This window comes from Carya illinoinensis, chromosome 12, assembly GCF_018687715.1.
Source record: "Carya illinoinensis cultivar Pawnee chromosome 12, C.illinoinensisPawnee_v1, whole genome shotgun sequence".
In the NCBI taxonomy this organism is placed as follows: Eukaryota; Viridiplantae; Streptophyta; class Magnoliopsida; order Fagales; family Juglandaceae; genus Carya; species Carya illinoinensis.
Window position 1 is genome coordinate 19,126,470 of NC_056763.1, and position 70,433 is coordinate 19,196,902.

A 70,433-nucleotide genomic window follows, 5' to 3' on the forward strand; every position below is an offset into this window, starting at 1 on the left:
ACAAGGACCTTGTGGATGTCTTACTGGATATGCAACATAATGGGCCTCAGGAGAGACCACTCACTGTCGATAACACTAGAGCGATCAATAAAATTAATAGTAACAATAAATCAGTAACAATATTGATTGATACTGATTGATTTACACAATAAAAAATAAAAATATAATAAATCAACCATATTAATTGATACTGATTTATTTACACAATGAATTAAGTATGGTAGAAACTAAATCATAGAACCATTCATATGCTAGAATATTATGTATATATTCTATGGTGAATATGGTAATAAATAAAAAGTAATACTGGATACAATCATGGGTTGTATAAGCGGTATGCACTCTTTTTTAAAAAGATTTTACTAGTAATTTCTATATATGAGTTCCATATTTACTCAGTTATTTCAAAAGGAGTGCATGGCACTTGTGCACTCTATGATTACAAATATCATTTCTCATAAACCAACACTGGATACAATCATAAGTTATGCAAACAACGCACACTACTTTAAAAAAAAATAAGATTTACTAGTAAAAAATTACTTTTTTTTATATAAATCTTTACTCATTTTTTTCAAAGCTATATCAAAGCTAATACCCTTTGGTGCTGGAAGGAGAATCTGCCCAGCTATCACATTTGGAACAGCAAATATTGAGAGAATTAGGCAAAGAGCACAAGACAGTGTGAGATAATTTGTTACAGGAAAAGCAAATGCGGAGGAAAGTAACCGTGTTGACTCATGCAACTCATCTACCTAATTAAAGTCGATTGTAAATTAATGAGGGAATTAGACTTCATCTTCCAGCCCCCACTCCCACTCCCACAACAGGGGTTTTCCTTAATGCCAAATCGATAGGATTGGACCCAAAATGCTAGAAGAATCTGAATGAGTTTCGAGCCGAGAGATTGAATTTGAAGGACAACGCACCAGGATCTGTAACCGTTTGGAGTTGGCTGCATGTAGGGGTTATCATAATATGAAATTTGTTGACCAATTGTGAAATTACTATTTATCCCAAAAATCTAAAATGATAAAAGAGAAAAATTTAATTATTTGTTGGAGGGGTATTTTCCATCCGGCCCATCCTAATCGAGTTTTGGGCCCAATTGTCACCAACATTGGGTTCCAAGCCCGTTCGAGTCCCAGTCTTCTAAGGCCTTGGAATCAACCAAAAGGTCTAGCCCCCCAAGATCGCATTAGAGAAAGAGACCAGGTGTCTAGTGCAAGAAACCAAACATAGGGGACTAATGGGACACACTGACTCTTATATCCCTTGTTACGCCTAATATTAAAGAACTTGTGTTAACAGATAAATGAAAGATACAGATGACCCTCCATTCTCTGACATAAGGGAATCAAAAGTAATTATGCCATTTACCTACCATCAGGACTCGTCCAGAAAATCACGTTGCATTAAATGCGTCGTTTATATAGTCACGTTGTGTATAGAGTCACGCCACATTAAATGCCCAGATTAACATAGATGTGGGTGGAAAGGCTTGACCCTAACATGGGGAATTGAATTCCCCCTCTAAACTTTATATAGAAGTTACATTCCAGATATAAAGAACTCTTTATGAATTTTGAATATTAAAGCTATCAATATACTCATAAGGAGACTAACTTAAGCATCAAAAGCTTCCTAGACAACTCTAAGCCAACATTCTTCTTTATGTTTAAAGGTGAAGATCCCAACCTGAGTTGCTAGAACTTTACCCAAACATACGAAACACGATGTTAACAATTTACATTAAATTATTAACACCAATTGTATACGCTTGCACATCTGCTAAATAAAAGAAAGAGCAATTCTAGATATGAAATAGATAAGTTATATTTGCAAATAATCGATACGCCACAATATAATATGCAAGAAAAATTAATTTTAAAATCTTTATTCAAATCAAAATCTGTATTAGTAGCTGTGTCTAAGGTGGGTATATCCTCTACATTGACTTAAAAATTGGATGAGTGAAAAAATAACCCACTTAAGATTCCTTCTTGCTTCAAAGCTAATCCATTGACTTTAATAATAAGGTACTACATAAGCTAAATTTGTGTTTGTGTGTAAGCAAAAGCTAGTACAACAAATAAGGAACGAGCGGTTGAAATTGGGGTTCTACCCATTTAATTTTCTAATATTTCTTTTAGGATAATGCTACTTCCATTTGAAATTTATCGCTAGTGGCTTTCTTACGTGGCATCACCACGAAATGCAATATATAATTTATTAAGATATTAAAATATACAAAAGGAATAGAGAATATCTAAAATTTCAATATTTCCTCCTTTTTTTTATTTTCGGATGTTCTTTTGATTCAAATATATTTTTTTTATATATTTTTTTATTTTTAATAAGTGTCACATAAAAAGAGTCATCTAAGGTAATTTGATCTAGGCCAAATTTAAGTTACATTAGTTAAATCATGACTTTTACTAACATGTAGCTAAATTAATGTCAGTGCTCATTTAACATGCTATAATGGCTCAAATATAAATTTATTTTATGAACTAATTTTTAACAATGGTACTTTTCATTTTATATTTTATTATTATTGATCACATATAATATAATAAAGTGGTTTATTTATTTAAATGATTGTTATATATATATATATATATATGAAAAATTCTACTTATCATCTCGTGCGCCACATACTAACGGGTAATTTATCATTTTTATCCTTTTAATTAAATACACATATTAATATGTATCTAAACGATTGATAAAAATGATAAATTACACATTAATGTGTAGAGTAGAGATAATAAATAGCATTTCTATATATATATATATATGAAAAATGCTAATCCTACTTAGAATATCCATCTAGAGTGAGTACTGATTGTGCTTTATTTCTAACTTATGGTTAAAAAAGTATTTTTTTAATAATTTTATGAATTTTTAAAAATATTTAAAGGATTTAAAAATATATATTTTAAGAAAATTTTACAATCTTTGTGAGAATTCTCGATAGATCGTAACAATCTCATAAATATATAGATATATATATTAATATATATCACATAGAGATGAGGGAATAAGAAAAAATAATTGAAGAAAAGCGACAGCATGAGATATTGCTATTATATAGTCGGCATCACAATCAGTTCCACCAATAATAATAGAGTAGAGAAAAAGACATTCTTTTATAATAATATCTTGTATCTTAGTTTACCCACTTAATCCATCATCTTAAAGCTAACTTTTTCTTCCTTAATTTTCTAAAATTATATGTCACATCCGGGTGTCCGAAAACGACAAGGGAACCCTAGTGGATAAGAACACATGAAAGCGAAGTATTTGACATGTTTTATCTTGTCACTCAAAACCAAGTAAGGATTACTAGCATATGTTAAAATCGAAATACTCTAAGTCAGGAGTTATATTACGTACTGTCTTTGTTTATCATCATTTCATCATTTAATGACGAGATATTTATCCGACACATCCACTGCAAGATCCTTTGTAGCTGTAGTTTTAAGATTAAACGAGTTACTCTGTCAAATAATGATATTATGATGCCTGAGTTTGTTTTTTTAACTTAATCGCTCATATATATATATATATATATTTTTACTTGATAGTTAAAAAAATAACTATTAGTATATTTGTATTTTCTTTATCTTTTAAAATTATTTAAAGTTGTTTAAAAAATATTAAAAAGAAAAAATTAAAAAGTACAATTTGTACTAGAGGCATACCTAATGGTCAAATATGGACGGCATAATAGCACTAATCTATTCTATTTTCAAGCCAATAAATACTTTAGTCATAAAGTGATTATACAAAAATAATCATACAAAGTAATATAGCTTGATGTGATTTGTTATATTATAAAATTATATATGACGAATCACATAAAATCACATTAGTTTGTGTGATTATTTTTATATAATTATTTTGTTGCTGTAACAGTCATCTTTCAAACTAATGTATAAAGCACACAATCTACATAATTTAAATGTAAAACTTAAATTTTAAGATTTCTTTTTTAAATCAAATTAGAGAAATTTTATTTAATCTTAAGTTGGGAATTGTTTGTGCAAACCTATTGATATATGGGAATAAAAGAAAAAAAAAATCATTTTGATAAATATATTATTATAATTTTAAAAAACATTTAAAGATAAATGTATGTATTTGAATGAGCAGTTCTCAAATGATGATTATACCTATATTATTGTAATCAATTATATCATATAAATACTTTACTACATATTTTACATATAAGATTTTTTTTTCTTAGAATAAGGAAGAAAATGGGGATAGGCAACAGTTTTTACTTGCTATCCTAACAAATATAAATTTTTGTCGGAATTCACGAGTGGATTTTGGCTGTCGCTCTCGGCAAAAGCAAGAGCCACTTCAACAGTAAAGGAAATTTCCTGGAACCAGTCCTAACCAATAACTGTTGACTGTTCACGTTACTACATATTTCTCAACAACGTTACCGCTCCACACCCATAGTCTTCTCCGCCCACCGAGACCACCTTCATCTCCTTCTACTTCCTACCCAGAAATAGAATGTCGCTCTAGTTGATTTGGTCTTCTCAAGGTAAACAACTCTCTGATGTTGACATCAATCTGCTTAGATCTTAACGAGACTGTTTGTATTTTGTTCCCTAGATTTGTGTAGTTGTTGTTTACTTCACTTAGTTTTGATGGGGTAATGTCGGATTTTGAGTCTTGACCATTGGGATTTTCTTGGTACCTCTTTGGGTACAAAGGGTTATGGAGCTATACATGATTTTTGAATCAAACGTTTGGGATTTTGAGATTCAGCTTCCGAAAGTCTTGCTTGGTTTTCTCCCTTTGGGAATTTAAATTATGGGTTGGAACTAAGAAGACATATAGAACTCTGTATTATTGGGTTAGCATCTTGGATTTCTAGCTTTGTGGAAGTAAAAGTTGCCTTAGTTTGTCAATTCTTAGAGTAAAACAATTATTGTATCTCATAGTTCCTTTTAATGGTCGTATTTTCATCTTGGCAAAAAATTCATGAAATGGAAATCGAAACATTTTTACGTAGTTTGTTGCGTTCTGGAAACATGAAAACCCTATTCCAAAGTAAAGAAAGGAAAGCTGGTGTCAACTCAATAGCCTGGGATATCTTTAAAGCATCTGTTGCGGATAAATTATTTCTAGACTCTATCGGACTAACTCCTCAGCCCTCATGTTTTGCACGAGAAAACCCACATTTGAAATCACATTGAAGATCAATTGTTTCTGAATGACGGCAGCTTTTCAATTAGTTGTCAGTTATAGGAACAAAAGAAATATGCGTTGAAAAAGTGAATTCCTTGACTGTTAGGGTTCCAGGGTGTTGAATTTACTCAAAGTTGGGCTGAATTTGCTCAAATGCTCGTTAAATGTTGCAGAATTTCTGTAAGGTATAGTGTTGATGGGGGGAGCTTCTTCAAGACGTGCAAGTCCTAGACAGCCTTCATCTGTGGGATCTCAATCATACTCATGGAATCATCAGTATCCGCAGTCATCTTACCAACCACCAAACCAAGATTATGGGCAACAACATAATTTTGCACCTCCAGTTCAAACCTCCAGTGCCAGTCAGGCTCACGAGTCAAGAAGGAGGTTAGAGAGGAAGTATTCAAAGATTGACGATAATTATAATAGCCTGGAGCAGGTATGTCGTATTTTGTATTTCCAGTTGAACTCATAGCTTGCTTTTACTTGGAATATGTTCAAGGATTTGCCACTTCTAAAAAATTGGTGCTTATGTTCTTATTGATTTCTATATCTTGGGGGTTATCTTGATATCTTCAAAGAAACTATAAATTAATTATAGAGAAAAGATGAAGTTCAGATAGTTAAGCCCATGGATGGGCATACATATATTGGTGATTTTAACTACTCACTAGTTTTATGAGATTGTGGAATACTCTACTCACCTTAGGTTACTGAAGCATTGTCACGCGCTGGCCTGGAGTCTTCCAATCTTATTGTTGGTATTGACTTCACAAAGAGCAACGAGTGGACTGGTTAGACCTCATATTGGTGCATTTAAACCTTTCTATCAAGCTTGAGTGAAATATTGCTTAACTTGCTTTCATAATAGGCAAAAGGTCCTTCAACCGGAGAAGTTTGCATCACATTGGGGATGAACAAAATCCCTACGAGCAGGCAATATCTATTATTGGGAAAACATTGTCTACATTTGATGAGGATAACTTAATTCCCTGTTTTGGATTTGGAGATGGTATTTCTTCTATAGAGGTGTTACATTGGTATTTTCTCCTTTTCTGAATTTATACTCTAGAAAACTAAGATTATATGTACTTTTCACATTGGCAGCATCAACGCATGATCAAGAAGTTTTCAGTTTCTATTCCGATGAAAAATTTTGTGATGGGTTTGAAGAAGTATTGAGTCGATATAGGGAATTGGTCCCTCATCTACGGCTTGCTGGTTTGGATCTGAACTATTATTGTTTTTTTTTAAATGGTCTTTGCTTATGGTACTTTTGTGTCCCTTTCACTTTGTCAGGGCCAACATCCTTTGCCCCTGTCATTGAAATGGCCATCACCATTGTCGAGCAAAGTCATGGCCAGTATCATGTGTTATTGATAATTGCTGATGGGCAGGTACTTCTTGTGGATCTGTACCATATAGCCGTTTACAGGACTCCTGATCTAGTTGCACACATTGACAAACTATATATGATTCTGAAATTTCTAGTGCCACTTAATAGATGCAAAAGAAAGATTTCCGCATTGAATTCTAAAAGTGCTAGATTTCAAGAAATTATCTATTTTTCTTTTAATTCCAAGTTGTTTGAGCACTTATTTAAAGTATTCCAGATATAGAAATTAAATAATTATGTATAATTAGTGATCTGATTGCCAAGTAAACATGGAATATACAATTATATGTAAAAAGAGACTGTTATAGTTGCTCACCATTGTTAATAACAAGAACAAGTGCTGACACGCTGCCACTGAAATATATCAAATCGAGACCAAGCATGCTGAAAAGTATGAGTTCCTTGGGTTTCAAGAATATGGAGTTACCTGAGTCACAGGCTAATCAAATAGATTTCCCAGCCCTTCACAAATACTCACTTCTTCTTTTAGCTTTTGAATTTCCTCATTGATGAAAAGACACGATTGAAACAGAATCTTAGATAAATTTCCTCATTGATGAAAGGACACCATTGAAACAGAATCTTAGATCAAAGTAATATCTCATTTGATTGGTAACCGTGCTTTAGAAGAAGCTAGAGAAAAGGCTTACATGTTTGGATTGGAAAGAATTATCAATTTTACTTCGTTGAGATTTTTTTTTTTTTTTTTTTTTTTGTGAAGGTGTTGGACTCTGTAGAAATATGTTTGCCAAGAGAGAGTTTTTTTGGTGTTTGTGAAAGTTGTAAGGCCCTCTGGAAAATATGTTTTGGAAGAAAACTTTTGTGAGTGGTTTTAAGGAAAATGATTAGTTTTATTAAGATTAAAATCTATTTTGATGTTTCAAATACTTTTGGATTGAAAGTGAAAAAAGGAATTCTGAAAAATAGAAAAAAAAATTTGAATCCAAACATTCCCAGAGTTTTTTCTTGTTATAGTCAATGTTTGCTACTACAGGTTGTTTATATTGCATCCTTGAGACTGTGAGTTGTCACAGGTAACAAGAAGTGTTGATACTGAACGTGGTCGGCTAAGCCCACAGGAAAAGAAAACTGTTGATGCAATTGTGAAAGCCAGGTATTGCTTTAGATAGCTGTTTTGGTCATATTCTTTGTGCGGAAAACACTTTTTAATCTGCTTAACAATTTGCAGTGACTATCCCTTGTCAATTGTGTTAGTTGGTGTTGGAGATGGTCCATGGGACATGATGAGAGAATTTGATGATAACATCCCTGCTCGTTCCTTTGACAATTTCCAGGTAAGTATTCCTAGGTAAATGGAAATAATTTTTGCGCCATTTTACTTATTCTTGTTCGATGTTTGATTGAGAAATAGAATATTGTTTTGGCTTTTGTAGTTCGTGAATTTTACAGAAATAATGTCAAAGAACATGGACCGATCGAGAAAAGAAGCCGAGTTTTCTCTTTCAGCCTTGATGGAAATACCATCCCAGTATAAAGCAACACTGGAGCTCCATTTATTGGGGTAAAAAATATATGACTTCTCTATTGTAGGGTCTTGATGGTTCTGCTCTTGCAACCGCTAACAAAATTCATTCGCAATTAATTATTTATTTTTCTGTTGCTAAATTAGTTCTACCAGGGGGAAGGCTATAGACAGGATTCCTCTTCCCCCACCTATGTATGGTGCAGCTTCATTCAGCGGCAGAAAACCTTCATATTCAAGCAGTTTTCGACAAACTGCACCCTCTTCTGTGGGACAAAATACAGTTCGTGGCTCAGCTCCTCCTCCTCCTCCAAGTTATGCTTCTGATAATCATGTAATGCACAGTTTCTACCCCTTGAATTGACAATATGCATCTGATAATTATTTCATGATATGAGCCTCATGATGGCAATCTTAAAATAGTGATGGCAATGTCACACTGAGTAGACTTTTCTAAATTCATGATCTCAAGACAATGTGAGGGTTTTTTGTAACTTTTCATTTTTTGTGATCCTGACAGGTTTGTCCCATTTGCCTTACCAATCCAAAGGACATGGCCTTTGGTTGTGGACATCAGGTAATGCAGTTGGGATTTTTCTCAGTTCTTTCTTGGAGCTTTAGATGAAATAATGCCCATGTGACCTAAATTCTATTAATTAACAGACATGTTGTGAATGCGGAGAGGATCTTGAATTATGCCCCATTTGCCGGAGCACCATCCAAACCAGAATAAAGCTCTATTAACTGGTGCCGCCTTCATTTTCAGCTCCCAGTCTCTGCCAGTCCCTTTCCTGGTTGGGAGTTTGATGCTGGATTTCGCCAGACACGGTATCTGACATCTTAAGAGTCAGAGGCAAGTGATGTACTCATCAGATCTCGTTTCTTGTACATATTTCAAGTCTTTATCGATTCATAAACCATGTTTTCAATACATCTTATGTACACGTGATTATGGGGACTTTGAGTTGGATGAAGTTGGTCAAGATTTTTTTTCTTTTGTTGTATTAAAAAAAGAAACTTTTTCCCACATTCACTTAAAAGTGGTTGGACGTGTCATGTATGCAATAAGTTTATACATGAAGATGCGCCCTGTCATTGGAAGGACGGCTCATGCAGTTTTCCATAGATGAAGTTCATATCATCTTTAGTGCGTGTTAATGTTTCACAATCTGCTGCACTTTTTTCGTGATTGTACGTACAAATACCAGAAGAAATAAATTTTGAAATGTAAGCCTTTTTTCCCAAATGTTCCCCTATAATTTAAAAGAAAATCATGTTGGTTCAACTCAATGATTTAAATTTATCTTCTGGGCTTTTTTAAAATAATAATAATAATAATAATAATAATAATAATAATAAAAGACCATTTGGTTCAGTACAATGTTCTTCTTTGCCCCCTTTTAAAATGGAACTCCTTATCTTCTGGCATTGGTGTCATATTGTAGGGTCTTTATGGCCTAAGCGGAATGGGAATACAATCCTCTCTATTTCATTTGAAATTGATCACACTCGTGTAGTATATGGTATATTTTAGTCATTTCACTTTGTATGTATGAAGATGATCTTCTTCCTTATCTTACCGAGTTGCTTGATCTGTCCAACCCTCGCTCGAGCCGAAGGCAGTAAGTACTTGAGAATCCCATAGTTGGTTCAGAGTTTGTTAAAGCTGTTCCATCAGCCAAAGAAGCACCCCCGAAATTTCAGGGGAAGTGTCCAGATTACCAAATTTAGTTCGAGTATGCATGGTAGCATGACTGTCGAATAAGCTGGGTTGCACCAAGACCCTCCCAATACTAAAATAATCCTCACACTGTGTCACAACAAGATTGATTTACGTAAAAAATGTACGATATTTTTGGACTAAGAGACTGAAATTTAGCAGACTTCTTTCGTTCCAAATGCATGACACTTACCCAAAGTATAGTCCCAATTCTTTAATTATTTTGCCTATTTAAGCTGCTCGAAGAGAATCACACAGCTATGGATATATAGATATATTCATTAATAAACAGCTTTATTACACAACATTGGACAGTCTCTCACTCAAATATGGCTGCCCAAGAACACCATTCTCTTGCTTTCAAATCTTTGATTATTGCAGCGTTTTTTTTATTTCATTGTGTTGGATTTATTAGTGGTATTGTGGCTACGACAGAGCTTCAGATCTCGCAACAAAATCGAGGGCAGTGGCTGCTCCTCCTAAACAACACTGGCGTGGTGGGCATGCACATGGCTTTGACACACCGCAACACTGTCTTGATGTTTGATCAAACAGGATCGGGCCCGTCTGCATATCGGCTTCGGCATCGTTTCAATGGAAGAAGGTGCACTGGATCTAGGGATGATTTGCAAGACCCCTCATGCTATGCTCACTCAGTTGAGTATGATATTTCTAGCAACACAATTAGGCCTCTAAGGCTCTATACTGATCCTTGGTGTTCCTCAGGCTCTTTCTTGAGCAATGGAACACTCCTACAAGTTGGTGGATACGGCAGGGGTTCTCGAAGTATCCGATACTTTAGGCCATGTGGGGATCGTTTATGTGATTGGAGGCAATCGAGGGGATTATTGACACATGATCGCTGGTATGCTTCTAATCAACTACTCCCCGACAATGACCGGGTGATTGTTGTGGGTGGAAGAAGGGCTTTTACCTATGAATTTGTACCTAAAAGGTCCCCTCATGAAGGTGCTTTTGATCTTCCGTTCTTGCACCGAACCTATGATCGGAATGCAGGAGGGAACAACCTCTATCCCTTCCTTCACCTTTCTTCTGATGGCAATTTGTTCATTTTTGCAAATCGGGATTCTATCCTTTTCAATCCTAGACATAATAGGGTGGTCAAGACCTACCCTCGGATTCCCAAGGTTGGGGCAAGGAACTACCCAAGCTCTGGCTCCTCAGTAATTCTTCCGCTAGACTACAAAAACAAGTTCCAAAAGGTGGAAGTCATGGTGTGTGGAGGTTCAACTCTTGGAGCTTTTAGGGCCGCTAATGAAGGGAGATTCTTGAAGGGCCTAAGTTCTTGTGGAAGAATGGTGATCACAGGTAATAAACACAAGTGGAATATGGAAAACATGCCCGGACCTCGTCTCTTAAACAACATGCTAGTCCTCCCAACAGGCCATGTCTTAATCATCAATGGTGCAAAACGTGGTTGTGCTGGATGGAATAATGCAAGGAATGCTTCCCTCCAACCTTACCTATACACACCCCACCAAAAACTTGGGAGAAGATTCTCAGTGCTGAAAGCCACTAGAATACCCAGAATGTATCACTCATCAGCCATTCTTTTACCTGATGGAAGGGTCTTAGTTGCAGGTAGTAACCCTAACAATAGGTACACTTTCAGAAACGTGGCCTACCCAACTGAACTCAGGCTACAAGCATTTGTTCCACACTACATGGACCGGCAATATCACCATTACCGGCCGCAAAATGTAACGATAAACTATGCTCCTGGCAAGAATTACGGGGTCAAACATGGCGAGGAGTTTGGTGTAGGGTTTTGGTTGGATAGGAAGCCAAGCAAGGATTTAGAGTTTAACGTTTATGCACCACCATTCACCACACATTCCATATCTATGAACCAAAGGATGCTAAAGCTGAGGTGCAGAACCATGGTGACGGCTGGTGGTGGAAGGATAAATGCACTGGTGGAGGCCCCTCCATCTCCTGATGTTGCTCCCTCAGGTTATTACATGCTCACAGTTGTGAATAATGGAACTCCAAGCTCTTCTCAATGGGTGAGGTTTATAGATGCTTGAGATCCCTCCCTAATTGGGGGATCCTAAGCTGGGGGAGTGGAGGATAATTTGTGTAGACGATACACTAATTAGTAAGAGAGTAGTGTCACTTTAATATGCATAAATTCCTATGAGTGACTTGTGATGCCACTAGCTTCTGTTCTCATAATTATGATTATGATTTCTAAACAATTGAACTACTAGTCATTTTATTTTGTTTCTTTTTACAAAAATTATTCCCGAGTCAATGTGTAGAGTACATCTAACTTAATACATGTTTAAAATTACGGTGAAAAATATAGTTTATAATTTTAGGGCTCATAGCTATAACTTAAAAAATAAATTTTATACTTCAAAAGTTGTTTACTATTGGATAAACATGTATCTAAAGTACTTTAAAAGTTAGTTACATTAATTTTTTTAAAATGTACAGTTATCTACTAGAGCTTTTCGATAAAAGTTTTAATTTGGTGCTTTTTTAAAAAAGTAGAGTTTTAGCTTTTTTAGGTGATTAAAATATTTTTATAAATTTACCAAACGTATCATTTTTCTTTAAAAGAGCTTTGAAACAGTTAAAAACACTTTTTAAGCTTTCAAACTTAATCCCAAACATGCTCTAAGGTATTTACATGGCATAATTTGATTTAATTTGAATCCTATAAATCAAATCTTAATATTTAAGTAATGCAAATTGTGTACTCTATATACCGGCTTAAGAATAGAATAACTCTATTTTTATAGTCTCATTCTATATTTTTGCCCTTTTTTTAAAAAAAAAAAAAAGACTATTTTTCAATAGTAATGTTACATACAATCGTGAAGTATGCAAACGTCATACAATCATTTTGAAAAACAGTGAAGTTCACAATTTAAAAGTTAATTTTTTTTCATGTGAGTCCCATATTAATTCACTTTTTTTAAACAAACTGCACGGTGCTTGTATAACTATAACTGTAAATATTATTTCTCATTTTTCAATTATAATGAATCTATTTTACTTTATTGGCCAGTTTGCTTCCCTCCAGCACCGAATGAATGGTCGTTAATATGATATACTTTATATTAAATAGATTCAAAATAAAATAAATCTATGAGAAATACTACTTTGCAGCCCGAAGTGTATTGTTAAAGTGTACCACTCGTTATTTATTTATTTATTTTCACTTAATGAGTAAAGAAATGATTTAAAGTATTAGTCTTTTAAAAAAAACATATTTAAATATATTAAAAAATATGAAAAAAATTTAAAATATACTAATGGTAACAATCGCGGGAGAATAGCACCGCTCTAAATCTATTTCCTTTATTTGAAATAGAGAGAATCCTATGCTACTGTCGTTACGGCACAGTGAAAATCGGCATTCCGCCAAAGTGACCGGCCGCTGTTGGCTTATCCAATATCTGCTTCAATGTGAAAACGACAAACCAAATGCAGGCCTGATGTGAGAATGAAAAGCAAAGGCCTTGATGGGGCCCATAGATGGTCCGGACCATCCATGGACATGGGCTTGCCCTTCGAAGGGCTTTCTTATAGTTAAGAACTGAATTAAGTGGACCAGCTCTCAATCGTACTTTATGGGAGAGTCTGCACTGCGCAATAATCAGGACAATGACTCAGTCAAAAAATAAATAAATAAATAATCAGGACAATGACCTTTCAAAACTGGCAAGTTTATTCTTATCTTAAAAAAAAACTTATCTGAAAAAAAAAACTGGCAAGTTTATTTCAGTTTAATCATAATGATACAGGAATTTTATGATAAAATAAGATAAATTATAATTATAATCGTCGTGAGTATATATATAATATTATAATTTTAAATAGATTCTAATTTTTTTAAAATAATTATATAATATTTATGAAATATATAATTTTATGTAATATGTCTCAAATTAATTTGTATGAAGAAAACCCATGGTGGCTTTCCCTTGTAGGAGTAGTTTATTAGTACATGTTGATTTAGGACTGTTTTATATTTAGAGATGAGATGATTTTAGATTAAAGATGAAAATTAAATAAAATATTATTTTATAATATTATTTATATTTTAAAATTTAAAAAAGTTTAATTAAGATTCGAAAAAATTAAATTCTTTCTTATATTTTATGTGATAATTTTAAAAAATTATAATGATGAGATGAGATATTTTCTGAATCGAAACGGTCATATAGGTCCAAAACTTTATAATCAAATTGATTGATCCGATTAAAACAGAAATACAGATGTAATCAAATTGATTGATCCGATTAAAAGAGAAATACAGATGTAAAGTGATTCAAATAAGAATCGAGCTCCAAACACGCCCTTAAATTCCTAAAATTGAAGGGAAGCCGGGGAAAGACGACAGTGGGACCAACTAACCGTCAAAATCCCAAGCCTTGCAAAAATGCAACGAACGATAGCTCTCAAAAATCACCCAAACAACAAAGCCGACATTGCTGCTTCTCTGCTAAAAACATGTCCATCCCTCTTTCAGCTCAAGCAAATCCACGCCCACATCTTCCGCTTTGATCTCCACAGAAACGCTTCCTTAGCTTCCACTCTCGTTTCTCTCTATGCCTCTCTCTACTCCCCTCTATACTCCCGTCTCGTCTTCTCTTCTTTCTCTCACCCAAATCTCTCTCTCTTCAACCACGCCATTAGAGCTTTCTCCAAGATTCCGTCGCTTTGTTCTGAATCGCTGAATTTGTATGCCCAAATGATTCGTTTTGGGATTAGACCAGACAATTTTACATACCCATTTTTGCTTAACTCTTGTGCCGCTCTTAATGATCTTTGTCGTGGAACTGAAATCCATGGACACGTTGTGAAAACGGGTTTTGGTGTGTGTGTTCCTGTCTCGAATGCTTTGATTGATATGTATGGTAAATGTGGTGCGTTGGAGAAGGCACGTCGGCTGTTTGATGAATTGGGTGCAAAAGGAGATGTTGTGTCCTATAATGCTCTTCTAGGGGCTCATGCCAGAGTTGGGGAGGATATGGTAAATGCCCAAGAATTGTTTGATGGGATGCCGGTAAGAAATGTGATATCCTGGAATGCAATGATTTTGGGTTATGTAAATAGTGGAGATCTAGGTTCGGCCCGTGCTATTTTTGATAGGATGCCTCAGAGAAATTCCGTTTCTTGGGCTGCGATGTTGGTGGGTTATACTAAAAATGGGCTCATTGATGCGGCTAAATCTCTCTTTGATGAAATGCCGGAAAAGAGTTTGGTTTGTTGGACAGCAATGATTTCTGGGTGTGCACAAAATGGGAGACCAAGTGAAGCACTGGAACTTTTCCTGAGGATGGAGAAAGCACATGTAAGACCAGATGCTTATACTATAACTGCAGTAATATCTGCATCGGCACAATTAGGCCGAGCAGATATTGCAAATTGGATTGCATCTTATGTGGAACAAGAAGGCATTGAGCAGAATGATCTGGTATTAACTGCCCTAGTAGATATGCATGCAAAGTGCGGTAGCATGGAAGAGGCATGCAGCGTGTTTGACCGGATCCACCAGCAGGATGTCTTCTCGTATAGTGCGCTAATCACAGGTCTAGCTTCACATGGTCATGGGGTTAAAGCTCTGGAAATATTTCACAGAATGCTAGCAGAAAATGTAGAACCCGATCAAATCACATTTGTTGGAGTACTGACTGCCTGTAGCCATACAGGGCTCTTCGAAGATGGAATGAGATATTGGGAAAGCATACTAAAAGATCACAAGATTGTGCCTGATGCTAATCTCTTCTCTTGCATGGTTGATATGCTGGGACGTGCCGGGAAACTTAATGAGGCTTACAAGTTAGTGGAAAGCATGCCCATGGGGCCACAACCTGGAGCGTTGGGTGCTTTGCTTGCAGCATGCAGAACCTATGGCAATGTCGAGATTGCGGAAATTGTTGCTAAGCAACTCTTCAAATTAGAACCTGAAAATGCTGGGAATTACATGCTTCTTTCCAGTATTTATGCCTCAATGGAAAGGTGGGACGAGGCCAAAAGGATTCGGGAAGCAATGAAGGATAGAATTAAAATTAAGCTTCCTGGATGCAGTTGGGTTGAGATCAATTGCTGTGATCATGGAAATCAAGTGAGGAACTGAACATTTATGTATTTAAAGCAAAACCCTGGTGAGCTATCATCATTGGACTGAAATATAAGAAATGCACACTTTCTGCTCTGAATGACAAGTTTAACCCTCAGCTTTGACAATTTATGTAAAGACTGGATTCAAGTCCTGAAACAACATGGTTGATCTCCTATGAAATTCCTTCAAAAAACTTCGTCTGCTAACATGCTGAACAATCAGCAAGTAGCTTCTCAAGATAATCACAGATTCCATGCCCCTGTTGACCCGCATGACTTGAAGGCAGTCAACCGATACATTTGGCACTACATGCTACAAGTTACCGATAATGTGTGGCAATAAAACCTTTATGTTTAAAAACTCTTGGTGGGTTAAGTTCTCTCCAATTGTCCTTAAACTTCCATTAAGAGATGCATTGGGTTCTGTTCTCGCTTATACTAATCTTTCTTTCACTGGTCCCTAGAAGGTATGTTAACCCAGGAAGCAGGAAAGATGGCAAGGAAAACTATTTCCATTGTTTCTGTGAGCTGACGACTTACATGTTGTTAGGTCCATCTGAGCTAGATAAAAGCAAACGCATCTGATTTGTGGCTAGTTTGCTTGGAGTATCAAGAAAACGTGGGTGACGCATCCCAAGTAGTGACATGCTCTCTTTTCTGATGTTTACAGGCCTGTATAAGGTCTAAGTTAATACTTTTAAGCAATATTATTATAGGCATATTGAGGTCCTTAACTGAAAATTTCATGCCCTTAACTGCTGGGATATTTGAAAGCGGTTGTTCTGGAAAAGATAATGATGGCTGCCTCGATGTTCAACAGATCAACATAACTGCACTCTGCAATAATGATGAATGAGAGAAAGCTGTGATAGTTTGTAACAGCCCGCTAGAAATTCAATTGTGAAATTTCTATTAACTTTAAGAACCTCGTGAAAACCCCATAAGTTTTCACGAATCCATTAATCATATAGGTTTTTGTCTAATTACATAGTTAGTGTTATTATTTACTATGGTATCAGAAGTGTGTTTTTGATTATTGGAGATAGTTAGAAGTGTCAAAATGTATTATGGTTTGTGCCATTAGACTCGGAGGGTTATTTAAAGTCTTATGGCGCAATAACATTTTTTCATATTTTCGGTCAAAACGTCTGTTTAAAACTGTAGATATTATTGGATAAAAAGAAATATCTTGAGGTAATTTTCATGAATATTATTGGGTAAAAATATTTTGAGTTGATTTTTATAGATATTATTAGATAAAATATTATGAGATAATCTTTTATAGATATTTTGGGTAGGAGAAAACTACACTCAACTCTCAACTCCAGCCTCATCTCTTCCATATCTCATCCATAATTATCTCCAGCCACCTCTCCCCACGAAATTATCTAATTACACCTTCCAATAAAAGATTATCAAACACTCTCTCTCGGACAGCTTTTAGGAGGTCTTTTGCACGCCCATTTCGAAGCTGTTGTAAGTGTTTTATCATAAAGTCTCCTTCATATAAGTTGTTCCTTTTTTAGTCTAGTTTACATGGATATCTTATTTGCCCCATTTGAAGATCATTTGGTCAGTCAAATATTGTATAAACTATAGAAAGGTCATTCTGGGAGATAAACTGGAGAATATGTTATAATTTGGAGTTTTTGACCAAGCTAATGGATAGATATTGGTCCGAAATTTTTATGGAGTATTGTTAACATGTATATGTGACTATTGGTTGAGGATTTTTGCATGATTAAAGGTTTTGATGAAAGATTTACTTAGATTTAGAAACTTAGAAACTGGAAGAAGAAAAACAGTTTCTGTTTTGAGAAAGTTTAACTCTTTGGTGGTCTAAACCTATTCTAATGACTTTAATAATTTTATTGGAGGATCCTAAGTATCTTATATACATGTTATATTATTATTTTGAAGATATTTGATGTTAGTTTCAAAGATATGAAATTTTATGCAAAGAGATATTCAAACAAGCCAAAGTGTGGATATTCTTGGCTAAATTTATGTTTTGGTTAATTTCTAACAATGTGATCTTGAATTAGAAGCTTATATATGTTTTAGGACATCTTTTTAAACCATGTGATGGTTTGGTTTGAAGATCATATATTTATAAGTCATAGATCAAGATATTTATTAAAACTAGTTGAGGAAAAAGTTTCTGTTTTTGGATTAAGTGTAAAACCAAAAACTCCAAATGTTATTTTGTGATTTTGGTGACTTTGGTTTGATGATTTAAAGCATGGTTGATGTTAGGATGATATTATGAATATGTTAGAAGTAAGATTTGATTTTTTGAAACTCTTGGAGATGTTTTGATTTAATGTCAAAACTTGTGATTCAAGTGTTTGGATCTTTTTACAAAAAAGTTTGGTGTTGATTATTAGCTTTTTCTAAATGGATGTTTTAAGTATGGTTTTGAACTTAGAATTGGAATATGTTTGTTACAAAATTTTGGTTTAAGCATGAGTTTTGAAGTTGGAAGGAATTGCAACAAAAATAAAGGGAAATGGCCTATGGATGTTTCGATCATAGTGTGTTCTTCATAGTTGTGTTTTGTTTTAAATTTTTCTGAGTTGATATTTAAATTTAGGACAAAATTTACATGAGAAATGTAAATTTTGGAAACTTTTGGAGTTAGTATGAAAAATCCTTAAGTTATGGGTAAAACGGTCATTTTTCCACATGTAGAGAGTAAAATGAAAATTTTACTCTTTAAGTTAGTATTTTTCATATTTCAAATTTTTAGTGATTTAGTTCTAACTTTTAGAATCACTAATTACAGTTCCTCGTGATCGCACTTGAAGTTTTATAAGAAACGCAGAGATCGAGATAAGTTAGCTTTTAACTTACTAGCAGTCTACTGTGTATGTGTGCTAAGTAAAAGAACTACAGTGTATGTCTGTATGTTATCATATATGTCATGCCATGCCAAGTTATCATGTAATTGTCTATTATACAGAATTTATTCTGTTATCAATTTTTATCTGTTACACAATATATTCTGTCATGTATTACTATACATTACAAATATGTCATGCTAAATATGTTGTCTATTATATGTTATGCCATGTTACGAAATATTTCTATCTCAAGTTGGTCATGTATTCTAAGTTATGTTCAAGTCACGTTATGTTACGTCAGGACTTCAGTCCTTTCGTATTCCAATCACATTTCATCTTGAGTACATTATGATGTGTAGAATACATGGGGCCACAACAACTGTGGAGTATGTATTTACACGTAGAATACATGGGACCACAACAACTGTAGAGTATGTATTTTTAATGTTAAGTCAAGTTTGTGTAGAATACATGGGGCCACAACAACTGTGGAGTATGTATTTACACGTAGAATACATGGGGCCACAACAACTGTGGAGTATGTATTTTTCATGTTAATTCAAGTTTCAGAGCAAGTTCATGCTAAGTCAAGTTTCAGATCAAATTCATGTCAAGTCAAGTTTAGTTCATGATTCAATTTAAGCTATGTCAATTATGCTATGTTGTACGCTAAGTTATACTTTAATTACTTATGAATTTAATTATGCATTTATGCTTTTACTGTCATACATACATCATTAGTCTGTATGGAAGTTTTTTGTTAACTTGCTGAGATTTGTAATCAAATCTCACTGTGGTAGTCCCAACTACCATTCCCCCCGAATGGTAGATCTTGTTACAGGACCTGAAGGAAGATCAGGAGCTGACCAACTAGATACAGTCGACTGAACGACGGTGCGTCGTTAAGGTTAATATAGTAGTTAAATTACTACTTGTACGATGGAGTTGCATCTCCAGTACTTTTAGATCATAACTATTTTGGAATAGTTCTGTGATCTTAGTTATTCAATGTATCTTTATATATGAAGTATGTTTTAAGTATTTGGGATATTTTAATTTGGTGCATAGTATTGCTAAAGAAAAAAATTATCCACTGCGAATATTGCATAATGTTAGATGCATGTTAGGATTATTGCATCTTATATGTCATGAACGGGGGCAGGTAACCTTGTGTTGCATGTCTCGACGCTTCAAATATCCGTCCAATCCCAAACGGAATTTGGAGGCGTCACATAGTTCTTCAAAAGAAAAGTATTGCAGCGATCAGTTCTGTATATGATAACTACAAAGGGACATTACCCACTGTTTCTCTGGCAAAACAGCGTCCATTTGGCTGGGGCCTGGGGGAAAGATTTCAATATGGGCAAAACTTTAAGAATTTTCCATTTCTGTGATTGTCATTTGTGGCTCTAGTGACTAAAACCACTCGATGCTTCTGACCCTAGTACTTGAAACTTTTTGTGGTGTGATGCTTGTTTTAGCTATCAACCTGTGGAAAGCTTCTAATATTACATTCCTTTAATTGAGCGGGTTTTAGATTTGGAAATGACCTTAACATTATCAGTTTAGCAAATTATTTGATGTTCTTATTCTCTATTGTTTCTAGCATGATGAAGTCTTGCCAAGTGATTTGTCCTCTCCAGAACAAACCCACTACCAAGTCCTATACTGTTGTAGTTTAGTGGGAAATGTGAAGTCATCAACATCCTTTTGGTTTTAACATTATATGCATATAGCTTATAACATTTCCACTATACATTTAACATTTCCTGCACATTTTTTCTTCATATAAGCTATCTTGCTGCAGTGAATTCTGATATGTAGTATACTGTAACGATCAACGCATTTATGTATTTGCAAAGAAATTATATTCCTGAATTTTGATAATAATGAGTCGAACTGCAGAAATCATGGTTGCTACCGCAAGGAGAGAAGAGAACAATGTTCAACAAGTGCCACACCTTTTCTAGTCTGGCTGTCTTTCCCTTCACCTGCCAAAATGATCAAGCAAGTCTAATTTACTTCCTCAGCTTGTCATGTGAAGCAGCGCAGGACAGATAAGTTACCTTCATGAAAATCATGCTTAGGAACACAAAGGTTAGAGGCATGAGTGTAAATGGTCCAAACAAGTTAACAAAATATTTACATGAACAATTAGCATGTGCAATGAATTCTATTATTAGCAAAATAAATTTATTTCTTTTAAAACAATTTTTGTTTTTTGAAATCTTTTTTAAAACAATTGAAGAATGGACTCTTTATCATTTGAAAATTTCTTAGAAATTTAACTATGAGGGTGCGATCATACCAGCACTAATGCACCGGATCCTATCAAAACTCTGCAGTTAAGCGTGCTTGGGCGAGAGTCATACTAGGATAGGTGACCTCCTGGAAGTCCTCGTGTTGCACCCCCCCATTTTTACTTATCAAAAAAAAGAAATAGGTTTGTTTCAACAACGTATCTCTAAACTCCAAAATTTTCTCATTTGAACTATCACTCACCTTTATTATTATTTATTAGAAATTTAGAACCCACTATGAAATTGAATGAGCATTCTGCACAACAAATCAACTATATAATACAAAAATACACTATTTTCTCCCTTATGCCCACTTCATCGAAATCAATTTATTTTGGTGACCGTCTTCTTGTTCTTGCAGGGGCTACTCTACAACTATTCTCTGCTTGATGACTTCAGTTATCTTTCGCCATCATCAATCATCATCCATGTAAATCGTTATTGGAATATCCAATATTACCCTAAAAATAGTTGTTGACACTTGATGTAGCTTTGGTATCGCTACTATTATATCGTGTAGGATGAAACTCTTACAGCTCCGTCGTTTTTGGATTTTATCTGTATCCATATAGGAGTTGTTGGTATGTAACCACGATATTTCTGTCTTTTAAGTAATGAAACTTCTTTTAATATTTAGCTATACGGTCCTTTTATATATATATATATATATATATTATGTATTTTATCCAATCGAGTGAATAAAAAATATGTAAAAACGATTAGTTTTATTTTTAAAAAAATAAATAAAAAGTTAAAACTTGGGGATGGGCCATTAATCCTAGTCACATCCACGTCGATTAAGCCCAAGTCTTATCTCTTCCGAACTCTCCAGAATCCGAGATTAGTGCCTCTATCGTGCTTTGAAAAGCCGACATTATGGTTTGAAAATTGAAATATTTAGGTTCCTTGCAATAATTTGACGTATATGTACTCCATATTCAGCTCGTACAGGTCCCTATAATTCTTATTTGATTATTTTCAATAAATATAAGATAATTATTATTACATTTTTATGTGATTCCTATAATATATATATATATATATATATTTATGAGTATTGTTATTGGGCCATTTAAAAGTTATCACTGATATGATCTTCTAGACGTGTTTTCTGATCCTCAGCGATCAAAGTATTTTGGTGACGAGCTGAAACTGCATGGGGATGGACAAGACCCCCGGAAGTCCAAAGTCTTGAGATATAGAGGAAAAATGCTAGTATCCCTCTGAATTTCTCTCTTATTTTAATCGTTTATGTAATTTTTTTTCTTTATTTAATAATTAAAAAATGATTTTTAATATATTAATATATTTTTTAAAAATATTTAAATATGTTAAAAGGTTATTTAAAAAAAAAGAAAAAGAAAAATTTGTCTAATGAGCATGCTCAGCGGTCAAAGTTGAGGTTCGGCACACCAGCACCACCCAAGATATAAAATGCCACCTCTCTCAATCCATTTGCATCATCCTTTCCCGATAACCAAACAGATCACTCACACGTGCGCAGCCGCATCTTTCTTGCTTTAAGTTGTCGTGCACGTAATCTTTAGTCAAACCAACGTGTTAATTTCTTCTTCTCTGACTTTGATTCAAATCTCAATCTCTTTCCCAAGTTTTAACTTGTAATAATTCACACCGTTACTATTTAAGCAAGTTGTGAGTGGTGGTGTTGTTTGGAGCTAAAAATGACGATCACAGCCACGCCGAGCGTCGAGGATGGATGTCTCATGGTCGGGGAAAAGGTGGTGTTGACCGGGGTGCCGGGAAATGTTGTCGTTTCTCCGGTTAGCTCCGGGCGCGCGGCTTTCATGGGTGCAACTTCATCTACTCAAAGTTCGCGTCACGTTTTCAGTCTTGGTGTTCTTGAGTGAGTTTCTTGAATCTTAACTCTCTGCCTCCACATTTCCTTTATTTATTCAATGCATTTCTCTGTTTTCAGCTCTCTGAGCTGGTTGCACCAAATACTACATCTACCTTTGTCCCATAAAAGAAAAAACCTATGTTGTCGAGAAATGTAGACCTGATTACTGCATTCTGTTTCGTATAATTCAATGTGAAGAATGTATGTACCAATGGCACTGGTCTTCTTTTTCTTTCCCCTTAAAGTTTAACTTGAAAATTGTGTGGTCCTTACAGGCGTGGATTTAAGTTCTTGTCTCTCTTTAGAGAAAAAATCTGGTGGATGATACCACGAGTTGGAAAATCTGGTTGTGAAATTCCCATGGAAACGCAAATGCTTCTCTTGGAAGCAAGACAAGTATCTGTTCTGAACAATGAGACTTCTTCTGATCTAACTACCGAAAACACCTACATTCTCTTCTTGCCTGTTTTGGATGGTCAATTTAGGACAAGTTTGCAAGGAACTCCCGAAAATGAGCTCCAGTTCTGCATTGAAAGTGGTCAGTTGGCTCTTCTATTAACCACCTTTAGTTTCATGTGCTGAACTAGATCTCATTTTGATCTGGTTTGTTATTTTTCTTTTCTTCAAAATCAGGAGATGATAATGTTCTAACCTCCCAATCACTGGAAGCAGTATTCATAAATTCTGGGAATAACCCATTTGAGCTTATTACAAACTCTGTCAAGTAGGTTTACCACTTACATTGCCTCTTCATATTGATTTCAACATCGTAGCCATTTTCGCATATTGTTACGCTTACGCATGTATACTGATGTAGGACACTAGAGAAGCACAAATGTACTTTTAGCCACATCGAAAACAAAAAGGTAACCAAGATCTGAATAGTTAACCAGTTTGACAGTGTGGGTTCATTTCAATGCAATTGATATACTTCTTGTGTTTGGATTCATAGATACCAGCGTATCTGGACTGGTTTGGATGGTGCACTTGGGATGCTTTCTACACTGAAGTCAGTCCTCAGGGGATCAAAGAGGGTCTCCAAAAGTACAAATAACAAACTCACAAGTTCTTCTGTCAATTACTTGAATAATAGTTGTACCCAATCTGAAACTTATTTATTAACTGAATGACTGTTCTCTTGTGTTCTGTTGTCCTGAAGTTTCTCAGAAGGAGGCCGTTCACCTAAATTCCTGATCATTGATGATGGATGGCAAGAGACTGTAAATGAATTCCAAAAAGAAGGTGAACCACCTATTGAAGGGACAGAGTAAGACTTCCATTCTTTTTATGAGAATAGATCCCTTCTATGAACTAGGAGTAATCTGTATCAGTCAGCTAATTATCCTTTTTTCCCTTTGGTTATCAATAGGTTTGCCACCAGATTGGTAGATATCAAAGAAAACAGTAAGTTCAAGAGTTTGGGTTCAGATGATTCATGCATTGATCTACATGATTTTATTGATGACATCAAAGGCAAATTTGGGTTAAAGTCAGTTTCCAAATCTGGATATGGGAATTCTTTTCTGTTTAACTTGTTGAAAACCTCATTAATTCTGACCATGGGACTTAAATATCCATACAGATTTGTTTACGTGTGGCACGCTTTAGCTGGTTATTGGGGAGGTGTGCTTCCATCGTCAGAAACATTGAAAAAGTACAACCCAAAGATTGCCTATCCAATTCAATCACCTGGTAACACAGGGAACCTCAGAGACATTGTCATGGACTGCTTGGAAAAGTATGGAGTTGGGTTTATAGATCCCCAAAACATCTTTGAGTTTTATAATGATCTCCATGGCTATCTTGCAAGCAGTGGTGTGGATGGAGTCAAAGTTGATGTTCAGAATTTGATAGAAACATTAGGTTCTGGGTATGGCGGACGGGTGTCATTGATGAAGCACTATCAAGAGGCACTTGAGCAATCTGTTGCAAAGAACTTTGAAGCCAACAACCTAATTTGCAGCATGAGTCACAACTCAGATGCAATCTACAGGTGTGCCCACTTTTTTAGTTTCAGAAACATATGTCTAAATTATGTTGAAAAGTTAGAATGTAGTTTCTGATGAGTTTGTGTGCTTTCAGCTCAAAGAAGAGTGCGGTTGCAAGAGCATCAGAGGATTTCATGCCAAGAGAACCAACATTACAGACATTGCATATTGCATCTGTGGCTTTTAATAGTCTTCTTCTAGGGGAGATTGTGGTGCCAGACTGGGACATGTTTCAAGTAAGACATCCCTGATATTTTATTCCCTTTTCACATGGAACTACCAGAACTAGTTTGCTTAAACTTTTCTAAATTATTTGATCTCTAGTGACTCATAACATAATATTTATAACGGGATAATTACTACTTGATAACCAGCACACAGAGAATTAGAACCCATACAATCATTCAATTCTAGTCTCTTGCACTATGTAGTGGAAGCTTAAAACCATTTAGATTACATAATCTAAGAGTTTGTCCATATTTGTTCAGAGCAAACATGATACGGCTGAATTTCATGCTGCAGCAAGAGCCATTGGTGGGTGTGCGGTATATGTAAGGTGAGACACAAAAGTCAAAGACTGTTGATTAGTTTTTCACCTCTTTCGAAGAGGATATAACATTTTATGTTAAACTTTTATCTTCCAATGTAAAGAAGAAAAAACTTATGTGGTATTAAATTTCATTGTAGTGATAAGCCTGGCAATCATGATTTCAAAATCCTCAGAAAGCTAGTATTGCCTGATGGTTCAGTCTTAAGAGCTAGATATGCAGGCCGGCCTACTCGAGATTGTTTATTTGAAGATCCAGTTAAGGATAGAAAAAGGTAAATTAATTTCTTACATTCATCTTCTCTTGGTTTGCAGACTGAATAATTGTTTCTATTCAATTGCCAAAATCCCAAAAGAAAATTACCACTTGTCTCAAAACTTCAAACTTATAACAAAATGTGAATTATAATCACTTAGTTATTGTTCTAATAGTTTCAATTTAAAATTACTGTGTTCTAATCACTAGTTGCATCAACTCTTTGCAGTTTGTTGAAAATATGGAACTTGAATAAGTTATCAGGGATCATAGGTGTTTTCAATTGCCAAGGAGCGGGGAATTGGCTGCTGAAAGAAGCAGCTCAAGAGACATCTAGTGCAGTATCTACTTCCTCATCCACCTCATGTCATGTGAGTCCCCATGATGTTGAATTTCTTGAGGAGATAGCAGGTGAAAGGTGGAATGGAGATTACGCTATATATGCCTTTAATTCAGGTTAACTCTCTACTGTGTCTTTGATTTGACCACAAACTTTGCCTAATATCAACTTGACTAGAATATCATTATGCTCTTTATATTTCAGGATCCCTTTCTACTATGCCAAAGAAAGGAACATTTGAGGTGTCCTTGAGAACTCTTAAATGTGAAATATATACCATCTCTCCGATCAGAGTAAGTAGTCTGAGAAACATTTATTTGCAATGAAGCATCTTTCTACTTCTGACACAAATCATGTCACTTTGGTGTGAACAGGATTTTGGAAATGGTCTTCTTTTCACTCCACTAGGATTACTTGACATGTACAACTCAGGAGGGGCAATAGAAGCTCTGAACTGCACCATGGATCTTTTGGGATGCACAATTAAAGTCAAAGGGCGAGGTTGTGGCCGGTTTGGAGCCTATTCGAGCACCAAACCGAGGTGTTGTGTGGTGGACATGAAAGAAGAGCAATTCACATACAACGCTGATGATGGATTATTGACAGTAAAACTTCAAGGTGAATGCAAATTAAGAGAGATTGAGTTTGACTATAGAGGCATCTGTGTCTGAGAAATTATGCAATGGATGTGGAACTTTGGAGTGCTGGATGGAATCAACATCTTCCGGTTCAAGTGAATCATACAAATAGTCTTGGTAGGAAGTATAATGCAAACTTGTTTGCTTGAAAATTCTACTGTGTATCACAAATATTATCCCATTTTTTCCCAAAAACAAAAATTGATCTGGGTATGTTCAAATGGGTAGCAGTGTGAGTTGCTTCTACAGTCTTTTACATGAAAGCATCATAGAAAAGCATTCTTTTTCATTTCTGGGTAAATTATAAGTATTGTAAGTACATTAAACTAAGCAAAATGAAAAATATGCTTTTTTTCTTCTTCGTCTGGTATTGACTGTCAAGGTATTAGGTCCCAAGATAGGATTATCTGGTTGACTCCCATGTATATTGCAAATTGGGCAAGTATTAGGCTTGCCAGATGACCAAAAGGACTTGTTTCTGTGAAGGCTACCCCTCCGACACCAATAATCCAATTTCACTTTATACACATCTAATGTGGAACTTACTAAGCGAATCTATTATATTTTAGGTTATTTTTTCTTGTAAGAGTTAAGGAAGCTAAAATCTAAATAAGATGAATAACTTTTTCTTTATCGGAAAATTATAAAAAAAATAATGTAAGAATTAAATGTAGGAAAGGCAAAGAGACAAATAATCATTATAAGATGGAGAGGAAAATATTGAATTCGTAATCATAAATGGTAGAAAACATCTTGTCTTCAATCCTTTTAGTCAAAAAATGAAGTAAGTTTGTTGTGGTAATAAAGACAATAAGATGAAAGGTCTTTTTAAATGTGAAGAATTGCAATAAGTCAGATGAAGTAAAATAAGAAATAAAATAAAATAATGGGGTAGTTGTATCTATTAATAATCGATTACCCTAACTTTTTTAGTTAGGTGTGTGATAATGGTAGTTGGGTCTTATATTGTAATTTATTATATTTTTTATAAAAAAAAATTATATGCAGTTATTGTTACGTATTTCTTGCGCGTTCAACTAATGTGATTGACCGTGTCACTTTTTTTTAATATAAAATAATTATTTTAATTAATCATATTAATGAAGTATATAACGAATACGTAAAAGTAACTATACGTAACATAATTCTTTTTTAAAAATCCTAATTGGTTCAAGACGTAATGGGACGAAAATATCTTGATTCTATTTACCATTTGGTTTTTTATTTGAATAATGATTGATGTAACTTTCAAATATACAAGTTCTACATTTTTTTTGGGTATGAGGCCTACTTTTTTAAAGGGCCTGCCGAGCCTTGCACATCTAAACTTTGAACATGGCATTACTTTTCTTTTCTTTTTGAATAAGAACATAGCATTACTTGTTTTTTATTATAATTGTTATGATATTTTATTTAAAGAAACTCTTGTAATATATTTATTGGAATTACATTTTTTTATTTGAATAATATTAGATATAATCTTAGAATATAAAACAATGGCAAACTTTGCACACTCCTTTAAAATTAATAAATAAATAAATAAAGGTCCACAATTTAAAAAAAAAAAACAAAAAACTTTTTCATATAGGTCTCAGATTTAATCACTTTTTTGAAGTGAGTCGCAGACCCTAGAACTACAAATATCATTCTTCCTTTTTTATTTTTGGCTTATTAAAAAGTTTTAAAAATGAATATTCAAAACAAAATGACTCTTCAAAACATAAAAAGATGATAAAAATCCTAGATTCCCTCTACCTATTTATGTTTATGTTTTTAATTTTTTTTAATAAGCCACGTGACAAGTGTTGCCATATTAAGAGATAAATTAAGTAGTATAAATTAGAGAGCATAGTAGCGATAGTATCTTATCATCTATGTTGTGGCCTTCATCTTATTGTCTAATTACTTGTAAGTTGAAAGGTAAACAATTCATAAAAAATTAAAATACAAATATCTTTTATACTAATAAGAAATGATATTTATAATCGTAAAGTATGCAAACATTGTATAATCTTTTTAAAAAAGAGTGAGTAAATACATATCTACATAAAAAAATTAATTTTTTAATAATAAATCTCACATTTTTTTTCAAAATTATTATGTGAAACTTACGCACTTCACAATTATCTTTAACATTATTCTATATTAATTGATAATTGATTTGCAGAATTTTTTATTAATAATATTTTTAATTTATCAATAAATAAATTTGTAAATATATATAAACCTATATATTTACATCTTTTTCATTCGAACAATGTCCACTCAACGAGATCTGTTCCTAAGATATTTTTCGGTGTCCTTTTGTCTCGCTGAACGACATACATCAACTTGTAAACGATATCCTCTTTGAACGACATATCTTATGATGTCGTATTAACCAGAATACCAGTGAGTAACCTACTAACCAGACGGCCTTCGAGTTTCGACTGGTCCTCTGTAACCCCTTATCCAGATCCTCACCCCTCCTCTAAACCCTCCCTCCCCCCTTCTCTCTCTCTCTCTCTCTCTCTCTCTCTCTCTCTCTGTGTGAGTGTGTAGAAATGGCTTCTGCAGCTACAAAGGCATTTTCAGTGGCCGACTCATCATCCGTATTCACTTTGTCCTCACTCTTTAGCACCACCACAAAAAACCCATATCGAATTATCCCTGTCCCAGTCAAACCCACCAACCTCCACCTCTCTTGCTCTCGCTCTTCTTCACTCTTTTCTCCACCTCTCTCCCTCAGAAACAAGACCCACTTTTCCTCTATAGTCACCTTTGTAGCACAGACCTCAGACTGGGCTCAACAAGAAGAAGACAACAACACCATCACCATTGACCATGAAAAGAAAGAAACCACAGAACAGGAAGAGAAGACCGTTTGGGAAAATGAATGGAAAGTTGAGCCCGAGGCTTCGGTCGATGAGGGCGTTGAAGCAGAGGAAGGGAGTGGTGAAGAAGGGGACTTTAAGGAGAGAGAAGAAGAGGACGAACAGTTTGTAGAGCCTCCAGAAGATGCAAAACTTTTTGTTGGGAATTTGCCTTATGACGTTGATAGTGAGAAATTGGCTATGCTTTTCGAGCAGGCCGGGACCGTGGAGATTGCTGAGGTGAGGTTTATGGCTTTTAGTTTTTGCAAAGTTGCTGGTTTTGGGGTTTACGAATTTGGGGAGGTTATGACACATGGGTGTAGCTTATTTGGTTTACGTATTATCGTTTTGTTTCTGTGGTTATAGGTTATATACAATAGGGAGACCGATCAGAGTCGTGGGTTCGGTTTTGTGACTATGAGTACTGTTGAAGAAGCTGAGAAGGCTGTAGGGACGTTCAACCGCTATGTAAGTTGCTTCTTCTTCTCTCTCTCTCTCTCTCTCTCTGATTTTTATTCAGAGAGAGAGAATTTTTATTCACTAGTGATATCACTAATTATAGCATGTGTATACACGAAGCAATAAAGCTGAATAGGAATTTTTTAAGGGAAAAATCTCCAAGTCTGATGGCCCTAAAGATTGTTTGCACCCAGTAGAATTCGAACTGTAGACCTGGAGGGAGCATACTTCTAAGACCAAGGCCTTTACCACTTGAGCCAACCCCTAGGAGTTAAGTTAGTCATAACATAGCCATAAGGATAACTTTGATGAGCAACTTTGACAAGTTAAGACTTGCAAAGCCAAATAGCAAACTAGCCGAAAGTTATGTTTTATAGACAGTTTGGATGGGCTCCTGCCAAATCCATGAGTGTCAATCCTTATACATAGAACTGAAGAGAGGGGTTGCAATGACAGCAGCAACGGGAAATGACATTCATGGTCTCAGCAAGAACGAGAAGAAGGATCCATACATTGAAAGCATTTATGAGCCAATGCATTTGAATCCTTATTATTGATCTATGACACTCGGTTCTAGGTTTAATTCCTCTTTTTTTTTTTCTTTTTTTTTTTTTTTTTGTCCTTGGTGGAACTTGAGATTAGAAGACAAAGTTGTAGACTAATGGACATCCAGCAAAGCTACCCTCAATGAGGACCCTACCCCCCTCTGTCTTCATGTTAGTAGCTTGTACAGTCCCAAATAGATGAGGAACAAGCTGAACGAAAGAGATACTTGATACTCTAGTCGCCTCCCCTCTCCCATAATTATGTGAGGGCCAGGCGCTTACCTTCACTGTCTCCCAATGTTCTACTGATCAAATGATGCAAGGGTGGACTTGGATAAGAGCAGAGAAGATACATTTTTCCCCAGATTTAGATTTCAAATTGAAGGTTGCAGTCTCCAGTATGTATCTAAATGAGCAGAAGTACCCATGGATCTTATGCTGCTTTGGAATGATTCACAGCTTGCCTTGACCATCTAATTGAACAGACCTGGGGCTCACCTTCACCATCTCCCAAAGTACTCATGGATCTTATGCTGCGAAAATTTGATGGGTTTGTGTCACAAGTAAATGAAGGTTCTAGTGCCATGACAGTATGTGTCTCATATGCGGCCAAGTTTCAGTAACCAGCATTGGGAGCTTATGAGTGGAATTGCTAGATGTTTACCAGAGATACAGGTTTTAGGATTCTACTGTTGACTTGCTAATAGCAATAAATAGGGACGGAAACTAGTTTTGTTAGTGAGTAATAGCAAGTTGAAACCCACGGTTGTACTTTTGGGTTTTGTATTTCCTGACCTTACATTGAAACTTGTAACATCAAGTCATATGATTGATTAAGGAATTTGCTCATTTGATCAAGGACTTCTTTGGAGGAACTTCAACCTAAGGTGTTCCACTATGAGCTTGGTAGGAAGAGCAAAGCTGGTGCCAGAATGTTCTGGAGAACAAAATAGAGGTTGGATCACTGTGGTGATGTATGGAAGGATGAGGTTTATTTATGTCCTTCTAAGAGTAATATACTCGAGATTAGGATTCTAATTTGAAAAAATATGTGCAGAATGACAATTGTACTAAATAAAAAATTAAAAAAATAAAAAAAAATAAAAAAATCCGTGCAAAAACATAGTTTCACCTCTAATCTGATTGTTTCTGTAAAAAATGTTAAAAAGAAAAACTAATGCATTCAGTTTAGACTTGTAAAGTACATTGTCAGGTCAGAGTGGTCTTAATTTATGGCATATGAGGATCGGAACCTTGTTAGTAGGTGAATTGCCTATTGAGGAAAAGTGCTTCAAGGTTAAAATGTGCCGTGTATAGTTTATGTAGCTATCATACTATTTATAAGGTAATCTCTCCTGTAAAACTGCTGCTTGAGGCTAGCCTTGAAGAAGATACGTGTTTTGTTGGTCATTAATGCAGCCTTTCTTGTGCTTCTTTTTCACCCTTTCTCAGCATTCTAGAATATCTGACCTAATCTATTACAATATATAATTTTAGAAGCATTAGTCTTATCCTGTTCACACCTCCCACATGCCACATGACCTTCTCCAAATGATATTTTTTACTGTGCTTCCATCACATGTACACAACAAACACATGTTTCTTCCTGTCAATATATCTTGATGGATGTGTTGTCTCTGAGTTTATCTTTATCTTTTTCCTTTGAATAGGATTTAGATGGAAGGCCATTGACTGTTAACAAGGCTGCTCCAAGAGGAATTCGACCAGAACGCCCCCCTCGCACATTTGAACCATCCTTCAGAATTTATGTTGGTAACCTGCCATGGGATGTGGACAATGGTCGCCTGGAACAGCTTTTCAGTGAGCATGGTAAGGTGGTAGATGCTCGGGTAGTTTTTGACAGAGAGAGTGGCCGTTCACGTGGTTTTGGCTTTGTAACAATGTCAAGTGAGACTGAGAGGAATGATGCCATTGCTGCTCTTGATGGACAGGTATTCACCTTCTTTCTTTCTTTAATAAAGAGTTCTGTCTCGTCCCATATTGCATCCAAATTCAAAATTTTACTTCATCAAATTATCATATTCTGTAAGTTGCATATAGGGTTCCTGAGGACTTGTTCTAAGGACTAGTTATGTCTCTGTCGGATGTATCCAAAATCTATACCTCATATTACCTTTGGGTGTCTCGGTGCTGCAGAGTTTGGATGGGAGGGCAATAAGAGTGAATGTTGCCGAAGACAGACCAAGGCGTAGCTTCTGACCTGAGCTAATATGAATCCAAAGCTTTGCTGGTGCTAGTGTCTTTTACCATGGTGAAAATTTTCTTGTCAAGTTGTTTTAGTTTTAAAATTATGCATTCCCAGTTTAAATTATGCAAAAATCACAATTGACTTCAGAAATTTGTCTGATTTATTTGTTGTCTCCATAGTTAGTCTATGTACTGTGGAAAACAAGAGCTATAGGTGGAGTCCTCAATGTGTATTTTCATAGGAATTTGAGTCATTTGGTGTTTGGGGGTGAGGAGAGGAGCATGTGCAATTACTCAAAAGGCAGTAATGCCAGGAAGCATGGAATTGTGTTCAAGTTTTAGGCATATTTTTCACTTTATTTTATTAACCAAAAAATTGTAAGCTTGCACATTTTTTAGCTTACAATATTTTGCAGATTATAGGCGAGAATAATTAATCCCCATAACTTGGTATTACTCTCCCCAAAATCCACTTTCTTGATCACTTTTTCCCAATACATAGAAAAATTAAACCACCCATAAGTCTTAAAAATTAAACTAAAAAAAGCTAAAAAAAAAAAAGTAAATTATGAAAAATAAAAATAAAAAACTAAAATCTGAAAACAGAACTAGAATAACTCTTTAAAAAAATTAAAAAATATCATTTAAAAATTCGAAAAAATTATATAAAAGGACTGAGAGGTTTTGGGTGGGTAGTTGGCATGAATAGAGGTAGCTTCTTTATTTTTTTAAAAAAATTTTAATTTATAGGTTTTGCTTTAAAATTATATTTTTGTTGTAAACCATCTTATATTGTATAATCACATTTAGCCGTCGTAATTGATCAAGTCGTAGTCGTTAATTAAGATTTTTGTAACCCTATATATATAGGTATATTGATGTTATATCATAGAATGAATAACACGAAACCAATCTCTCATCTCTCATTCTCTCTCTTCAATTGATACATAATACGTTATCAGCACGATGCGACTTTTTTCACCGCCTACCAGACCAACTCCACCTACTCCGCATAGCCTCTCTTCTTCAATAACTCTCCGGTAATAATATCTCCGGTAACTCTAATATCGTTCCAGGTTGGGCCGATGGGTGAACCATCAGGACGATCTGAAAGAAGATGTACGGAGTGTACTTTGAGGTGTTCGTGGGAATATTGGCCGAGAAAGGCGAGATGTGGAAAATGTACCGCATGGCCTGCGGAGAGTTCCCGAACGACAAAGAAATCTGTCTTTTTGATGGGTTTGTGATGATCGGAAGCTTCAATGATGCGCATGGAAACGACATTTGGATCTGTAAACTATTGAATCTGTTGAAGAAATTGGACTCCATGAAGAGAAGAAGGAAAAAAAAAAAAACAAGAAGAAGAAGAAGTTCTGGGGATATGCTTTGGACACCAACAAAAGCATCCTTGGATCCGAAGGCAGCGAAGGAAGCTGTGTCCTATTGCAACGTGAAGACGCTGTCGAAATCCATGGAGGGTGCGATTCAGTGCTCTGCGAACTGCGTCTCTCTAACTCCAATCAGCTTCTTGGAATGCTTTGCGATGGTCTACAGAGACACTCTTTGTTGTGTACGGTGATGTCCAATACACCTGGAGAGAGACACATGAACAAAATCCCACGGAGATGCAAAATCCATTTCTTCTCCTGTGCTAGAGATGCTCAGGGACAAAGGCTCTGCCGTGCCCAACTTTGAAATGTTCAATTTTCGAGAGTTCAATCCCAACTCGGACATCTTTGCCAGTGATTCCATCGAGCTCTTTCCGTATGCAGGAAATTCGATTTTACGCACGACCGGTTACAAAAGCTCGTTGATCATGCCGCCTCTCTTATACTTGCCTCCGGGATCAATCTAGGCGACGTCGTAGCCCTCACCTTCCCCTCCGGGATCAATCCAGAAAAACCGAACCCAACACCTTGTTTTTCTTCATCTACCTCATAATCTTTTCCCAATTTCTGGACTTCAAGCCACACAAAGAGAAGAAGGGAAGATAAGGAAGTTGATGACGTAGCTAGGGGTTATGCCGGCGTTGGTTATGGGGCTTGCTACCAGGTGAGAGTTGATGTTAAGGCCAATATGATTGTCATCTGGATCATTAATGTCCTCTTGCTTTCTGGTATCAAATTCTATGGCCACCATCTGGTTGGCACGGCTCCCATCGGTTGCAGCGCTGGTGAGCCCAAGCCATTACCCGTAACTTTCTTCAGGTATAGATGTATCGGGGGCTATGAGAAAAGCAAGGCCCTCCCCAGCAATCCAGTCTGCCGCCAACAGCTGCCTTCAGATACTGAGAACACGTGCTTTGGACCAGATCATTTCCGGCGTGATGGTCATAGATCTGGCCAATTGGAGGCAGCTTGGTTACACGAAGAGGAGAAAATAAAGAAAGAGAAAATTATAAAATAAATAAATCAATCAATCAATTACAACCAAGGTGCTATAGTCAATGTCAATTAACTCGTGATTCAATGCATTATCTTTACAATAAAATAAAATAAATAAATAAATAAAAATATGTGGTGGGTGCTTATGGGGGATGAATCTGGGTTACGAGATTTTGGGTTTGGTAAGTGATTACAACTATTATTGTAATAATAGTTGACTGGTCTCCTCTTTATAAGAGATAGAGGCAAATTTTTTTATGATTAGCTTGACATGTTTGACTAATAATTTTAGTTTTTTAGACAAGAGCTATGTACTGTGATCTTTTTCAATCTTACTAATTTTTACAGTGCAAGAAGGTTCAGATGACACTAAAGATAGTAGTCTTCTATTTCAAATAAGTTTTTCAATATATCATTTGAAATATTTAAGGTGAGTATTGGTGAATTAAAATTTTTATAATTTACATTTCAAATATATATGTGATCAATTTTTATTCACATAGTTTATATACAAGTTTTATTTATTTTTTATATTTGTTATGAATTATTGATGATATGTTTAAAATGAATGTCTCGAATGTGTTCCTGAAGTAGCAATATCGAGTGCTACCAGCTTTCTCTTTGAGATGATATTATATAATTATTGAATCAAATATTATGATGCATCAAAAGTGATATGATTCAAAATATTTGTATCTTTTCATGATTATCTTGATTATCCAAAATTAATTACGATAAGTCGAATAAATTTTCATATGAATGTCCATAAAAGAACCAGAAGATTCTTTTACTATAAATACCACTAGGAGTGGAAAGAAAAATTTGCTAGAAGCAAATAAAATGAAATAATTCGACATTATCTTGATTATCATAGATGAACTGGAAGTTCAAATGATAATTGAATTTTAAATGCAATAAGATAAAAATGTCTCATATTCTAGCTGTTAAAATTCTAGCGAGGATTGAAACCCCCGTAGAACAATTAAGAAATTTAACAGTCTAATGAAATTAAGACATGTCTAAAAGCATGTGAGACCTATTGATACAAAAGATAAAACATCTCGAAAGAAAAAAGTACAAATAATTTGGTGCTCCTGAAGAAACCATACCCACAAAACAAGAAATAAAGTTCATCTAAATTTTTTGTATAAAATTCTCCTATATAAACTCTTGAAGAGTGTAAATCTCCTTAAGAGTGCCTCTTGAAGAGGTTTTTCATGAAATGTCTTCCCTTGAAGAGAGACATGTACTTGAAAATAACGAGATCTCGATACATTTCATGAATATTGGAGAAATTATGGATAAAAATAAAATTGTTGTCGATAATGTATTTCCATATAAGATAGTAATTGACATTACCAGAAGTAATGGAGAAAGTGAATCAAGAACCGTCGAAGTATACCGACGTAAAATATTGGCCAAATTTGAAAGAAATAATTCCTGTAAAGTTAATATCACTAGTAAAATATTATGCATCGAGACTTATAGTTCAAACACCTAAAGAGGTGATGCTTGTTGAATATTAGTGGGTATTTATATAAAGGAAATGAAAATGTGATATATAAATCACGAGTCAATTTCTCACAGACAATTCCTGCATAATTAATATCATTAGTAAAATGTGATACATATGGATTCGAAGTCCAAACACCTAAAGAGGTGATATTTGTTAAATATTAGTGGATATTTATATAAATGATATAAAATGCTTGAAACTTCTAATCTGAAAATGTGATATATAAATCATGACTCAATTTCTCGCAAAAATAATATTTATATGATTTTAAAGTGGTTGAAATTATATTGAGGTTTTTATTAGCTTAAAAGTTACCAAGAGTTTGGATATGTATGATTAATTGGATATTTATATGGATCATTGGATCATGACATATATATGAAGATCCCTGAAAGATATAAAATGCCTGAAACTTCTAATCTGAATAAATCTAGAAATATATATTCTATTAAGTTTCAAAAATCTTTATATGATCTAAAATAATCCAAATACACGTGGTACAAGCTATTGTCAATATATTTTCAGTATCTATATTAGCTTATTGCAGTTTATATAGATGATTTAAAATGTTATTGAAGCTCCAGAAGAGCTCATAAAAACTGCACATATTTGAAATATAAAGTTAAAACCCTTGCGGTTTGGGGATATGAATGATATTATTAATTCTGAAATATCATCTCTTAAAAGCAATTAGTATTTCAGATTCATATTACGATTTTATAAGAAGCCTGCATTATTAAAAGGAGAAACAAAATAGAGCATACAGAACATCTATCAGAAGATAGAAATACAAATGTGAATATTTGTGAAATATTATTTTATTATATCGAAGAAAAATTACAGAAATTTAAGGCATTTTGTCTCATTCTTTAAACGCTCTTGCTCTTCAAGAATCTGCATGGCATCCTTATCTAAAGGAGTAGGCAATCGAAAAGAAGATTTAAGTAAGGATTTTAAATTCTATTTTCTTGCTTTATTGCTCCTATCTTCATGTTGGATTCTAGAAGAAGTCGTTGAAGGATAGAAATATTCTCGTGGAGTTTGTCAACCCCACAAGTTTTAGATTGCAATCGCTGAGAAAATGCGACAATGGATGATGTATCACATTTTCATATTAGAAGTTTCAAGCATTTTATATCATTTATATAAATATCTACTGATATTTAACAAACATTACCTATTTAGGTGTTTGGACTTCGAGTCCATATGTATCACATTTTTACTAATGATATTAATTCTGCAGGAATTGTTTACGAGAAACTAACTCGTGATTTATATATATTACATTTTCATTTCCTTTATATAGATACCCATTAATATTCAACAAGCATCACCTCTTTAGGTGTTTGGACTATAAGTCCCGATGCATCATATTTTACTAGTGATATCAATTCTGCATGAATTGTTTCTTTCAAATTTGGCCAATATTTTACGTCGATATAATTCGACGGTTCTTGATTCACTTTCTCTATTACTTCTGGTAATATCAATTGCCATCTTATATGGAAATACGTTGTGGACAACGATTTTATTTCTATCCATAATTTCTCTAGTATTCATGAAATGTATCGAGATCTCGATATTTTCAGGTATCTGTCCCTCTTTAAGGGAAGATATTGTCATAAAAAACCTCTTCAAGAGGCACTCTTCAGGAGATTTATACTCTTCAAGAGTTTATATAGGAGAATTTTATACAAAAAATTTGGATGGACTTTATTACTTATTTTGTGGGTATGGCCTCTTCAGGAACACCAAATTATTTGTACTTTTTTCTTTCGAGATGTTTTATCTTTTGTATCAATAGGTCTCACATGCTTTTAGACATATCTTAATTTCATTAGACTACTAAATTTCTTAATTGTCCTATGGGACTTCAATCATCGCTAGGATTTTAGCAGTTAGAATATGAGATATTTTTATCTTATTGCATTCAAAATTCAGTTATCATCTGAACTTTCAGTTCATCTATGATAATCAAGATAATGTCGAATTATTTCATTTTATTTGCTTCTAGCAAATTTTTCTTTCAACTCGTGGTGGTATTTATAGTAAAAGAATCTTCTGGTTCTTTTATGGACGTCCATATGAAAATTTATTCGACTTATCGTAATTGATTTTGGATGATCATGATAATCATGAAAAAATACAAATATTTTAAATCATATCACTTTTGATGTATCATAATATTTGATTCAATAATTGTATAATATTATCTCAAAGAAAAAGCTGGTAGCACTCGATATTGCTACTTCAGGAGTACATTCAAGACATTCATTTTAAACATATCATCAATAATTCCTAACAAGTATAAAAAAATAAATAAAACTTGTATATAAACTATGTGAATAAAAATTGATCATAGATATATTTGAAATGTAAATTATAAAAATTTTAATTCACCAATACTCACCTTAAAGATTTCAAATGATATATTGAAAAACTTACTTGAAATAGAAGACTACTATCTTTAGTATCATCTGAACCTTCGTGCACTGTAAAAATTAGTAAGATTGAAAAAGATCACAGTACATAGCTCCTGTCTAAAAAACTAAAATTATTAGTCAAACATGTCAAGCTAATCATAAAAAAATTTACCTCTATCTCTTATAAAGAGGAGACCAATCAACTATTATTACAATAATAGTCGTAATCACTTACCAAACCCAAAACCTCATGACCCAGATTCATCCCCCATAAGCACCTACCACCTATTTTTATTTATTTATTTTATTGTAAAGATAATGCATTGAATCACGAGTTGATTGACATTGACTATAGCACCTTGGCTGTAATTGATTTATTTATTTATTTATTTTTATAATTTTCTCTTTCTTCATTTTCTCCTCTTCGTGTAACCGACCTGCCTCCACTTGGCCAGATCTATGACCATCACGCAGGAAAGGATTTGGTCCAAAGCACGTGTTCTCAGTATCTGGAGGTAGCTGTTGGCGGCAGACTGGACTGCTGGGGAGGGCCTTGCTTTTCTCATAGCCCCCGATACATCTATACTTGAAGAAAGTTACAGGCAATGGTTTGGGCTCACCAGCGCTGCAACCGATGGGAGCCGTGCCAACTAGATGGTGGCCATAGAATTTGATACCAGAAAGCAAGAGGACATTAATGATCCAGATGACAATCATATTGGCCTTAACATCAACTCTCACCTGGTAGCAAGCCCCATAACCAACGCCGGCATAACCCCTAGCTGCGCCATCAACTTCCTTATCTTCCCTTCTTCTCTTCGTGTGGCTTGAAGTCTAGAAATTGAGAAGAGATTATGAGGTAGATGAAGAAAAACAAGGCGTTGGGTTCGGTTTTTCTGGATTGATCCTGGAGGGGAAGGTGGGGGCTATGACGTCGCCTGGATTGATCCCGGAGGCAAGTATAAGAGAGGCGACATGATCAACGAGCTGTTGTAACCCGTCGTGCGTGAAATTGAATTTTCCGGATATGGAAAGAGCTAGATGGAATTGTTGGCGAAGACGTCCGAGTTGGGATCGAACTCCCGGAAATTGAACATTTTAGAGTTGGGCAAGGCAGAGCCTCTGTCCCTGAGCATCTCCAGGACAGGAGAAGAAATGGATTTTGCATCTCCGTGGGATTTCGTTCATGCGTCTCTCTCCAGGTGTACCGGACATCACCGTACACAACAAAGAGTGTCTCTGTAGACCATCGCAGAGCGCTCCAAGAATCTGATTGGAGTTAGAGAGACGCAGTTCACCAAGCAGCAGATCGCACCCTCCATGGATTTCGACAGCGTCTTCACGCTGCAATGGGACACAGCTTCCTTCGCTGCCTTCAGATCCAAGGCGCTTTTGTTGGTGTCCAAAGCATATCCCCAAAACTTCTTCTTCTTCTTCTTCTTTTTCATGGAGTCTAGTTTCTTCAACAGTTTATAGATCCAAACATCGTTTCCATGCACATTGTTGCAGCTTCTGGTTATGACAAACCCATCAAAAAGACCGATCTCTTTGTCGTCTGGGAACTCTCTGCAGGCCATGCGGTACATTTCCACGTCTCGCCTTTCTCGGCCAGTATTCCCACAAACACCTCAAAGTACACTCCGTACATCTTCTTTCAGATCTTCTCGATGGTTCGCCCATCGACCCAACCTGGAACGATGTTTAGAGTTACCGGAGATATTATTATCGGAGAGTTATTAAAGAAGAGAGGCTATGCGGAGTAGGTGGAGTTGGCCTGGTAGGCGATGAGAAAAGTCGCATCGTGCTGATAACATGTTGTAAATCTATCGAAATAGGGAGAGAGTTTCAAAGATAGAGAAAGAATGAGAGAGGGCCATTCTTATTCATTCTATGATATAACATCAATATACTCATATATATATGGTAACAAAAGTTTTAATTGATGACTATGACTTGGTCAATTACGACGGCTAAATGTGGTCATACACGTAGTCGTCAATTAAGACTTTTGTAACTTTCTATATATGAATATATTGATGTTATATCATAGAATGAATAACACGAAACCAATCTCTCATCTCTCATTCTCTCTCTTTTCAATTGATACATAACAATTTTGTTTATTTCTATCCAAATTAACTGACTTATTTAATAGTGGGATTGATGACAAAGAAGTCAAACTTAAAGAGTGAGTTACACTGAATTAAATTTAAGGGGATGACTTATGATCATACCATAATTCAAGGGAGGGATATTATTTTGAACGGATTCGAATCCCGACCAAATCCTAGTTCTCTGGATGAATTTTTCGAACATAGTATTAAATATTCAAAAGGATAGAAGATTTTAAAATTTAAAATTTTATTAATTAGTAATTTATCATATAATATAAAATTATTTTATATATAATTATATATTATATATCAAAATTATATATAATAAAAAAATTAAAATATATATATATAAACTGATTCTCCATCCAGTCCGATTTAAGAAAAAGATAAATCATAATCAAACTAATTTTGACTGATTTTAAAAAATATAAAACTAGTACCGTGTTGAACCAAAATGGAGGCCGAATTGATTCCGGTTGACCTGTTCAATGATTTTTTTCACCTTCCTAGTAAATACAATAAGAAAATGTGAAAATTGTTCGTATTGAGATAGTATTACATGTGTGTTTTGGTTATAACTTTTGCAACGAGTATTAAAACCACACATATGATCCCAACTCAAGAAAGCACGCGCATATGTTGATCACCACCTTGTGGATTTCAAAACCAATTTTCAATTTTTATGAATAAACTTTATTCTCAAAACTTTCGCTTTGCGTTGCATCTTTTATCAGTCTCAATCCTTAATACCTGTTAAGTAAATAACCGCTGCCCAGCATTACTAGCTCCAACTATTATATAAAATTCGTGTTTAGGTGAATAGGCCCATCATCCATGGGTGCAAGCTACCAAAGCAATAAAAATACAACCAATTATTTAGACCTAAAGTACTCAGGAACCAAAAATTTTAGATCCCTATGGGTTTCCTTCTTAATGTTATACTTTTTCATGAATTCGTATAGTAATATCGTGCCGGCATTTAAATTCTTTGAAAGTTTTGATCACTTCAGATTTTGCTACAGATGGATTTGGAAGAGGAAAATGATTACATCAAGACTCATATTAGCATGCACAAAAGAAACTTATCTACAACCACAGACCTCCAGAAAACTCCAGGTAATAAACTTATCATAGACCCTCACACACCTTGCAACTGAACCTCTCGACTAGTGAGAGGTACATAACGAACGGAGATCTCATCCCGGACGCTCAAAGAACCATCCAGGTCCTTGTCGATGACCTTCAATTCCTGGGATATGGTTCCAACGGGAATTACCATTCTTCCTCCAGGCTTCAACTGGTCAATAAGCGCCTGTGGTATTTTCGGAGCTGCTGCCCCAACATGAATAGCGTCATAAGGTGCATGCTCTGGCCAACCAAGCCTTCCATCTGTCATTTGATGTCAAATGAATATACAACACAACAATGTATTAGAGATTTGGCACACAAAAAAAAAAAAAAACATCTCAAGCAACATTCTTGTTGGTTTGCAGCTTTATGACATTTAACATGCCATTCTCTCTTCTTCAAAAGCTACATCATCAATATGTTTAATTAGGTGGGACTTTGAAAAACATACCGCCAACATGCACTGAAAGTGAACCTTCCTTCAATAATGGAGCTGCTGCACCTTTTTGAATATTCTGGATTGAGGAAGAAACCAACTCAGGAATATGTTCCACGCCCACAACACAACCTTGTGGTCCAACCATCAATGCAAAACAAGCTGTCAAATACCCAGTTCCTATAAAAAGGAATTATGGTAAGGCCAAGAAAAAGAAAAAATTAAATAAAATCTCAAAACTGCAGTTAAGTTAGGTAATAAAGAATTGGCTTTAAAATGCAAAATCTTCAACCTAATCGGATTTAAAATGCAACTACTTGATATTAACCTCAAACATTAGGAGTAAAAATTCACTTGGAACATATCGACAAAATACAATCATGGAAATCATTATTATATAACAGTTGAATCATTAAGAAATACATTGGTACTCAGCTTCTCTTCCCCCTTTAAGGGGCAAGCTGTCCAAACGGAGATGGGGAAAAGAGTGAAAATGGAAAGGGGGTGGAATGCAATTGACTGCTGTAAAGGTGGAGTTCGGAGTAAAAATAGAATAAAACTAGCACATAAAAAAATTTAGTCCTCATAGCACAATAAGTAGGTATCCAAGCATATCTTAACCTATCAATTTTATTTCAGAAAATCCCCAAAAAAGTAAATGATTAGATGTGGTATTGCGATGAGAATACTCTATCGACGGAAACATTTTGGAGCATTAGGGCATGAATATTATCATACTATAAAATAGATGGTGCACAAAGAATACCTGAACCAACATCCAGAGCATGCATTCCAGGCTGCAAATTCTCCTCCAATAATTGAAGGCATGTGGCATGCATATGAGGGGCAGAAATAGTGACATTGTAACCAATTGGCATGGGACTGTCATAGTAAGGCACATTCCCATCAGGTACAAACAAAGCCCTATCAATACTCTCGATTACATTAGCAACCTTCTCTGATGTGATCACTCCATAAGTCTTTAATCGCTCCACCATTGCCTTGTTCTTATAAATGTCACTTCCTGCCCTGGAGCGCTGCATATTTCCCCCAGAACAAAAGTAGCCTTAGTTCAATGTTCTTTATCATTTATTGCGAAGAGCAAATTGATTCCCATGAAGGCACGCATAAAACCAGCAACAAAATCGAGTATATGGGATGCAGCAACAAACCCTTTGAACCCACCACATACTAAACAGACAGAGGAACGGAGCTACAAATACCACTTCTTTCAAACACACATCTCATCACTAGCAATTACTTCACTGTCAAGTTACTACAAAATAAGCATCAACCTTGGTTAGAATGCATGACCCAATCTCATCGATCTAGATACCTCAAAAAGTTGACCAGCCTCCACACTAGTGGCAGCTATTGGCTGAGTTCGAGAGTCCAAGGCTTTCGGAAATGTATACAGTTGGATATCATTACAAAGGTTGCAATGAGCCCCAGTAAAAATTATCAGTATAACAGTAGTCCACAGTCCTCGGAAGAAAATTCCCTGAAAAGACACGTGTGAAACAGTCCTACCAGAACCATATTCACCAAGTATCTCAAGCAAAACTTCTTTGCACCAATACGTGGACAGTTACACCCCATATAAGAATAAGCATATTCACAATCATAAGAACCAGAGTAACAATGAACAAGCACCGCCACAAATCCCTCGTAATTCACCAGATACATTATAATAACAAACAGCATCAAATGCTAACAGGCACTTATTAAAAAGCATCAAATGCTATTAGACACGATTTCAACACCCACGTTTTGCTTTGAGCAATGAAAATCAATTCTTCAAGGACGGACAATATTTAAGTAATCACTACGATTAATACTAACACGAGTTCTAAAAAATCAACTCATAATTTCTACAGTAACATTTTTCAAAACCCAAAAAAAAAATGCAGCTTTCTCTTCCAATCTTTCTCAGAAATCAAGAAGTAAAAACACGATGAAACAGTACCCACAGAGCACAATCGAAAATCCAAAGTTCGTCACGAAATTAATGTATTTCGGAATCATTTCATCAAACGCACTCCCGAAGCATACAATTAATTAAATCACTAACACACGTCTATATATTTTATTGCACAGAAGGATAGATAGAAGAAAAGCGGTACCTCCATTTGAAAGAAGAGAGAGTTGACGGTGCGGAAATTAGGGCTTGGGGATGGAGAAGAGAGCCAGAGAGTGGAGGGTAATTGACGGAGCTGAGACTGTGGTACGATTTGTCAGGGCTCAGCCAGTAGTAACTCAGAGAACTAAGAAACAATCTGGGAAAATAGAGAAATGAAGAACAAGAATGAAAGAACTGAAATCCTGGAGAGAAAATTGGCTTTATTCCTAGTAAATCCCACCTCCAAAGGGATCAACAATCAAGCCAATTCGATGCCCTTCATCCTTCAGCCTTCGCACCTTTAACTAGTTTTACACGTAAAACGCACCGTATTTATCAACGTTCGAATTACCCTCAAACTCACCGTTTCACATATTATCATTACATCAGTCTCAAATCGCTACGCACCGTTTAACTAACTGAACACAGCGCACCGTTTATTACTCTTTAAAATTAGACAATCTACACTCACCGAGTATTTTCTTTCTTTAATTAACGCTCTCTCTTCTCTCTATCTACATCCATAAACTTCTATCAGTTTTTTAAATTAAATAGTAAAATATGATAAAATAAAATAAATTAATAAGTAATAATTAAAATATGATAAAATTAAATAAAAAATAGTTAAAAAATTAAATTTTTTTAAATTATTAATTACTCATTACTATATAATAAATAAATAGATAATCCAATGTAGAGATTTGATGTGAATAGTCAAAGTTAAATTCATCTTATATTATTTTATTGTTATATAATGAAAAAATAATTATTCTAATATAGAGACTTATGTAAATAGAACAGTTAAAATCTAAATTCATCTTACATTCATCAAATTTGTCCTTTACATATGCATAATTTATTAACAATCCTCTCACACTAGTTTTAAAGTTAGTCATTTCACTCTCTATAATAATAAATTATTTTTATTTTTATTTTTTATCTACTTTGTTTAATTCATTTTTTTAAATATATTTTATTTTTATTTTCATAATTTTTACCTATACAAATAAAAAATTATTTGTATTTTAAATATACAATTTTGTGAGCCATAAGAGCGAAAGACTGTTTTTTTAAGCAAGATGAAAGAGAAAAAATAATAAATTAAAATTGCCTAAAGCTACAGTACCATATGTATGTAATGATAATGTAGACTCATGATCAGTAATAGTGTAGTCGATTTTTTTTTTCTAATTTTCTTAAGTTATTTTAGTGTTTTGCTAGAGTTTTGGCTAAATTGTTTAGGCTGTTGTTTAGTGTGTCTTAGCTACGAGATCAGAGTGATTCTTGTATGAGTAGTACTATATATACTTATAATTTTACGTACAAGACTCATTTTATTAATTTTGTTTTTAACTTAAATTTTGAATTTTGAATTTTATAATTTTTAGCATATTAATAACTACCACGTAAGCGCGTATATATTATTATGTAAGTAAAAATTATAAATACAAATAACATTTTCCTTACCGTATTTGTGAGATCAAAGAGAGTATAGATTAGTTGACCATAGGTTTTGGAGTTGTTGCAACAAAAGGCAAGTGGTCACTTCTCGATCTAGTTAGTACATGAAAGCATGCAAATTTGTTACAAGAGGTTATATTGATTGGAACTATTTCTTGCTAGCACGGTTGAATTTTTCTAACATATTCATGTCTAGTACTAGTCTAGAGTGGTTTTGCCGTACGTTGGGGAGTTTTTCAAAAGTTTTCTACTTTGTCACTAATAAAGAGTAATGTAAGTTACATATAGTCGTGAAATACGTAAACGTCGTATAGTCATTTTGAAAATGAGTGAAGTGCACAATTAAAAAATTAATTTTTTTTCATGTGAGTTCCATATTTATTTACTTTTCTCAAAAAGATTGATCGGTGCTTGCATAGTCACGATTGAAGCTATCATTTCTCCTAAATTTATGTATATGATTAATTTGTTTCTTTCCTTTTTTATATAATAATTTTGTGATCATATTGTGTGGTTGCTTATTTCTAAATTGGTGTTAATTATTCAAAACTATTTACAAAAACACCTATATATATGTATATATATATATATTCACCCAGCTTTTGATGCTTATAATCAGTCTCTATCATGACAATTTTCATAATTTAACAATTTTTTTATCTTGTTTTTCTTAAGTTTATTGCCATTAGTTTGTTCACCAAAGAGTTTTCTTCAACCCTTTTTGAGAGGAGTTTTGTTACATACAAGCATAGTTGCGTATTAATCTACGTACCAATACTGATTCTTTCATATTCAAAATTTAAATTAACACTGTTTTAAATAAAATCTACTTTTTAACCAATCATATTACATTGATGTACATGTTAGTACACAATTATGATTGCAACTAGATTTTTTCTTTTGAGAGTTGGAGAGGATCCCCTCCTTCACTCGTACTGGTGTAGCCATCCGATCGAGGAGCGAAAAATTATTGATTGTGATGAGTTATTTATAATAATTATTTAATTACAATAAGAATAGTCGACTCATTTTAATAAAAAATGATCACTATGTAGTGAGTCACCGCCACCTAAAAGAGAGAAGATCGTCTCTCCAAATTTGTTGCCTTGGAGGGCATAACTCCTTCTATGGCGTCTCCTCTAACCATCTCATGAAAAGACGATATTAGAGGCCAGGGCCACGCTTTTCTTTTTCTTATATTTTTCAGTTTTTAATTTATTCGTTGTTTTACATTTAATTATTTGAAAAATATGTTTTCATTATTTTCAAATTATTGTTTTTACATCTCGCCCAGTACATGTGATCGATCTAAGAGATCATGATAAAATGTGTCAAAGACTTAGTCCCGTTTGGATTCCCAAAGTTTCCTTTTTTTTTTAATCTAATCTCATCACTACAAATTTTTTAAATTCTCACACAAAATATAATAAACAATTAACTTTTTTAAATTCCAATTCAATTTTGTTCAAATATCAAAACAATAATAATATTAAAAAATAATATTCTAACAATATTTTATTCAACTTTCATCTTTCATCTAAAATCATCTTATCTCATTTTTGAATCCAAACCAACTCTTAATTAATGGTATTGGCTGCATACTCCTAATTATAATGTTGTTGTATATTTGGATTTCATAGTTTTGGATCGAACATCGTTTTTTTATTGACTCATGAAATCAATAGCTTTTATTCATTGAAAAGTATGATCAAGTTTAGTGAGTATAATTCCTTTTTTTTTAACATATTAACTTCAAATTTTAAATTAACCATTAATTTCATGTACTTTAGGTTATATAATAATTTTTTTTACCCAATTAATATTATAAAAAAGAGTAATACTACATACAATCAAAGATTACACAGACGTTGCGTTGCGCACTCCTTTTAGATTTTAGTACTTGACCATTTTTATGTTTTTTAATTTATATGATAATTTTTGGACAAAAGTAATATCATACCAAATATGCATATTTTTGTAGTACTACAACTACTTGAACATTCAATCATACATCAATCGTAGTAAATTTTAAAATTTTTATTTTTATTTCAATTTAAATTTGCCCCAAACTTGTATTTATAGCTTTCTCATTGATGATAAACAAATTGATTTGATCAACATGAATAATGCTTGATACAATTATGGATCGTGCAAACCTCTTTTTGAAAAGAGTGAAGTATACTTTTTTTCAAAATGAATACTTATACGTGATGTTTGTGCTATCTATAGTTGAAAAGATTATTTCTCTTAAATATATTATTTAAATATACAATAATATTAATCGTACGTACTAAAAAGTTTGGTAACTCCTTAATTTGTCACATGGCCGATCTCGCTTTACACGTAAAAAAGGGGCAAAAAAAGCAGAGACATATATATATATATATATATATATATATATATTCTCATGTATTGCTTTAAAGTTTTGCTACATATAAATACAGTTGCGCACTAATATGTGTATTAATATTGATTTATTCATATTTAAAATTTAAATTAACACTATTTTTAATCAAATTTACTTTTTGATCAATCACATCACATTAATATATAGATTAATATATAACTATGCTTATAACTATATTTTTCTATTACTTTATTCATAGAAGTAGCGGATAAAGAACCTAGAATATTTATACCATTCCCTTTGTTTGTCCTTTAGGATAATTTGTCGGTGAAATTTACCTGCTTTCTGAATTAGGCGGCGGCTAGAGTACTAATTAGATAAGAGGAATGCTACACAACTTCCTAACACTCTACATTTCACTTTTTTTTAATTTTTTAATATTTTGTTAATATTTTTTTTGAATTTATTCTTTTTAAATTAATTTAATTCTTTTATTTATTATTTATATATTAAATATTTAATAAAAGATAAAATAATAAAAATTAAAAAAAATATAGAGTGTGGAGTGTTGGGAGGTTGTGAAGATTTTTTCATTAGATAATTGGACTTTGAGCATGGTGTGCATGCCAGCATTATTCCATGAAAGTTGGAAGCCTAAAGATCAATATTGATCACCAAAGGCTAATTTAAGATGGATTACATGCTAGCTGATAATATATATATATATATAAATGATAGTTACAGTTTTAAATGTATAAATATCGTATAATTATTTTGAAAAAAGTGAATAAATACGAGACTTATGTGAAAAAAAATTAAAATTTTTTAATAGTATACTTCACTCTTTTTTAAAGTAACTGCATAACGCTTGCACACTCTACAACTATATGTAACATTACGCATATATATATATATATATATATCCAATGAACCATTTTTTATAAGAAAAAAATTCTACTTAAAAGCTATAAACCACACATATCTACTTTTATTTTTTATTTTTATCTTTTTATTTTTTATTATTTTTAACAGATATGTGATGTATATAGGACTGCTTAATAGAATATATAGCTTTTTGTCTATAGAGATAATCAAGTTAATTGTTGTCTTGCATGCTGCAAAGTGGATGCCAAAGCTGACCATGTACGTACGTTCGATGGGCATCAAAAAGAAAAAGGAAAAGCTAGCTGGAAAAAAGAGAGGATTATGAAAGAAAAAGATTTGTGCACTCATTCCAGCCAGTTCTGCAGTACAAGACATGATGATATATCCGGGACCAAAGTAAAACAATTCCATGCATGATGTAAAGAACTAAAGCAACATTCTTTATTGTTTCCCTTTTATATTTATGTCTATCTGTTGTATATGTGTGCATAAATAAATATATATATATATATATATATATATATTTTATTGATATCGAGTGTCTAGAAACAACATTCTAACTAATTTTGGGGATACATAAATACTAGATAAGGAATTTTCTGTAAGTGCATGTGTGCATAAATATATAATAGAAATTTTCTGATCTAATTTTATAGATCTAGACTATTATAATTGATGTACATCTTACAATATCTATTCTATTATAATAAATAGTTATTTAACTGTTATAGTAATTTTTCTTATTTTTCTATTAAGTCCGTTACTTTTCTTTTTAGGGATACAATTGTCTTTTTTTACCTTTCTCTCTCATTCCTGATTCCCTCTCTCCTCTCATCTCGAACCTCTTTCGTACTCTCCAATAACTGCCTCTCTACCTACCCCACTCAAACCCACCCTCCTACACTTTTTCTTAAAACACTCAGATCTTAATCTGAATATAAATGTTTAGATCTGTAGGAAAAAAATAACAATAAAGAACAACAAGTACTATAAAATGAAAAAAAAAAAAAATCTCTACAAAGAAAAACATCATATCTGAACAAGATCTGTTCAAATATGTCGAGATTAAAAAAATATTATATCAAAACATATGATTTGGATTTATCGTCCAACATCCTAATTAACTAGTACAGTAACTTTTCTTGTTTTTTGTTAACTTTTCTTATTTTTCCGTTAAATCTGTTACTTTTTTGTTTTAAAGATACAATTGTCTTTTTCTACCTCTCTCTCACATTCCCGATTCCGGCCTCTCTCCTCTCATCTTGAACCTCTCTCTCACTCTCTAATGTCTACCTCTCTACCTATCTCCTTCAAATTCATCCTCTCACATGTTTTTCTAAAATACTCAGATCTTAATCTGAATCTAAATGTTTAGATCTGTAGAAAAAAATGACAATAAAGAACAACAAGTACAAAACAAAACAAAAAAATCTCACAAAGAAAAACACTCAAATTTGAACAAGATCTATTCAAATATGTCAAGATTAAAAAAGATTATATCAAAGCACATGATTTGGATTTATCGTCCAACATTTAAAAAAAAAAATCTCAAATCTTATGCATTCTTTGAGTGTGGTGTTAGTATTTATTGTGGTGGCAATAATTCTATTTTTATTTGTCTATGTTATTCTAATATATCTTGACTTTAATTTTGAACTAATCTTTTTGTTTTCTAATGTATTTAAATATATAATTATTACACTTACCGACCAATCATTATCTAAATATATTTGCTAAAGCTTGCTTTTTTATCTTTATGCATTAAATTATTCATTAATCAAGTTTTTTTTTTTAAATTATAATATTTTTGTAAAAAACCTATTTAAACCAACCAAGCGCTCTGACCTAGTATATGTATATATAAATATATATATATATATATAGGAAATTCTTTCATTTTTGGGAAGATTGTCCAAGCAAAACCCTTTTGTACAGCTTTAATATTAATAATATTGCTGGCACATTAGTACTTAAATGTTTAATTCCTCTTGATATTATATTAAACGTACGGCAAAAGACATTTTCAAAATATACGGTAATAGAGAATATGAGATAGAAAGTGGTACAGTACTAATTAATGGTTACACAAAATCAAGCATATACATGTATAGCCCAAAATGACTGACAAATGATGCTGTCAAGAGACAAAATGTGCATGCATGCATGCAACTATCTTCTTCTAGATATATACTTATATGGCTAACTGTGGGTATATCGATCTCGATCGATCGCTAATTCCCTTTTGATTGGAAATTCTTGAGACTATTTCCCTTTATGCTAAATGGGGGCCACATGATTATAATTAGATACGTCTTTATTTATATATCTTCTATATATAAAAAGTGTGTATGAAACGGAAAACCTTGTTTTAACGGTTTTTCTTGTTTTTCCGTTAAAATTAACACCGTTTGTTTTAACGGTTTAACATATAAAATGAAGACATAAATGTTATGAGAGATAGCATTCAATGTTGTTATATGGTTTATTAATCACAATAATTATAATACTTAATAGTTTATATAATAATAAGTAATTAAAGATTAGTTATTATATTTTTCTTTTTTTCCTTAACATATACACATGTATTAGGTGCATAAGACGTAAATCCCTAAGTATAATATATGTGTACTATACGTTTCATTAACTCAGATTATTAAGTATTGCAAATTTAAAAATCCCATATAATATATAATACAAATGTGTTTAATCAAAGTGTTTTTTTTTCCCATGGTAGTAGGACGTAGCTTCCGCTAAGTCATATTCTACACATGGGCTTGCTATGATGGGTACGTGACAAAGACCGTGATCCTTGAGCTAATCAAGAAAGAGTAAATTCGGCCAACAATTTCAAAATATATTTTAGAATTTATATATATGCTATATATAGAAAATATTATACCACAAATTTTATAAAAAGATTATGTTTTAACTTTATGTTGTCCCTAATCGACTCAACCAACAGCAAAATAAGAATTTCAATGTTATCTCTATTGATCGTCTACAGGATGACATAAATTGATGAATAATAATACAAACATCAAACGACATATATTTTGAACTACCGTTTGTGTTAGACTTTTATTAAATTTTTCGTATACATCTTTGCTAAAATTATGGGTGTTATAAATATGTACTAGATTATATGATATTTTAAACTAATTTTTTTATTTTCTCCAATATGCCTTAAATTATTAAGTGACATCAATAATTTTTATAAAATATATATTATTTTTTACAATAATCATTTCATAAAATTAGACAAACGTGCTTTGCACGTTGCTCCCACCTAGTATATATATATATATATAAATAAAGACATATCTAATTATAATCATGTGGCCCCCATTTATATATCTTTAGCTTATTTAGACCCTGATCTCTCACGCAAGGTATATGTTCACTAATGCTTTAATCCCTTTTCTTCCCATATATAAGGCCTAGACTCTGTAGTTGAAAAACCACACAAACCCTTATAAGTACCAAATCGACCCCGGATCGGATCTCCTGCATGCCCGGCCTATTGAAATCCCAAACTAGTTACAATGGCCGGCGTTACCACTACTACAAAACAAGCTCCTAAGACAGATTATCAACGCCATTGGATGTTCGCAGATTCCGATGATAAAGCAATGTTGAAGCAAATTGAGGAAACCCAGTTTCCTGATAGTCGTGAGTTTGATGTCAAGCCCATTATCCAAATCATCGAGGACATCTTGCGCCGTGCCACTCTTAGTTTTGATGGCGTTCCAAAAGTATTGTTTCGATTTAGATCCCTTTTTAAGTTCTTTTATGAATTTTATGTTAGAGCTTAATTAAATGCTAAAAGATATTATAAATTCCACTTTATATGTTTATCTTTCTTCCAGTGCTTCAAGCTCCTAGATAGTATCATGATCAGCTAGCCGTCATGCATGCTATCGTTGTCATGCGCGCTATTATATAGTTTTTACTTGCAATTGTATTTTATTGCCTACCTAAAAAAAAAAGGTATAAAAGCAAATTACAAGTTGAATAACTATTTATGGTAAGTAATATGTATGTTGTAATATCCTCGTGTAGGGCACACAAGAACATGTCGATAGGGTCGAGGACAAGATTCTTCTGGCTGAGTTTGATCTCCTTTTTGAACAATTGGCTCAAGTTTTACATAAGATTTCCTGCGAGGTAATTTTCTATACCTGATGCATCATATTCCCTTAATCTATAGCATGCATTAACCGTTTGCAGGGAAAATATCGTGTAGTGCATCGAATAACTGCATCTACAGAAGCAAAAACAAAAAAAAACAAAAACAAAAGAAAGGAAAAAACAAATGTTGCATGTTTGCAGGGGATAAGGGCTTCTAGTTCTCTCTCAGGCTCAGCATTCTGAAGTTCTTGCATATAATATATATAGCAGTACTTGTTTGCAACTTGAAACTATTAATACTGATATATATATATATGTCTGTACGTATTTATTGCTAGATATCATGCAAGGTGTTCTCAGGTGGCGGAGATGCACATACAACAATCATGACGTTGCTCCACACCCTCTCGATCTATTCATGGGATGCAAAACTGGTTCTAACCATGGCTGCTTTTGCTGTAAATTATGGGGAATTCTCACTCATTTCTCAACTTCGCTCCACAAATTTACTTGCCAAGTCCGTGGCTTTCCTTAAGCAACTGCCCGACATCAAACAGCATTCAAAGTCTCTAAAACCACACTTTGAGGCACTTAGTAAACTCATCGAGGTCATAATTGATGTAACTAAGTGCATTGTCGAGATCAAGGAACTCCCATCTCAGTATATCTCAGATGACAAGCCACCTTTGTCAAGTGCCAAGTCTTATATCCCTACTACAGCCTATTGGACAATTCGAGGCATTCTTGCTTGCTCCACACAGATTGCAAGCCTCATAGGCCGTACTTTGGGCCATGAGTGAGTCTACTTCTATGATCCGAAAATAAAGCTCATTCAGTGTTTTTTTACATATAAAAAGTACCATATTTGCAAAGAGATCTTATAAAACTCAAATAAAAACTGGATCATATGGCCATTTGATTTATTAGATCTACTTTATTCACAATATATATGATCTTTGTGAACTTCACTTTTGCGAACAAAATATCTCTCTTTATATATATATATATATGAATGCATACCATCGTGTCATGATTTCAAACGAATATGACATATATACTCTCTGCAACTGAATATTTTAGGTACACTGTATCAAGCACAGAGGCATGGGAACTATCAAGCTTGGCGCATCAGATCAACGCTAGACACCAGCAGCTCAAGGACCTACTCACTCTCTGCCATCAACAAATAGGTTGGCCATTGATGCTTGATATTCCATTTCTTTTGTTTACATCATGATGGGGTAGACTAAAATAAACAAATTGGTAGCTAACTAATAGAGATTTGAGTTTATATATATGAATTTTTCGTAGTCATCATGTTTGATATATATATATAGATGCTTAATTCTTTCATGAAGCTGCTTAAGAAGTAATTAACTCCTCTCTCTCTCTCTCTCTCTCTCTCTCTCTCTCTCTCTCTCTCTCTCTCTCTCTCTCTCTCTATATATATATATATTATATAACTTATAAAGTGCGCCGTGGGATGCATGCAGATGAGAAAATGCGTCAGGAAAGAATAGGAATTCTCATACGCAATACTAAAACTCCACAGCTGGACAACATGAAAATTCTCAAGGAATTGCTGTACCCCAGTGAAGAGCTGGTGATTGGCACGACCAAGAAAAAGGTTAATTTTCTGTCCAATGACACTCCATTGATCCAGTACCTAATTAAGCTCAAAATCTAACGTACTTATAAATATTTTAAACCAAAAATGATTGGTACTTGATGATCTGTACGTACGTACTTTGGCATGCATGCAAAAACAGGTAAATATTGAAGTACTAAGGAGAAAGCACGTGATACTCCTCATATCCGGGCTTGATATCCACCAGGATGAAATTATAATTCTCAGTCATTGTCAAGCTGAGTTAGCTGACCCGTTGGTGAGGCAAGGTCAGGAGAAGCATTACGAAATGGTGTGGCTCCCAATTGTGGACAATGTTGCAAAAGACCAATATTCCCCTGAGGAGAATCGTCGTGATTTTGAGCGTCTGCAGGCAATGATGATATGGTATACAGTGCTCGATCCTTTTGCCATCGAACCAGCAGTCATTGAGTTTGTCAAGAACATCTGGCATTTTGAGAAAAGGCCAATTGCAGTTTCTTTGGATCCACAAGGAAGGGTGGCCTCCGAGAATGCACTTCCCATGATGTGGATTTGGGGGAATCTTCCCTTCCCTTTCAGTAAGGAGAGAGAGGAAGCTTTATGGAAGTCAGCGTATGCTACTTGGAGACTTGAGCTACTTGTTGATTCCATTGATCCAAGGATAATAAACTGGGTATATATCTCTCATGTCTTACCAACCTTAATTACGCACGATATATATGCACAACCACATGCACACATGACTCCATATATATATATATTGAAATCTTTGGTCTACAAAAAAATATCTTAAAAATAAACTTATAAACTCAGGTTACTTCTTGGAAGTACATTAGATAATTACAAAACTCTTTATCCTATAAAGTAAATCTAACCTAACACATCTAATAGTATATATCAGTTTGTAAACGTAACATGGGCGCACTTCTTATATTTCTAAGTATGCATGCCTGCTTATAGTTGACTGGCTTGTTAATTTCTTTATCAGATGACAAAAGAGAATACTTTCATATGCTTGTATGGAGGTGATGACATTGAGTGGATCCGGAAATTCACAACAGAAGCAAAAGCTGTTGCCAAGAATGCTCAAATCACTCTAGAACTGTTTTATGTGGGAAAGAGCCATGTAGCAAGGGAGAGGATGAGGAAAATCACTGAAATAATCGCCAAAGATCAGCTTAGTGATTGCTGGACAGGAACAGAACTGACATATCAGTGGTACTTTTGGGTAAGGCTGGAGAGCATGTTGTACTCAAAACTACAGAGTAACCAGACAGCCGAGAATGATGCGGTAATGAAGGAGCTCACGACTGTGTATAGCTTCAATGGTGGGGAGCAAGGATGGGCAGTAGTGTGCAGATCATTAAGTGATGAAATGGCGACAGGGAATGGAGAGATTGTTCTGAAAAGCCTGCAAGAGTTCGAAAAATGGAAAGAAGAGGCTGCGAATAATCGGTTTGTGCAAGCACTCAGAGAATATATGGAGAAACTTCACACACCAGAACACTGCACCCGCCTCATCCTTCCTGGGACGACAAGTACTTGGGGCCTCCCTCCAGATACGAAGGTCGTTTGTGCAGTTTGTCTCCGTCCTATGGAGAGGTACTTGTTGTACCGCTGCTGTACCGATTAGGTCACGTACGTGCATGGTTGACTTCATGAGCATGCATACGTACGTACGTAAGTAAAATGATTCATGACCCGGCCCCTACCAGATCCGAAAATAAAGCTCATTCAGTGTTTTTTTACATATAAAAAGTACCATATTTGCAAAGAGATCTTATAAAACTCAAATAAAAAATGGATCATATGGCCATTTGATTTATTAGATCTACTTTATTCACAATATATATGATCTTTGTGAACTTCACTTTTGCGAACAAAATATCTCTCTTTATATATATATATATATATGAATGCATACCATCGTGTCATGATTTCAAACGAATATGACATATATACTCTCTGCAACTGAATATTGTAGGTACACTGTATCAAGCACAGAGGCATGGGAACTATCAAGCTTGGCGCATCAGATCAACGCTAGACACCAGCAGCTCAAGGACCTACTCACTCTCTGCCATCAACAAATAGGTTGGCCATTGATGCTTGATATTCCATTTCTTTTGTTTACATCATGATGGGGTAGACTAAAATAAACAAATTGGTAGCTAACTAATAGAGATTTGAGTTTATATATATGAATTTTTCGTAGTCATCATGTTTGATATATATATATAGATGCTTAATTCTTTCATGAAGCTGCTTAAGAAGTAATTAACTCCTCTCTCTCTCTCTCTCTCTCTCTCTCTCTCTCTCTCTCTCTCTCTCTCTCTCTCTCTCTCTCTATATATATATATATATTATATAACTTATAAAGTGCGCCGTGGGATGCATGCAGATGAGAAAATTATGCGTCAGGAAAAAATAGGAATTCTCATACGCATTACTAAAACTCCACAGCTGGACAACATGAAAATTCTCAAGGAATTGCTGTACCCCAGTGAAGAGCTGGTGATTGGCACGACCAAGAAAAAGGTTAATTTTCTGTCCAATGACACTCCATTGATCCATTACCTAATTAAGCTCAAAATCTAACGTACTTATAAATATTTTAAACCAAAAATGATTGGTACTTGATGATCTGTACGTACGTACTTTGGCATGCATGCAAAAACAGGTAAATATTGAAGTACTAAGGAGAAAGCACGTGATACTCCTCATATCCGGGCTTGATATCCACCAGGATGAAATTATAATTCTCAGTCATTGTCAAGCTGAGTTAGCTGACCCGTTGGTGAGGCAAGGTCAGGAGAAGCATTACGAAATGGTGTGGCTCCCAATTGTGGACAATGTTGCAAAAGACCAATATTCCCCTGAGGAGAATCGTCGTGATTTTGAGCGTCTGCAGGCAATGATGATATGGTATACAGTGCTCGATCCTTTTGCCATCGAACCAGCAGTCATTGAGTTTGTCAAGAACATCTGGCATTTTGAGAAAAGGCCAATTGCAGTTTCTTTGGATCCACAAGGAAGGGTGGCCTCCGAGAATGCACTTCCCATGATGTGGATTTGGGGGAATCTTCCCTTCCCTTTCAGTAAGGAGAGAGAGGAAGCTTTATGGAAGTCAGCGCGCGTATGCTACTTGGAGACTTGAGCTACTTGGTGATTCCATTGATCCAAGGATAATAAACTGGGTATATATCTCTCATGTCTTACCAACCTTAATTACGCACGATATATATGCACAACCACATGCACACATGACTCCATATATATATATATATATTTTGAAATCTTTGGTCTACAAAAAAATATCATAAAAATAAACTTATAAACTCAGGTTACTTCTTGGAAGTACATTATATAATTACAAAACTCTTTATCCTATAAAGTAAATCTAACCTAACACATCTAATAGTATATATCAGTTTGTAAACGTAACATGGGCGCACTTCTTATATTTCTAAGTATGCATGCCTGCTTATAGTTGACTGGCTTGTTAATTTCTTTATCAGATGACAAAAGAGAATACTTTCATATGCTTGTATGGAGGTGATGACATTGAGTGGATCCGGAAATTCACAACAGAAGCAAAAGCTGTTGCCAAGAATGCTCAAATCACTCTAGAACTGTTTTATGTGGGAAAGAGCCATGTAGCAAGGGAGAGGATGAGGAAAATCACTGAAATAATCGCCAAAGATCAGCTTAGTGATTGCTGGACAGGAACAGAACTGACATATCAGTGGTACTTTTGGGTAAGGCTAGAGAGCATGTTGTACTCAAAACTACAGAGTAACCAGACAGCCGAGAATGATGCGGTAATGAAGGAGCTCACGACTGTGTATAGCTTCAATGGTGGGGAGCAAGGATGGGCAGTAGTGTGCAGATCATTAAGTGATGAAATGGCGACAGGGAATGGAGAGATTGTTCTGAAAAGCCTGCAAGAGTTCGAAAAATGGAAAGAAGAGGCTGCGAATAATCGGTTTGTGCAAGCACTCAGAGAATATATGGAGAAGCTTCACACACCAGAACACTGCACCCGCCTCATCCTTCCTGGGACGACAAGTACTTGGGGCCTCCCTCCAGATACGAAGGTCGTTTGTGCAGTTTGTCTCCGTCCTATGGAGAGGTACTTGTTGTACCGCTGCTGTACCGATTAGGTCACGTACGTGCATGGTTGACTTCATCAGCATGCATACGTACGTACGTAAGTGAAATGATTCATGACCCGGCCCCTACCAGATCCGAAAATAAAGCTCATTCAGTGTTTTTTTACATATAAAAAGTACCATATTTGCAAAGAGATCTTATAAAACTCAAATAAAAAATGGATCATATGGCCATTTGATTTATTAGATCTACTTTATTCACAATATATATGATCTTTGTGAACTTCACTTTTGCGAACAAAATATCTCTCTTTATATATATATATATGAATGCATACCATCGTGTCATGATTTCAAACGAATATGACATATATACTCTCTGCAACTGAATATTGTAGGTACACTGTATCAAGCACAGAGGCATGGGAACTATCAAGCTTGGCGCATCGGATCAACACTACATACCAGCAGCTCAAGGACCTACGCACTCTCGGCCATCAACAAATAGGTTGGCCATTGATGCTTGATATTCCATTTCTTTTGTTTACATCATGATGGGGTAGACTAAAATAAACAAATTGGTAGCTAACTAATAGAGATTTGAGTTTATATATATGAATTTTTCGTAGTCATCATGTTTGATATATATATATATAGATGCTTAATTCTTTCATGAAGCTGCTTAAGAAGTAATTAACTCCTCTCTCTCTCTCTCTCTCGCTCTCTCTCTCTCTCTCTCTCTCTCTCTCTCTCTCTCTCTCTCTCTCTCTCTCTCTCTCTCTCTCTCTCTATATATATATATATATATATATTATATAACTTATAAAGTGCGCCGTGGGATGCATGCAGATGAGAAAATGCGTCAGGAAAATATAGGAATTCGCAAACGCATTACTAAAACTCCACAGCTGGACAACATGAAAATTCTCAAGAAATTGCTGTACCCCAGTGAAGAGCTGGTGATTGGCACGACCAAGAAAAAGGTTAATTTTCTGTCCAATGACACTCCATTGATCCATTACCTAATTAAGCTCAAAATCTAACGTACTTATAAATTAAATATTTTAAACCAAAAATGATTGGTACTTGATGATCTGTACGTACGTACTTTGGCATGCATGCAAAAACAGGTAAATATTGAAGTACTAAGGAGAAAGCACGTGATACTGCTCATATCCGGGCTTGATATCCACCAGGATGAAATTATAATTCTCAGTCATTATCAAGCTGAGTTAGCTGACCCGTTGGTGAGGCAAGGTCAGGAGATGCATTACGAAATGGTGTGGCTCCCAATTGTGGACAATGCTGCAAAAGACCAATATTCCCCTGAGGAGAATCGTCGTGATTTTGAGCGTCTGCAGGCAATGATGATATGGTATACAGTGCTCGATCCTTTTGCCATCGAACCAGCAGTCATTGAGTTTGTCAAGAACATCTGGCATTTTGAGAAAAGGCCAATTGCAGTTTCTTTGGATCCACAAGGAAGGGTGGCCTCCGAGAATGCACTTCCCATGATGTGGATTTGGGGGAATCTTCCCTTCCCTTTCAGTAAGGAGAGAGAGGAAGCTTTATGGAAGTCAGCGTATGCTACTTGGAGACTTGAGCTACTTGTTGATTCCATTGATCCAAGGATAATAAACTGGGTATATATCTCTCATGTCTTACCAACCTTAATTACGCACGATATATATGCACAACCACATGCACACATGACTCGATATATATATATATTTTGAAATCTTTGGTCTACAAAAAAATATCATAAAAATAAACTTATAAACTCAGGTTACTTCTTGTCAGTACATTAGATAATTACAAAGCTCTTTTTCCTATAAAGTAAATCTAACCTAACACATCTAATAGTATATATCAGTTTGTAAACGTAAGATGGCGGACTTCTTATATTTCTAAGTATGCATGCCTCCTTATAGTTGACTGGCTTGTTAATTTCTTTATCAGATGACAAAAGAGAATACTTTCATATGCTTGTATGGAGGTGATGACATTGAGTGGATCCGGAAATTCACAACAGAAGCAAAAGCTGTTGCCAAGAATGCTCAAATCACTCTAGAACTGTTTTATGTGGGAAAGAGCCATGTAGCAAGGGAGAGGATGAGGAAAATCACTGAAATAATCGCCAAAGATCAGCTTAGTGATTGCTGGACAGGAACAGAACTGACATATCAGTGGTACTTTTGGGTAAGGCTAGAGAGCATGTTGTACTCAAAACTACAGAGTAACAAGACAGCCGAGAATGATGCGGTAATGAAGGAGCTCACGACTGTGTATAGCTTCAATGGTGGGGAGCAAGGATGGGCAGTAGTGTGCAGATCATTAAGTGATGAAATGGCGACAGGGAATGGAGAGATTGTTCTGAAAAGCCTGCAAGAGTTCGAAAAATGGAAAGAAGAGGCTGCGAATAATCGGTTTGTGCAAGCACTCAGAGAACATATGGAGAAGCTTCACACACCAGAACACTGCACCCGCCTCATCCTTCCTGGGACGACAAGTACTTGGGGCCTCCCTCCAGATACGAAGGTCGTTTGTGCAGTTTGTCTCCGTCCTATGGAGAGGTACTTGTTGTACCGCTGCTGTACCGATTAGGTCACGTACGTGCATGGTTGACTTCATGAGCATGCATACGTACGTACGTAAGATGATTCATGACCCGGCCCCTACGTACAAGAAAAAAAATAAACCTAGTATTTTATATATAGTATTCTTGTAAGGATTGATATATATATGTCTCGTACGTGTGTGTGCGCGTACGTGATCTGGGACCCATGCTAGGGCAGTACGTTTGAGCCTGTTGCTAGTTATAATAAAGTGTTTGCTTTTAGGAGTTTGCTTTCAGTTATGTGTACGCTTGACTCTCTCTCTCTGATCTCTCTCTCTCTAGGAAGATAATTCTCATGATTCATGAATCGGTCATGTACGTATTCAAACCATCCTAATTTTATAATATCAGTCTAATCCCGTTATATAACGATGCCCTAAAAAAATATAAACCACTTCAATATTAAAAGACAAAGGCCACTTACCTGCAATTAGGATAAAAATATTTAAGAATAATAGCAAAAGCAATGACCCACATGAAACTGCAAATGGGCTTCTCCTTTTCATCTTGTAATTGTGATTAATTCCCATTTACCCTAAGATTCACCAAAAAAAGACCAAAATCACTAGCAACTAAACACAAACGAAAAAGAAATTAAAATCTTCTGTAAGTATGATTGTATAATGATGGTGACTATAGAGAATTGAAGTCATGAATTCATACTGTAAGTTGATTAAAAAAGAAGAAGCTAGAAATCCAATGATGTCAAAGTTCACTATACTAATTGGCTGAATATTTCATGATAAGTGCTCTAAATCCATATAAAAGGCAAAGAGAGAGAGCTAGAGAGAGAGAGAGAGAGAGAGAGAGAGAGAGAGAGATGCACCAAATCCTCTACTGCAACCTCGCCCTCGGTATAGAAGTGCAAATCTCTCAGATTTTCTGCATGGTAATGGATACCAAACCTGTGAGTATTTATTGTATGCGTTTGGTCAATAATAAACACGACATGGCCATCTAGACATATATAACTTAACAGTTTTATCTGAATCTAAATGAAGCATCTAAAATACAGCAATCTAAAATATACCATTTGGAGATATACATAAGCTAACCATTTGATTTGACAGTGTGATAGATGTTTGAGTTGTAGCCTATTTTGACAGTGTGATAGATAATAACATAGCTGGAAAAATAATGCAGAGAAAAACTTCCTTGCGTTCTCATTGAAGGTGTTGGTATTTATACAGAGAGTAGTAGTAAATAGAAAGGTTGTACGAGAAGTAGAAAAGAAATATTATTTGTACAACTTGAGAGATTGCTAACTGATTTATCTACAGTTCTAATCTGGATAGAATAAGAAGGAATATTGGTCTGCTATTGTTTGTGGCGTGGTGCATAAGCGGGCTTTCCTCCTGTCAAAAGAGCCATCAGCTTTAGTCTTTGTGCGGAAGACCCATCTACAACCAAGCACATTAGCAGTGGGAAAATGTGGTACTAAAGACCATGTTTGATTTTGTTGTAGAGCTGTAAATTCTTGTTGCATAGCTGCACACCATTCAGCAAACTTAGAAGCAGTTGAATAACTAGATGGTTCATTAGGAACCGAAACATGGGTAGTGAAACAATAAGGTATGGTACCATCTGTGAAGTTGCGGGGTCTAGAGGAGTTTGTTTGGGCACGTGTGATGATGGGAGAACGGGGTGGTATGAGATTTGAAGAAGATGGATTTTGAGAAGAAGAGATTGAATTAGTATTTTGAGGAGAGGGGGCTGAAGTTGTTTCAAATGCAGGGGATGAGTGAGGCGATGAAGAGGAAGATCAGTGTGATGATTCTGGAAGATTAGAATTTTCTGGACTTGGGCTAGGTCCAAGGATGGAAGGAAGGCAAAGTGGTAGTGAGGCCTTTTCAGAAATGGGGGGAGAATTGATTAGAGTGGGCCATGTAGTAGAAAAGGGAAACGAGACCTCGTTAAAAAACCACATCTCTAGATATGTACATTCTGTTTTTGCTTACATCTAGACACTTATAGCCCTTATGTGAATGGCTGTAACCCAAGAAAAGACACGAAGTGGATTTAAAACTGAGTTTATGTGAGAGATAAGGTCTGAGATTGGGCCAACATTCACATCTAAAAACTTTTTAAAATTTGTAATCAGGCTTACAATTGTACACAAGGAAATGAGGGGATTTATTTTTAAGAATTTGTGAAGGAAGAAGGTTTATTAAATAGACAGCAGTCTCAAAAGCATCAACCCAATAGGTGAAGGGTAAAGAAGAATGAGCCAAAAGCGCTAATCTAGTTTCAACAATGTGTCGATGTTTCCTTTCAACGAGTCCATTTTGTTGATGCGTGTGAGGGCATGAGAGTCGATGTGTAATACCAAATTTTTGACAAATGGTAGTTAGAGGTTTAAATTCCCCTCCACCATCTGTTTGAAGAGTGATGAGTTTGATATTAAATAATCTTTCAATATAAGGTAGGAATGTAACAAATATGTTTGCAACATCCAACTTTAGTTTGAGAGGAAAGAACCAAGTGTAACGTGTGAATTGATCAACAAAAGAAAGATAGTATTTATAACCAAGTCTAGAAACATAAGAGGATGGACCCCAAACATCAGCACAAACTAACTGTAAAGGTCTAGTAGAAACAGACCGACTATTACAAAATGGTAGTTAATGACTTTTAGCAAGTGGACATTCTGAACAATAAAAAGAAGAAGTAGTTAACATGAGTGGTAGACATTTTGAGTAAAGAACGCGTGAGACGAGAGCGAGAGAAGGGTGGCCTAGCCTTCGGTGCCACTGAGCTAGACTTGTCCGTTCACCAAGGTCAGTAGATGGACTGGAAGAGGATGACAGCTTAGAAGGAAAAACATAGAGCCCATTATGAGTGGGCCCTGTGAGGAGCACTTTCTTGGTCTTGTTGTCCTTCACAGATAAATGAGATGAGTGAAACTCAAAATAGCATGAATTATCAATACAAAAACGTAGAACTGAAACAAGATTTTTTGTAATGTTGGGAACATGTAGTAAATTGTGACAAGAGAAACTGGAAGAGTTAATAGAGAAATGAGAATCACCAATATTATGGATGGGTATACCAGAGCCGTTGCCAAACGTACCCTTATTGAGTCACTACCGGTGTATTGTTCAGAAGAAATATTCAAGTTAGACAAGTCATTAGTAATATGATGTGTGGCAGCCGAGTCGGGATACCATGCAGAATCAGTCAAGGAGTCAGGAGCAGTGTAATGAGCTGAAAATGACTTTGGAGCTTCAAACTGATAAGAGTGATCAAATCGGTAATGACACTGTAATGCAACATGTCCAAACTTGTTGCAAACCTGACATGTAGGTCGATCTTTGTTGAATGGTTGCTGAGAAGATGAGTAGGGGAGAAATTACGTCCTCCACGATTGTTGCTGTTGAAGTAGCGGCCCCTGCCTCGACCTTGCCTTCCAACACGATAAGAACCACGGCCTCGTTGATCCTGAGATCCAGAGAAGCTGAAATTCATAGAAGGCTCAAGAGAGGAGATAATACTCCTGTTTTGGTGAGACATACTGTTCTCATGGATAAGCAACAATTGAAATAACTCATGAGATGAAATGGAGTCTGCTCTGTTTGTAACAAAGGTAATAAAAAATTCAAAAGATGGACCTAATCCATTTAGGAGGTAGGTGACTACCACTTTATCAGGAAGAGAATGCCCAGTTGCAGTTAAGGAGTCCACTAGGGATCGTACCTTACCAAAATATTCAGAGATATTTTGGTCTCCCTTTGAAAGGTTTGTGAGCTGAAAATGTATCTGGAACTCCTTGGCTTGGGAGTGGGAGGAGAACATAGAGGCCAAGGACGTCCACAGTTTGTGAGCAGTTGTTGATGATACAACATGTCCTAAAATGGATTCACTAAGAGAAGAAAAGAGTATGCTTAAAACAAATTGGTCCGTTCGTTTCCATGAAAAAAAAGCTGGATTGGTTTTTGGGATATGAGATTCAGGATCAAGTATAAATTCAGGAGGAGGAGAAACTGAGCCATCAACGAAGGAATAGAGATCCTGTCCCCGTAGATAAGCTGAAATCTGTACCTTCCATAGAAGGTAGTTATCATTTGATAACTTTGTGTTGACTATATGGGAGAAAGAAGAAAGCGTAGGGGAGGAAGAGGAAGCAGCCATGATAACAGAGTACTGACGATTAGTCTCAACAGCTCTGATACCATAATAACATAGCTGGAAAAATAATGCAGAGAAAAACTTCCTTGCGTTCTAATTGAAGGTGTTGGTATTTATACAGAGAGTAGCAGTAAATAGAAAGGCTGTACGAGAAGTAGAAAAGAAATATTATTTGTACAACTTGAGAGAATTGCTAACTGATTTATCTACAGTTCTAATCTAGACAGAATAAGAAGGAATATTGGTCTGCTGTTGTTTGTGGCGTGGTGCATGACTCTGCCATTCTGTTATTGCCAAGCTGCCCTGTATGCATTCCATCTGTTTGTCAAAATGTGTTGTAGATGAGTCACTAAGTCTAATAATAGATAAGATTTATTTTTATCAACCTGATGGCTAACTAATTTTAGAAACCAACCTCTTATATCAGTACTCCGGTTGACTACGATAGTCACCGGCAGCCAATATCATGTTATACTTCTCGGGAGAACAGCTAGCTTGTAGAGAAATGGCTAAACAGAGTAATGGTACTACTCAAGAGAGAAGAAGAAGATAGAAGGAAATTGCATGTCATGATACGATTCATTCAAGATATATAGGCTATTAGCAAGTGTTATTCGAGGCAACCCCAACCTCCAAGGAATATTCCTCAGCTAGGATTACAATTGTCTAGTCTGTTCTCATCCTTTTCCCTGTCGCCCTTACATACATTCTGACCAGTGTAACTAATGCATAACAAACAAGAAAATAAGCCAAAAAAGACAGCAAATGACAGACTATAGGACACAGTCTGAAACGCGGTATTTTTTGGCTAACTCAAACGCAACGTTTCATTTGTGGTCCTGATGCATCATTTAAAGAAGGAATTTTGCTACTTACAGGTAAAAGTGCATATTAATATGTGTACCAATCTAATGTGATTGGTCAAAAAATAAATTTTATTGAAAACAGTACTAATTTAAATTTTAAATATAAAGAAATCAGTATTATTATACAGATTAGTACGCGACTTTGCTTGTACGTAGCAAAATTCTTTAAAGAAACTTAGAAACTTACTGAGTTACTGGAATGCAACATTTTTATTGGAATTAAAACGCACGTCATGACTCAATTCAGAACGACACCGTTCTAAATTATTACATTAAACTCAAAGAGTCAAAACTGCTTCACTTCAGTTTGCTTCCAGACACTTCGAAGCTCGAAGTCCTTTCTCTCCAGTTCAGATGAACTTTTCTTTTTCATAATTTTTTTTAATGTAATAATCTTGTTCGTTACTTTTAATGTAAATCTCTTATGCCGTTGTTCCTACATTTCGCAATGTTTTTTTGCAAATACAGTAAATTTTCGTACATGAAATAAATTTAGAATTTTAGAAATCTTGGAGAAAAATATTACTATCTCAAGTATTTATTTTAAATCTAGCATATGACTTTTAAATTAAGCCAATTGTTTAAAAATCTTTTAAATATTTTAAAAGTCCAAACTAAATGGGATATTTGTAGTGTTAATGAACTAAGCATATTTTTCAAGTAAGACTCTTTAAATTTTAGAACGCGAAAATAATATAATTTTAAAACTTTATTTTGTTTAAATAATTTTATTTTATTTGTATCTTATTTTATTTTTATTAAACTAATTGAGTTATTTTATTCATCATCTATATATCACATACATTTATTATGAGAAAAAGAAAACAAAATTAAAAGAGATGTGTTGTATGATGGAGGGTATTATAAGTAAAATTTTTATTAAAATTAATATTATAAAATTGTTAACTTTCGATGATGTATCCTTTAGAACTTTGATCATTATTTCATGAGTCGTGTAGCACGAGACATCTGATCGATAAGGCCAAATGAACTTTTTTTCATAATTTTTTTTATACACAATCATTTTTTTTTAAATTACAACATCATTGAAAATTAAAATTGCTATAGACATAAACAGATTATGCAAAGTAAACCCACAAACTGACGTGATTTCATAGAATTTGTTAAATCTACTTTATAATAAAAGTGACTTTATAATCTGACGTACCACATCAAACCATATCAATTTGTGAATTTACTTTTGTATATTCTCTTTCTGACTAAAATATTTTCCTTAAAACAATACTCACTTAATCATTATTAAAAAAAAAAAACTAATCGGTAAAAATGCTCGAATCCAAAATGGGTACCCCAAACATTTCTCTTACTTCATAGCTCAAAGAGAGAACACATGGACAATTGCAAACCTTTTTTTTTTCTTCTTCTTCTTCTTCTTCTTCTTCTTCTTCTCTCTCTCTCTCTCTCTCTCTCTCTCTCTCTCTCTCTCTCTCTCTCTCTCTCTCTCTCTCTCTCTCTCTCTCTCTCTCTCTCTCTCTCTCTCTCTCTCTCTCTCTCTCTCTCTCTCTCTCTCTCTCTCTCTCCCCTTCCCCTTCCTCCCCTCCCACATCGAAACTCTCTCTTCCTTTGGAGTCGCCGTTGTCTATGTGTCTTCAAGATCAACTCTCTCTCTCTCTCTCTCTCTCTCTCTCTCTCTCTCTCTCTCTCTCTCTCTCTCTCTCTCTCTCTCTCTCCGCTTCTTCCCCACCATGAAAGCTCATCACATCCTCCACCATCACCGACGACTTCGCACCAACCTAGAGTAAGCATTTTCCTTTATTTGCTCTCCCACTTTTTTCTCCACAAGATTTCATCCATTTTCTTCTCTTTCTCTCTTTCTATCTATGTTTTTGGATCTAAGCTATGTCAGAAAATCTCCAGGAAAATTGTGCGTCATGGGTTGGATGTTTGGGAGGAGGCTTTTCGGACCGAACACCAAAAACGAGAAGTTTGTGATAATGTTTGTGAAACCACCACACTTTTGGTGGAGTCCGAATATCATATATATACAAGTATATTGTTACAACTGATAAGGAAATAATTACAGAGGATGGAAATAATTACAGAAGATTACAAGCCTACAATCAAGGGTCAACTATAACAAATAAATAAGGATAGCTAAGAATCTGGAGAAGATTCTGAAGAATCCTTAACACCACCCCGCAAGCTAAGCGTGGGATTAGAGCACACACGTAGCTTGGATTGAAAGAATGTAAGGAGGGGCATTGAGACACTCTTGGTAAAAACATCAGCAACTTGCAGTGTGGTAGAAATATGCTGAGTACGAATCCGACCAACGACCACAAGCTCACGAAGAAAATGATAGTCCAGATCAATGTGCTTAGAGTGCTTGTGAGAGACGGGGTTGGAGCTTAAGAAGATGGCACTCTTGTTGTCGCATAAAAGAAGAGGTCGAGCTGGAGTGGAAACATGCAGATCACGAAGAAGATGGTCTAACCAGAGGACTTCAGTAGCAATAGAAGTCAAAGCACGGTATTTAGATTCACAGCTAGAGCGAGAGACCGTGGGTTGCTTTTTAGCGCTCCAAGAGACAAGATTGTCACCCAAATAGATGGAATAGCCGGAAGTAGAGCGACGAGTATCAAGACAGCCGTCCCAATCAGCATCAGAGTAGGCAGTAATGCTAGCGAAAGTAGAGGCAGTGAATGATAAACCAAAATGAAGAGTACCCTTGACATAACGAAGGATGCGCTTTTACTGCTTGAAAATGTTCATCAGTGGGAGCATGCAAATAGTGACTAACAAAATTGACCGAGTGGGCAAGGTCAGGGCGAGTGATAGTCAAATATTGCAGTGCACCAACAAGAGAGCGATAAAGAGTGACATCCTCAAACGGAGAACCATTAGAGGAGAGATGCTGGGCGACAACCATAGGAGTTGTGACAGGCTTGCAGTCAAGAAGCTGGGCACTTGCAAGAATATCACGTGCATACTTGGTCTGGCTGAGAAAAAGGCCCGCCGAGATGGGGGTGACTTTGAGACCAAGGAAATAGCTGAGAGATCCCAAATCTTTGGTGGCAAATTCGGAGTGAATGAAGCGGTTAAGAAATGACACATTATTGCCAGTGAGAATGATATCATTGACATACAGTAAGAGATAAATAATGTGCTGTTAGCGATGGAGAATAAACAAAGAGGTATCCGCACGACTGCAAGTGAACCCGAGCTTTAAAAGAAAGGAGCTGAAACGCTGGAACCAAGCATGCGGAGCTTGCTTGAGACCATAAAGAGCCTTCTTGAGTTTGCAAACATGATGAGGGAAGCAATGATCAACATAGCCAGGAGGCTGCTCCATATAAACATGTTCCTGTAGAATGTCATTAAGGAAGGCATTTTTAACATCGAGTTGGCGAAGGGGCCAACCATAAGTAACAGCCAGAGAGAGCACAACACAAACAGTTG

General features: G+C 35.0%; 9 protein-coding genes and 1 pseudogene across 11 annotated transcripts; 9 read left to right on the plus strand and 1 right to left on the minus strand.

The window, feature by feature from the left end:
- Positions 1-4,377: 4,377 nt before the first annotated feature.
- Positions 4,378-9,117, plus strand: LOC122289885 (E3 ubiquitin-protein ligase RGLG2-like). Its single transcript, XM_043097255.1, has 12 exons — positions 4,378-4,561; positions 5,385-5,650; positions 5,921-6,005; positions 6,083-6,223; positions 6,319-6,432; positions 6,511-6,608; positions 7,642-7,721; positions 7,797-7,902; positions 8,002-8,129; positions 8,238-8,424; positions 8,611-8,667; positions 8,754-9,117. Exons 2-12 carry the CDS (start codon positions 5,408-5,410, stop codon positions 8,832-8,834), a joined length of 1,320 nt encoding a protein of 439 aa, XP_042953189.1. The 5' UTR covers positions 4,378-4,561; positions 5,385-5,407; the 3' UTR covers positions 8,835-9,117.
- A 947-nt stretch (positions 9,118-10,064) lies between these two features.
- LOC122289884 (aldehyde oxidase GLOX-like) lies at positions 10,065-12,029 on the plus strand. Its single transcript, XM_043097254.1, has one exon. The coding sequence runs from the start codon at positions 10,140-10,142 to the stop codon at positions 11,856-11,858; it is 1,719 nt and encodes a 572-aa protein (XP_042953188.1). The 5' UTR covers positions 10,065-10,139; the 3' UTR covers positions 11,859-12,029.
- A 2,111-nt stretch (positions 12,030-14,140) lies between these two features.
- Positions 14,141-21,692, plus strand: LOC122290280 (putative pentatricopeptide repeat-containing protein At5g37570). Its single transcript, XM_043097908.1, has 3 exons — positions 14,141-16,590; positions 20,658-20,849; positions 21,414-21,692. Exon 1 carries the CDS (start codon positions 14,225-14,227, stop codon positions 15,923-15,925), a length of 1,701 nt encoding a protein of 566 aa, XP_042953842.1. The 5' UTR covers positions 14,141-14,224; the 3' UTR covers positions 15,926-16,590; positions 20,658-20,849; positions 21,414-21,692.
- LOC122290534 lies at positions 21,047-21,164 on the plus strand (annotated as a pseudogene).
- Positions 21,693-22,530: 838 nt separating the features above from the next.
- On the plus strand, positions 22,531-27,040 carry LOC122288860 (probable galactinol--sucrose galactosyltransferase 2). 2 transcript variants are annotated; one of them, XM_043095668.1, is made up of 14 exons: positions 22,533-22,916; positions 23,186-23,448; positions 23,544-23,634; positions 23,728-23,776; positions 23,863-23,954; positions 24,070-24,177; positions 24,280-24,399; positions 24,493-24,903; positions 24,993-25,134; positions 25,387-25,454; positions 25,586-25,720; positions 25,931-26,157; positions 26,246-26,334; positions 26,416-27,040. In XM_043095668.1, exons 1-14 carry the CDS (start codon positions 22,735-22,737, stop codon positions 26,710-26,712), a joined length of 2,274 nt encoding a protein of 757 aa, XP_042951602.1. In that variant the 5' UTR covers positions 22,533-22,734; the 3' UTR covers positions 26,713-27,040. The 2 variants fall into 2 exon arrangements, with proteins under 2 accessions (XP_042951603.1, XP_042951602.1); XM_043095669.1 differs by lacking the exon at positions 24,280-24,399 and having other exon boundaries at positions 22,531-22,916.
- Positions 27,041-29,123: 2,083 nt separating this feature from the next.
- LOC122290121 (28 kDa ribonucleoprotein, chloroplastic-like) lies at positions 29,124-33,084 on the plus strand. Its single transcript, XM_043097672.1, has 4 exons — positions 29,124-29,771; positions 29,898-29,999; positions 32,206-32,487; positions 32,693-33,084. Exons 1-4 carry the CDS (start codon positions 29,223-29,225, stop codon positions 32,753-32,755), a joined length of 996 nt encoding a protein of 331 aa, XP_042953606.1. The 5' UTR covers positions 29,124-29,222; the 3' UTR covers positions 32,756-33,084.
- Positions 33,085-42,133: 9,049 nt separating this feature from the next.
- On the minus strand, positions 42,134-45,217 carry LOC122290459 (protein-L-isoaspartate O-methyltransferase-like). Of its 2 annotated transcripts, XM_043098186.1 has the most exons (6): positions 45,105-45,217; positions 44,868-45,020; positions 44,081-44,245; positions 43,511-43,781; positions 42,760-42,924; positions 42,134-42,569 (listed from the first exon to the last, which is right to left on the minus strand). In XM_043098186.1, the coding sequence occupies exons 2-6, from the start codon at positions 44,871-44,873 to the stop codon at positions 42,319-42,321; spliced, it is 858 nt and encodes a 285-aa protein (XP_042954120.1). In that variant the 5' UTR covers positions 44,874-45,020; positions 45,105-45,217; the 3' UTR covers positions 42,134-42,318. The 2 variants fall into 2 exon arrangements, with proteins under 2 accessions (XP_042954120.1, XP_042954121.1); XM_043098187.1 differs by lacking the exon at positions 44,081-44,245 and having other exon boundaries at positions 44,868-45,154.
- Positions 45,218-53,013: 7,796 nt separating this feature from the next.
- On the plus strand, positions 53,014-57,044 carry LOC122290196 (protein SIEVE ELEMENT OCCLUSION B-like). Its single transcript, XM_043097776.1, has 7 exons — positions 53,014-53,308; positions 53,616-53,720; positions 54,023-54,480; positions 54,765-54,874; positions 55,178-55,311; positions 55,454-55,966; positions 56,282-57,044. The coding sequence occupies exons 1-7, from the start codon at positions 53,099-53,101 to the stop codon at positions 56,924-56,926; spliced, it is 2,175 nt and encodes a 724-aa protein (XP_042953710.1). The 5' UTR covers positions 53,014-53,098; the 3' UTR covers positions 56,927-57,044.
- Positions 57,045-57,698: 654 nt separating this feature from the next.
- On the plus strand, positions 57,699-59,695 carry LOC122289311 (protein SIEVE ELEMENT OCCLUSION B-like). Its single transcript, XM_043096295.1, has 3 exons — positions 57,699-57,831; positions 57,974-58,447; positions 58,812-59,695. Exons 1-3 carry the CDS (start codon positions 57,706-57,708, stop codon positions 59,454-59,456), a joined length of 1,245 nt encoding a protein of 414 aa, XP_042952229.1. The 5' UTR covers positions 57,699-57,705; the 3' UTR covers positions 59,457-59,695.
- Positions 59,696-60,298: 603 nt separating this feature from the next.
- Positions 60,299-62,262, plus strand: LOC122290307 (protein SIEVE ELEMENT OCCLUSION B-like). The gene is made up of 3 exons (XM_043097942.1): positions 60,299-60,388; positions 60,536-61,048; positions 61,365-62,262. The coding sequence occupies exons 1-3, from the start codon at positions 60,323-60,325 to the stop codon at positions 62,007-62,009; spliced, it is 1,224 nt and encodes a 407-aa protein (XP_042953876.1). The 5' UTR covers positions 60,299-60,322; the 3' UTR covers positions 62,010-62,262.
- Positions 62,263-70,433: the final 8,171 nt, after the last annotated feature.

Coding starts and splice junctions, on each gene's coding strand:
- LOC122289885 (XM_043097255.1), top strand. CDS start 5,408: ATGGGGGGAGCTTCTTCAAGACGTGCAAGTCCTAGACAGCCTTCATCT. Junction 6,224..6,318: donor CTGTTTTGGATTTGGAGATG/GTATTTCTTCTA, acceptor TCACATTGGCAG/CATCAACGCATGATCAAGAA. Junction 6,609..7,641: donor TGATAATTGCTGATGGGCAG/GTACTTCTTGTG, acceptor GAGTTGTCACAG/GTAACAAGAAGTGTTGATAC.
- LOC122289884 (XM_043097254.1), top strand. CDS start 10,140: ATGGCTGCCCAAGAACACCATTCTCTTGCTTTCAAATCTTTGATTATT.
- LOC122290280 (XM_043097908.1), top strand. CDS start 14,225: ATGCAACGAACGATAGCTCTCAAAAATCACCCAAACAACAAAGCCGAC.
- LOC122288860 (XM_043095668.1), top strand. CDS start 22,735: ATGACGATCACAGCCACGCCGAGCGTCGAGGATGGATGTCTCATGGTC. Junction 24,400..24,492: donor AAAGGCAAATTTGGGTTAAA/GTCAGTTTCCAA, acceptor ATATCCATACAG/ATTTGTTTACGTGTGGCACG. Junction 26,158..26,245: donor TATATATGCCTTTAATTCAG/GTTAACTCTCTA, acceptor TTTATATTTCAG/GATCCCTTTCTACTATGCCA.
- LOC122290121 (XM_043097672.1), top strand. CDS start 29,223: ATGGCTTCTGCAGCTACAAAGGCATTTTCAGTGGCCGACTCATCATCC. Junction 29,772..29,897: donor GGACCGTGGAGATTGCTGAG/GTGAGGTTTATG, acceptor CTGTGGTTATAG/GTTATATACAATAGGGAGAC. Junction 30,000..32,205: donor TAGGGACGTTCAACCGCTAT/GTAAGTTGCTTC, acceptor TCCTTTGAATAG/GATTTAGATGGAAGGCCATT.
- LOC122290459 (XM_043098186.1), bottom strand. Junction 43,782..44,080: donor AGGCTGGTCAACTTTTTGAG/GTATCTAGATCG, acceptor GGAAATATGCAG/CGCTCCAGGGCAGGAAGTGA. Junction 42,570..42,759: donor ACTTTCAGTGCATGTTGGCG/GTATGTTTTTCA, acceptor ATCAAATGACAG/ATGGAAGGCTTGGTTGGCCA.
- LOC122290196 (XM_043097776.1), top strand. CDS start 53,099: ATGGCCGGCGTTACCACTACTACAAAACAAGCTCCTAAGACAGATTAT. Junction 53,721..54,022: donor TACATAAGATTTCCTGCGAG/GTAATTTTCTAT, acceptor ATTTATTGCTAG/ATATCATGCAAGGTGTTCTC. Junction 54,875..55,177: donor TCTCTGCCATCAACAAATAG/GTTGGCCATTGA, acceptor GGATGCATGCAG/ATGAGAAAATGCGTCAGGAA.
- LOC122289311 (XM_043096295.1), top strand. CDS start 57,706: ATGCGTCAGGAAAAAATAGGAATTCTCATACGCATTACTAAAACTCCA. Junction 57,832..57,973: donor TTGGCACGACCAAGAAAAAG/GTTAATTTTCTG, acceptor ATGCAAAAACAG/GTAAATATTGAAGTACTAAG. Junction 58,448..58,811: donor GCGTATGCTACTTGGAGACT/TGAGCTACTTGG, acceptor TTTCTTTATCAG/ATGACAAAAGAGAATACTTT.
- LOC122290307 (XM_043097942.1), top strand. CDS start 60,323: ATGAAAATTCTCAAGAAATTGCTGTACCCCAGTGAAGAGCTGGTGATT. Junction 60,389..60,535: donor TTGGCACGACCAAGAAAAAG/GTTAATTTTCTG, acceptor ATGCAAAAACAG/GTAAATATTGAAGTACTAAG. Junction 61,049..61,364: donor ATCCAAGGATAATAAACTGG/GTATATATCTCT, acceptor TTTCTTTATCAG/ATGACAAAAGAGAATACTTT.